The sequence below is a fragment of the Rosa chinensis genome, chromosome 6 (assembly GCF_002994745.2).
Source record: "Rosa chinensis cultivar Old Blush chromosome 6, RchiOBHm-V2, whole genome shotgun sequence".
Classification (NCBI taxonomy): Eukaryota; Viridiplantae; Streptophyta; class Magnoliopsida; order Rosales; family Rosaceae; genus Rosa; species Rosa chinensis.
The window spans coordinates 2,015,776-2,087,199 of record NC_037093.1 but is presented as its reverse complement, the minus strand read 5'-3'; the positions used below and the strand labels follow the sequence as shown (position 1 = coordinate 2,087,199).

The 71,424-nt window shown below is 37.5% G+C and overlaps 4 protein-coding genes and 2 long non-coding RNA genes across 19 annotated transcripts in view; 2 read left to right on the top strand and 4 right to left on the bottom strand.

The window, feature by feature from the left end:
* Positions 1-4,719: 4,719 nt before the first annotated feature.
* Positions 4,720-15,907, bottom strand: LOC112169879 (disease resistance protein RUN1). 4 transcript variants are annotated; one of them, XM_024306968.2, is made up of 10 exons: positions 15,732-15,907; positions 11,284-11,782; positions 9,952-11,041; positions 9,562-9,840; positions 7,898-9,472; positions 7,475-7,763; positions 6,021-6,168; positions 5,901-5,945; positions 5,773-5,817; positions 4,720-5,275 (listed from the first exon to the last, which is right to left on the bottom strand). In XM_024306968.2, the coding sequence occupies exons 2-5, from the start codon at positions 11,757-11,759 to the stop codon at positions 7,937-7,939; spliced, it is 3,381 nt and encodes a 1,126-aa protein (XP_024162736.1). In that variant the 5' UTR covers positions 11,760-11,782; positions 15,732-15,907; the 3' UTR covers positions 4,720-5,275; positions 5,773-5,817; positions 5,901-5,945; positions 6,021-6,168; positions 7,475-7,763; positions 7,898-7,936. The 4 variants fall into 4 exon arrangements, with proteins under 4 accessions (XP_024162736.1, XP_024162735.1, XP_024162733.1 ...); XM_024306967.2 differs by having other exon boundaries at positions 6,112-6,168; XM_024306965.2 differs by having other exon boundaries at positions 6,116-6,168.
* Positions 12,046-16,109, top strand: LOC112169881. Of its 10 annotated transcripts, none has more exons than XR_005802474.1 (7): positions 12,046-12,220; positions 12,400-12,523; positions 12,806-12,849; positions 12,980-13,050; positions 13,438-13,513; positions 15,179-15,445; positions 15,807-16,109. It is a non-coding gene; the product is annotated as an uncharacterized LOC112169881 (long non-coding RNA). The 10 variants fall into 10 exon arrangements; XR_005802473.1 differs by lacking the exon at positions 15,807-16,109 and adding an exon at positions 15,544-15,671; XR_005802478.1 differs by lacking the exon at positions 15,807-16,109 and adding an exon at positions 12,613-12,712 and having other exon boundaries at positions 15,179-15,506.
* Positions 16,110-45,994: 29,885 nt separating this feature from the next.
* On the top strand, positions 45,995-49,713 carry LOC112173425. Its single transcript, XM_024311046.2, has 10 exons — positions 45,995-46,225; positions 46,782-46,846; positions 46,920-46,981; positions 47,096-48,136; positions 48,218-48,287; positions 48,396-48,518; positions 48,616-48,732; positions 48,811-48,897; positions 48,991-49,154; positions 49,244-49,713. The coding sequence occupies exons 1-10, from the start codon at positions 46,216-46,218 to the stop codon at positions 49,521-49,523; spliced, it is 2,019 nt and encodes a 672-aa protein (XP_024166814.1). The 5' UTR covers positions 45,995-46,215; the 3' UTR covers positions 49,524-49,713.
* Positions 49,714-50,560: 847 nt separating this feature from the next.
* On the bottom strand, positions 50,561-56,086 carry LOC112173855 (proline iminopeptidase). The gene is made up of 11 exons (XM_024311542.2): positions 55,923-56,086; positions 55,656-55,846; positions 54,330-54,428; positions 54,131-54,241; positions 53,985-54,047; positions 53,772-53,865; positions 53,190-53,287; positions 51,981-52,082; positions 51,767-51,880; positions 51,216-51,290; positions 50,561-50,950 (listed from the first exon to the last, which is right to left on the bottom strand). The coding sequence occupies exons 1-11, from the start codon at positions 56,062-56,064 to the stop codon at positions 50,852-50,854; spliced, it is 1,188 nt and encodes a 395-aa protein (XP_024167310.1). The 5' UTR covers positions 56,065-56,086; the 3' UTR covers positions 50,561-50,851.
* Positions 56,087-57,249: 1,163 nt separating this feature from the next.
* Positions 57,250-60,832, bottom strand: LOC112169681 (receptor-like protein kinase 7). Its single transcript, XM_024306736.2, has 2 exons — positions 58,082-60,832; positions 57,250-57,944 (listed from the first exon to the last, which is right to left on the bottom strand). The coding sequence occupies exons 1-2, from the start codon at positions 60,636-60,638 to the stop codon at positions 57,559-57,561; spliced, it is 2,943 nt and encodes a 980-aa protein (XP_024162504.1). The 5' UTR covers positions 60,639-60,832; the 3' UTR covers positions 57,250-57,558.
* A 9,903-nt stretch (positions 60,833-70,735) lies between these two features.
* Positions 70,736-71,424, bottom strand: part of LOC112173292 — a 2,470-nt gene continuing 1,781 nt past the window's right edge. For both annotated transcript variants that reach the window (XR_005802149.1, XR_002925519.2), the window contains exon 2: positions 70,736-71,006. This is a non-coding gene — a long non-coding RNA (uncharacterized LOC112173292). The remainder of the gene's footprint in view (positions 71,007-71,424) is intronic.

Sequence of the window (71,424 nt, the reverse complement as noted above, 5' to 3'; positions counted from 1 at the left end):
CTTTGGACGGAATAAGGGAAATTGGACACGGTTGATTGAAATTGGAAAGTTTAGGGGGTAAAAATTCAAAATTGAAAGTAGAGGGGGTGAAATGATGACACCCCCAAACCTCAGGGGGGTAAACTGAAATTAATCCTACATTATTTTATGCTTGGGGTCCAAAATTTGTCCAAATTCGTCATCGTTATGACATCGATCGGCTCGGTCAAACGATGAAGGCTTAATAACCCTATGTTTTTTTCACTACATGCTTCAAAGACCAATGGCATCGTCGGATCGTAGACTTGAGAAACCTTTTGTCAGATGTGGCAATTACATTATTTTATGCTTATGGTCCAAAATTTGTTAAAATCTGTCATCGTTATGACGTCGATTGGCTCGGTCATACAATGAAGGCTTAATAACCCTATTTTTGTTCACTACATGCTTCAAAGAGCAAGGGCGTTGTCGGATTGTACACTTGAGAAACATTCCATCAGATGTGGCAATTACATTATTTTATGCTTAGGTCCAAAATTTGTAATAATTCGTCATCGTTATGATGTTGATCGGCTCGGTCAAACGATGGGGGCTTAATAACCCTATTTTTGTTCACTACATGCTTCAAAGAACAAGGGCGTTGTTGGATAGTAAACCTGAGAAACCTTCCGCCAGATGTGGCAATTACATTATTTTATGCTTGGGGTCCAAAATTTGTAAAAATCTGTCATCATTATGACGTCGATCGGCTCGGTCAAACGATGAAGGCTTAGTAACCTATTTTTGTTCACTACATGCTTCAAAGAGCAAAGGCGTCGTCGGATCGTACACTTGAGAAACCTTCCGTCAGATGTGACAATTACATTATTTTATGCTTGGGGTCCAAAATTTGTTGAAATCCGTCATTGTTATGATGTCGATCGGCTATGTCAAACGATGAAGGCTTAATAGCCCTATTTTTTTTCACTTCATGCTTCAAAGAGCAAGGGCATGGTCGGATCATACACTTGAGAAACCTTCCGTCAGATGTAGCAGTTACATTATTTTATGCTTTAGGTCTAAAATTTATCAAAATCTATCATCGTTATGATGTCGATCAGCTCGGTCAAACGATAAAGGCTTAATAACCCTATTTTTGTTCAATATATGTTTCAAAGAGAAAGGGCGTCGGTGGATCGTACAACTGAGAAACCTTCGTCAGATGTGCCAAGTACATTATTTTAGACTTTGGGTCCAAAATTCAGAAAATTCTGTTATCGTTATGATACATATGAGGTCGGTCAAACAATTAAGGCTTAACACCCCTATTTTTATTCACTACATGCTTCAAAGAGTAAGGGAGTTGTCGGATCGTACACTTGAGGAACCTTCTGTTAGATGTACCAATTACATTATTTTATGCTTCGGGTCCAAAATTTGGAAGAATCTGTCATAGTTATGATGTCGATCGGCTCGGTCAAACGATGAAGGCTTAATAACCCTATTTTTGTTCACTACATGCTTCAAAGAGAAAGCGCATCGTCGGATCGTACACTTGAGAAACCTTCCGTCCGATGTGCCAAGTACATTATTTTAGGCTTTGGGTCCAAAATTCATAAAATTTTGTCATCGTTATGATACGGATCGGCTCGGTCAAACAAATAAGGCTTAATAACCCTATTTCTATTCACGACATGCTTCAAAGAGCAAGGGAGTCGTCGGATCGTACACTTGAGAAACCTTCTGTCAAATTTGCCAATTACATTATTTTATGCTTCGGGTACAAAATTATGTAAAATCCTTCATCATTATGATTCGATCGGCTCGGTTAAATGATTAAGGCTTAGTAACCCTATTTTTTTTCACTACAAGCTTCAAAGGGCAAAGGCATCATTGGAGCTTACACTTGTGCAACCTTCCGTTAGATGTGTCAAGTACATTATTTTAGGCTTCACGTTCAAAATTCAGAAAAATCTGTCATCGTTATGATGTCGATCGACTCAGTCAAAGATTAAGGTTATTAAGACTTAATAACCATAATAAAATGTATTCAAAAGAAGAAGAATGATAGTTGACGAAATGTTACGATAGTTGAAGAATAAGTTTACCTCTAGAATAATAGTTGACTATAATTGACGAAAGGTTATGATAGGTGAAGAATGAGTTTATTATTGAATGATAGTTGATGATGGTTGACGAAATGTTAACGATGAGTGACAAAAGTTGACGATAATTGATGAAAGGTTACGATAGTTGAAGAATGAATTTATCTCTTGAATGACATGTAATAATGGTTTACGGTAGTTGACAATAATTGAAAAATGAGTTTACCTCTTGAATGATAGTTGACGGTGGTCGACAAAAAGTTGATGATAGTTGACAAAAGTTGATGATAGTTAGCGAGAGTTGATGATAGTTAGCAAAATGTTACGATAGTTGAAGAATGAGTTTACCTCTTGAATGATAGCTGACGGTGGTTGACGAAAGATTACGATAGTTGAAGAATGAGTTTTAACTTTTGAATATATTGTTGACGATGGTTGACGATATAGTTGACGGTGGTTGATAAAAGGTTAACGATTGTTGACAAAAGTTGACGAAAGATTACGATAGTTGAAGAATGAGTTTTAACTCTTGAATAACAGTTGACGATGGTTGACGATAGTTGACGAAATATTATATATGTTACTATGGTTGACTAAGTGGATTGAATTATGATGAAGTTGTCTAAATTTTTTACAACATGCATAAAATATTCTAATAATCTCACCCAACGGTTGGTTTTTCCATTTTCGTATGTCTAGATGGCGTGCCCAAAGAGGAATTAGATATATAAATAAGACTATGAAGGTAACTATGGTTGACCAAGTGGAAGACAAATGTTCCTACTAATATTGTATAACTTGTACATTGCATTTGAAGTCATGAGGATCTTTTAAAAAAAACAATAAGGTGGACAATGAATTTGGAGAAACTGACCGTTTGATGGGAATATTGAGATGTTTTAAAGTTGTTCTAAAAAATTCATCTGATTTGGTATTAATTTCGATTTCGATCCACTTGGTCAACCATAGTTACTTTTATAATCTTATATTTATATATCTAATTCCTTTTTGGGCAACCCCATCTGGACATACGAAAATTGAGAAACCGATCGTTGCGTGAGATTATTAGACTATTTTATGCATGTTGTCAAAATCATAGTTTCGAATTCAATCTACTTAGTCAACCATAGTAACATATATATCCTCAAACATAGTAACATATATAACATTTCGTCAACTATCGTCAATCATCGTCAACTTTTCGTCAACCATTAAAACTCATTCTTCAACTATCGTAATCTTTCATCAACTTTTGTCAACTATCGTCAACCTTTCGTCAACCACCGTCAACTATCATTCAAGAGGTAAACTCATTCTTCAACTATTGTAACATTTTGTCAACTATCATCAACTATCGCTAACTATCGTAAACTTTTCGTCAACCACCATCAACTATCATTCAAGAGGTAAACTCATTCTTCAAACCAGTAGTTGGGAGAGTTTGTATTCTTATGGCCAAGGGCGTAGACACAATAGAGTCAGTTTTTGAAAATGCTTCCTGATTGGTTGTATTATTATAGACTTCTCCATAATATTATATTTTATTATGTTGTTTGACTGTTCTGACTGAAAAGACAAAAAAATGGTTGAACAGTTTTAACTCATTTACCAATTATCCACATCTTGGACAATTGCACAGCTCCACTGTTTCACTATTCTTTTAGTTACTTTCTATATTTTATTCATTGATCAATTAATCAATGATCATCCCGTATTTTTTAACTTTTTATCTTTCTTTCTCCTAGTCATCTTTCTATGCTTGTATATACATATAACCAAAGAGTTCATCTTGTCTTTTCCAATTTTCAGCGAGACTTAATCATAACTAGAGATTAAGCTTTTGTTTTAAATTGTTAATAACTTCAATTTTATTAAAAGAATTCTTTTAATTCTCTGCATAGTTCAGAAATTTTTACAGATTAATAAATTTAATTTATTTTACCATAAAAATCATAAAAAGTGATTTTCGAAACCGGATGTGAGATGTGTGGATGAATGACAGCTGATTGCATATATTGAGAAAGATATATTTGATTGTATTGATAACAAGACCCCATTAATATATAGCAAAATAAGAGCAATCGTCGTGAACAATTATAATTGATTTAGAGGAATCTGTTATATTTGAGTATTGTAATGATTTATGATTTTTCTTTTATCAGAAGAATGATATATAAACTAATATATGCAATTTTATGTTATTTGATGAAATTTTATTTTTGTTTAATAATTGTTATCTGAATCTTCACCCTCCTAGTTCATGTTTCTGGCTACGCCACTGCTTATGGCATTGCCTAAAAGGAAGGCAGTTCAAAGGTTAGGTAGCTTGTCATGAAAGAACTGCAAATGCCTTGGCTAGAAAACTAATGTAATAGAATGACACAACTGTGTTAATTGCATGGTGGGGGTTCCATTTGCTACTACATTTTCATCAAAACCAATGAGCAAGAAACTATTCTAGCAATGAATTAACATAGAAATTATATCCCGGAAGCCCAGAAATGGATGACAGAGATTCATTGACCTAAGAACTTAAACTGAGCCTAGTTATGGCTTGTAAAGCTTTTTATTAGAATCACTAGGAGACTCAAGCGTAGTAATTGCAGATGATAATGAACACACTTCCTCATCAGAAAACCAAAAATGAAGAGGCCAATACTATAAAATTTATTTCATAAACTCAATTTTATGAATACATGAATATTTGCAGCATATCTAGACTAGTTAAATATGAAAAAGCCATGATACAGAGCTTCCATAAGAGATGTCATGAATACTACAAACATGTACTGCAAGGGTTACAGCAGGTTATTTTACAACAGCAACAAGGCCGTACCTTCAGACATTTAGGACAAGAGCATTTCCATTTGAAACAATTCAAACAAGAGCAATCGGGACATGAGCACGAACACAATGGTAAAATGCAGCAATTTCTGCTGCATGAACATGAACTAGTTTTGCAGCAATGGGATCGGGGACATGAGCAGCAACATCGCCACTTTGGTAGTGAAGGGCAACTGAAACACGAATTACAGTTACATGGACTGCAGCATGAACCCTTGCATAAAACACAGCATTCACCGCTGCATGAACCACAGTCTGAACCACTGCATGAACCACAGCAGGAGCAGCGTGGCATTTCTAGGTGAAGAGAGCACCCATCACAACAGCAGCAACAGCAAATCGATGACAAGCTAAAACAGGGCATTCCACTGTACCACAAACAATCTTATGTCATATTAGGAAGTTTAGGCATTGCGTTTAATTGATTGATACTGCATTACAGAGGAGGGAAAAGAAGAGGCCAAAGATACTGCTAATCAAATGTTAAGGTTAATCTTGTTATTTTAGGAACCAAGCACAAAATGTTTTCTAGCTTTACTGCTACTTCCATCAATAACAGTAAGTTTTAGGCATCATTAAAATCATACTTAACAAATGACCCAACACTGAGCATATGGATAAGTAATAACTATCAGAAATACAATTGAGGACTAAGGATGAAGATTGAGTCCACATTTCTATCTATAGAAAGAATTCAAATGCTTCATGATCTTTTAGCACAACATATTTTACATTTGCTGGGAAGTTGTTCTCAGTTCCATAGTGCTAATAATTTGTTTGTTTGAAGCAATTTTATCTTAATAGTAGAGCAGCATTTCTCTTGAAAATGATAAACAAGAATCGAAAAGTAAAGAGAAGATGGTACCAGAGCCATTTCCAAAAGTGACAGGATCGTTGTTTCTTTCGATTTCTGCTTGACAGATAAATACAAAATAATGATCACAATGCACATAATGCAAACTAAACTTTACAAAAATTTGGTGATATTCTTACGTTGGTATCAACGGATCTGGATTCGCAGTCACAAAATCAGCAATCCTGCAAAATATTCATATTCAATCTACTAGAAGATGACTTAACATTATATAAAGAGAATCACCTCATTTTTCTTACATGGCTAGAACAAACAAATTTGATAGATATTCCGTTGCAGTTCCTTTTACTATAAAACTAGGTGCCTTCAAAAGGTAATTGAAAAACTAACATACTCTTTGCAGCATCGGGCAGCAGGTTGGAGGCGTTCAACAGATTTTAGTTCCTCCTGCCAAAGTGAAAAAGATTAATGAGCTTGTTAACTTTCCACAGAAGCTAAGAGGCGAAATCAAGAAAATTTGCAGTGAGATTATTATTGCATAATATTTCAAAATATCTTGTTTCCAATCTGAATAGGTTTGTTTACTATTACTACTATTAATTTATGCAGCAGAAGAAAGCTACCACCTTACCAATAGCAGGAATCTGTTTATAGGTCTAAGAAGGAAGATTAAGAGGTATAAAAGTACACTTTTGGCCAGTAGCCTACATAGACTTTTCCTCATTCATTTCAGTCCCTGATTGGGAACCTATAATTTGATAGTCCACTATGGAAAAAAATGTGCCTTCCAGTAAATAATCATAGATCAAATTGAACACAAAGACCATTCTGATGTATTGGTCAACAAAATATATCCATATTATTATTTGACCAGGTTAAACACAATTGGAGGTATCAATGAAGTCAATCAAAATGTGACAAACACGTTGAGTGTACCCATTGCCTGGAGAACAGATACCAGCCACAATGAAACAGAACACAGTCATGCACTTGGCCTACATTTTTATAATTCAATATCACCAAATTAAACCAGAACAAGAAGCAATAATTCAGAGAGCTCACTCTCCATCTTGTTTGCTGCAAAAGGCTGGGATTTATGGTGCTAAACAAAGTTAACTATAGCTCTAGAGCAGACCAAAATTTTCCAACAAGACAAACTGATGAGAATCATTCACCAGATGAACCTCTAAGATTACCATCAAAGAGGGTCTGAAGCTTTCAAGTTTATTAGTCCATAAAAAGTAATTAGGACTAATCTCCTACGCTCTTTGGTTAAATTCTCAACTCCATCCTTAACTTTAAACTAACTGCTAAGCCAACATACGGTCTTAGATATAAGAACACTTCCTCAGTAATGGTCTTACAGTTCACAGAGATGGAAGTCCCACCTTTTCAGTTTGACATAATTAAGCTAATGAAATCAAAAGGGTATTCTATACTACCTTCTGGAATCTAGAGTCATCAATGAACCCTCACCTCCCATAGAATTGTATTGTGAAATTTTGCCTTCTACTTCCAAATATAATTATCCTGATAGTATTAGATAACAAATTCTACATAGTGTTCTTGCATACTAAATGTCAGTTTATTACTAGCACTAAATGTCAGTTTATTACTAGCATCATCTATATCTTGAAACGAGAAATCATAAGTAGGAGATTTGACAGTAACAAATCAAAACCATGCAAAATTCTTCCCCATTCTCCCCCACCCAAATGGAAAAACAATCTATAAAGAGAGGGGGAGGTGTTACCAATTAGCAAGACTCCTGTGTTGGTGGACAAACCAATCTTATACATATGAAGCTTCAGCATCCCATTACAGCACAGTTATAGACAAAGTTACCAGATTGCTTTCTCGCAAGCAAGTTCCACTGCGGAGGACCTTCACTTGGAACCCACGCATTGATCTCGATGAAACCTTCACCGAGATTCCTAGGACCGCCAATGACAATAAGACGATCCCCCCGCAAGCCCTGAATGTGGTACCGGACGTCATCGAACTCGGCCCAATGGTAATCCAGCTCCCCTGCTTTTTCAATGCTGCAAAATCAGAAGACAAGAAAGTGATCAGAATCAATGGGGAGTGAGAAAGAGAGAGAATTTGATTGAAGCAGAGCCCTTCTCTAACCAGATCAATATAATTGGGGGAAAAAGAACAACAAACAAGAACCTACTCTTTTCCTTCGATGATTCGTTGGGATCTCCGATTCTGGTCATGAATAAGGGGCTCCACTGGGTCCTGCGCCGTCAAGGTGGAGTTGTTTCATGCTTCTTGGATGAGCTTGACTTGCACTACTAGATGATGCATCGTCGTCGTCGTCGTCGTCGTCATCATCATCATAGTGTTGAAGGCGTCGCTTGGTTGAAGGCTCCTCTGCATCTTCCTCATATACCATGCGGACCCCACACTTCTTCACTTCCACAACTTTCGTATATATCCTTCGGTCCTCACTCTTTTCGATGTAGTTGATTTGAATTGAGAAATCAAGCCGATAGTAGATATCCTGCCACTCATGTTTGCAAAAATCACGGTGCAAATTCGACAACCAAATCTGATCTGACACAGGTTTAATTGCATAGAACTCTCCCCACTCTCGAGCTCCCCACTCTCGCCCAAAAAATTGAAAATTGAAGGGCATGAGTTTTCCATTGGCAACAAGTCTGCAACTAAAGAACATCGCAGTCCAAGGCGGCTGTGGTACGAGGAATCTAAAAACGACACACCAGGCGAATCCCATCCACTTGTTACTTAACCAACCTGGTTGTAGCTCTACGGTTATCGAATCCCCCACACTCTGGTGATTGTACCACTCTGGAATTTCATTTCCAGGAACAATACAGTTAAATCTATTATTATGGTCAGAAAATGCTTTACTCTTAAGGTAGCGTGTTAACAATGCAACTGCTATACTCCCGGTGCTTTCATTCTCCACCAGTTTGAAACAGTTAACAAAAGATCCGAATAGCACCGAATTACATTGCCCTATTTGATTGGCCAAAGTATCTAATGAAATGCAGTGGCTAGCGTCTACCGATGCAAGAGATGGAAGCTCTGGTAATGCCCGAAGATTGCGGCACCAATGCAACTGAAGAGATTCAAGTCTAGAGAGTTGGCCGATGCTGTCGGGTAGTCTAATGAATTTATTTCTGCTGAGATCTAATCTTCTTAATGTAGACAAGCATCCAAATTCACTGGGCAATTCAGAAAGATTGCACTCACTTACATTCAATTCAGTTAATGAATGCAAAACCGACAAACGAGACAACGACAATCCTACCGGAATGTGATTTGACTGATTTCTTCGTCGCCAAAACTGATAAAACACATTCCATAATGTTGATGACGGATGCAAATTACATCCAGCAAGAGAGAATTTTTTGAGGTTTTCCAAATGAACAATAGGGGAGGGCACTTCTGTCATGCCAGTTCTACTCAAATCAAGCACCTCCAAACAAGAAACATGACCCAACTCATCTGGCAATTTCTGAAGCTTTGAGCAACCAGAAAGAATGAGATATTTGAGAGATTTTAAGCGACCTACACTGCTTGGAAGACTCACAAGATTGTTGCAATCTTTCAAGTACAGCACAGTAAGTCTTTCAAGCTCTCCAATTCCTGGGTCAACCTCAGACAATTTTATACAACCTTCAAGAAGCAGAAACTCGAGATGTGGCATACTTTTAAAGTTTGAGGTGCTGACAAGATTCAGAGAGTGACTCAGATTAATGGTTTTCAAAATTTTTAAAGGCTGCATGTCAAGTGAAAAGCACAAAAAATTAGCTTCCATGATGTATTCAACAATTATTATAAGTAATAAAAGAATGAGATAGTAATTACCTCTGTTCCTATCCGAAAATGTTCAATACAACTATGAGACAAGCTTAGTTGGAGCAGCTTCCGAGGGTTGAAATGTAATGGCAAAGATTTTAACGGATACCTCGTCCAATCAAGAATCCGTAAATTATCTGGAAGATACACAAGTTCCTTAGACAGGTTCCCACTCTCGATCTTCAGGTATCTCAAATTTTTCATCATTGAAAATGATTTTGGAGTCACGTCCACGTCTACTCCTAACTCGTTTGAGTCCACAATTATACCTTCTATTGCTTCAGTTCCCTATCAACCAAATTTTATATCATACCATAAAAAGCAGATTTAGTAGACTAACTTGTCATATAATGTACTAGCAAATAACAGTTAAAATTATTCTTGTAGTAAATTTCTTACAGTATTGTTGGTCAAGACATGTTTGACGTCTTCAAGAAGCCACAACCTACTGCACCTGCCCAGCTCGTTAGACTCTTGGCGGACAATGTTGTGACCCATTTCCTGGAGCAAATCGTGCATTCTTAGTCTTCCATCCGAAACATTTAGGAGAGATCTTTCTATGAGGACTTTTATTCCAATAATTGCAGAAATATCGCAACTGTTTAGTACTTCCGTTACTTGATCTTTGTCCTGTCCATTAAAGAAACATGCAATGTCTAGGAAAATTTTCTGCTCTTCGGAATCTAGATCATTGAAACTTACTTTAAGGACTTCAAAAATTTCCTTGTTACAAACTCTTCCCAGTTTTCTCAGTGCACTCTTCCATTCACTTATATCTCTTCCATACAAATAAGAACCCAGTACTTCAAGAGCTAGAGGAAGACCTTTGGCATAACTTGTAACAGATTCTGACAAACCAAGAAAATCTTCTTCAGGGAAACCTCTTTTGAATGCTTTCTGGCTAAAAAGTTGAAGAGAATCATCATCATTTAATTCTTCGACCTTCAATCTTAACTCCACTCCATGTTCAATCAACAAATGCTCATTTCTACTTGTGATAAGAACTCTACTCCCTGAACCAAACCACTCTTGGCTTCCTGCCAAATATTTTAAATGACTTGAATGGTTCACATTATCAAGAATGAGAAGAACTTTTCTGTGACATAATAACCTCTGTAATATGGTGGCTCCTACATGAAGGTCAAATATGTCAGCGTTGTTTGCCCCAATCCCAGAGAGAAGTAGCTTTTGCAGATTAAGTAAACCACCTTTTTCAACGGAGGAGTTTCTAACATCCGTAAGAAGGAAATTACATTCAAATTCACGAGAGATTCTCTCATGCACCGCTCTTACCATAGTAGTCTTACCAATCCCGCCCATTCCCCATATACCAATGAAGCGGACGTCATCCTCCCCTACACTTAAAAGCGAATTAACTCGATGCAATCTTGAGTAAATTCCAACTAGATTTTCTGCATAACTGTATGATGTCGGTTGCAATCTTTTACATATAACTTCAACAATATTTGTAATGAGCCTTGATTCATACCTACAACACAAAATAGACTAAACTTATCAGGTTATTGATATGAAGATTAATTTAGTTTATGAAAATGTCTCTGCATTGGACTTGATTTCTTCTATATTCTCGTAATGACATTTTAAAAAGTCTCATAAGCTCAATTGATTGTCTGCCTATATTATTTGTGAAAAACATAATGACGAGCGCAAAAATTAACTCCTATAAATTAAAGGAAAGAGACAATTAAAAAGAAAAGAGTATGTGCATACCATTCCTTTGAATTCCACCCTGAGAAACTTGCCACTTCTGTTAATGCAGATCTCCACCTCCGCACTTTCTCCTTGTCATCGCTAAACCTTTCTTCATGATTAGCAAAGGCTTCACCAAAACTCCCTGTTTGCTTTCGTACATCAGAGGGATCAACATCATAGAAAATTGGCAGCACAGCTTCTCTTGCTTTCATACATTCCAGAATTCTCACAAGTTCCTCCAAGCACCATGTCGACGATGCATAATTTTGTGAGAGAACAATGAGGGCAAATCTTGATTCTTTAATTGCAGCAAAAAGTGCTGGAGAAATAGCTTCCCCTTTGTGAAGTTCAGGATCATCCCTGAAAGTTATGATTCCTTGATGATCCAATGCAGTGTATAGATGGTCTGTAAAAGCCTTTCGAGTATCCTCGCCTCTAAAACTCAAAAAGACATCATATTTCCACCGAGGAGGTGAAGAGCTCTCTGTGCCCATTTCCAATTGAACCTACTGTCCTACTGCATAGAAAATAGAAATAATGATGGATTTCTTTGTAAATCCACTATATATGAACGTTCATTCTAATAAACGAATCGAGTATGAAACGATAAACATTAGTTGATTTGCTTTTTGGTGGGAAACTAATTTGATCACAAGTAATTTTGAATAGAAATTATACTATAATCTAAAGCCGAATGTCCTCGACTGTTCATGAGTGAACAGTAAAATGACGACTTTACCCTCCCTTTTTTTTCTTAAGCTACAGCTCTAGATATTTTCTGTCTCTCACTCTCTAGTCTCTACCCCAACAGCTGTACGCCTGCTGTAGCACGAAGAGAATTAGTGAGAGAGAGATAGAGTGAGAGAGAGGTGAAATTCAGGAAAGATATAGAATTCATCTCATCATCTCAGCACGATCTCATCATCTCAGATCGGAGAGGCACACAGAGAAAGAAGTGGGTTTTGACTACAGCCCCAAATTTCTAATCGTTAGTTTTTTTTTTTCCCTTGATTGTCTTATTCTGATGTGGGATATGTATTGGGTTTGATTTGTGTTTTTGGTTTACAGTTTTGATTGGGGTTTTTGCTGTGGTTGGTTTTGATTTTTGAATTGAATTGGGTTTCGATTTTGTAGGGGTATTGTTCGGTTTTGCTGTGAGGAGGAAGAGGACCTGCGTTTTGGATAACTCTGCGTTTTGAGCCAAGGAAAAGATGAGGGATTTGGGTATAGGGTTGTGATCGATACTTTGTTTTTGGGGGTAAGTTCAGGTGATTTCGATTTCGATTGAAATATTGAAATTCTGGTTTTGATTCAGAGTGTATTGATTGCACTTTCTTGAAAAGAAAGGAAAATGGCGTATTTAAGTGTTTAGAGAAGGCGAAACACAACAAAGAATATCAGGAGAGCCATAAGAAAAAGCTTGCTATAACGACTAAATTTATTTTAGGTTCCCACCCAGCTCATGCTTCTTGGTATATCTTAATATATTAAGATTAGTTGCTCTTGATTTCTCATTCTTTCGTTTGATCTTGGACTGCAGCTATGGTTCTTGCATCAGTGAGAACTTGGTGAGCTTTCAGCTAAGTAAGATCAACGTCAATATCATTGTTATCCATCTGTTGCTCATATACCCAAAGGGATTTCGTTTAACTTTAGCAATATTATTATCTTGTTGACAGCGATTGATCCCAAATTCATTTTCTTCATTTTCCAGGGTTTGTAAAAGTCCAAGCACTAAGATACAGAAGACAACAGGAAAATCAATCTTTGTTTGTTTTGGAAAAGGTAGATATTACGATTTTGATTGATAACATTGATTACAACAAATTGAATGTCTTTACCTTGATAGAACTTAATTTATGAGCTTTTACTATGTCTAAAAACAAAAGCTTCTGTTGTCTCTTTCTTTTCTTAATTAAACGTTTAGGGTAAGGACAAAATCGAATCAAATACAGGAGGGGAGTCAATTATCATATTATTCAATCGTTTATATATGAAATTTACTCTGATTTTGTAGCCTTTGGTCTACTTTTTGAATAGTTCGAACATCCAAACTCTTTTGGTACTCTTGGATAGAAAAAGCGAACTAAAGGAAATAAAAAAAAGATCTGGTTTTTAATCTAATTTATGTTTGTTATCATTTAGTAAGGGATGATTTTTTTTCTAATGCAGGATCTGTTCTGTGTCTTGGACTGTTTGGTTTTGGTGAAAGCAGGTTTGGGATAAGCAAATTATAATTTGAAAACAGGTAAGAACATTGCTCGATTTATGATTTTTCTAGATCAATTCTGGTTTGTAGTTTTCAATTGAATTAATGGTTAACTAATTTTGGATGCGATTTTGATGTTTTTCTAATTTTTTTTATTTCTTTTGATTGATTGATAGCATTATGTAGGAGCATGATTTGCAAGGTCTTCAAAATCTTTTAGCACAAATTGATATTTAGCTTTCTGTCAGTTTTTCAGTTCAAGTTAGAATTTTTAACTATATGATATAATGCTTTGGGTTTCATAACGAAGTTGTTTCAGTTGTCTGTATTGAATTTTGCCCTTTGATAATTCAGATGTTTGAAGCTAGGTTTGAACCAATTTTTGCTGTTATTGTCTGGTAAAAAGAAGGTGACAAAATCATTTTAGTAAAACCTATAGTTGGGTGCCTAACAAAATTTATCAAAAACTGAGATAATGTTTTAGAGGATTGTTCTGCATATGCCTAATTTGTGTTTTGGCTGCTGTACTTATTTGACTTCTTTGGATACAATTTGTTTTTTGAGTTTAATCTTTTTGTTCATTTTTTTTTACTTGCTGCATGTATTTGTTTTGTTTTGTTTTCAAATTATCTATAATCTATGTGTGACCTCTAATCTAAAGTTTTATGTCTGCAGTCTTTGATTTGATTCAAAATTTTAAATTTTCATCATAAAGTTCACTAAAATTCAAACCTCATATTGTTTCAGTAAGTTCTTCAGTTTGACAGGTTAACTAATTATATGTAATAATCTATAGCTTCATTAACTAACTATCCTGCTGAATTGAATAGTTTTTGTTGGTTCCTACTAAATACACTATATGCCGTGAATTTAAGTTTTGATGAGTTTAGGAATCACCGGAGCTAGATTCATATATGACTTTGTTGAAATTGTGATACGAGTTTTAAACAAATTTAAAGCTTTTGTGTATCTTTTCTTAAAACAAAGCAACTGAAAACCAATGATCAAAAGACTATTACAGAGAAACTAACTTGGTTCAATAACATTCATATTGGGGACAAATTTGGCATCGTAAATCTGAGTCATACAAACTTTTTAGTTTTCATTAGTGAATTGCTAAATTTAAAGGAAATCTAAACTGTAAGTGAATGTGAGACTAGATGAGCAATGAAATTTATGTAATATAATAACTTCTCTCTCTCCTTTTTTTTTTCCCTCTTCTTTTTAGTATTACTGTAACAATTTGATTCAATTGATAATCTGTTTCCACAGTTGGACTCATCACTTCAGTATAACTAAAATCTCCCCTTCTCACGATAAGTCCCAGTCCTATAATGATTTAAAGGTCTAATGCAAGTTATGAACATCCCTGTTACAATGTTTCTGTCAGAGTTTGGTTCTGATTTTATAATGGAACTGTTTAGATTCTGTTTATGGAATTTTGTAGTTTGATAATGGAGTGAGAATGGAGAAAAAATCATAGCAGAGGAAGCTTGATGAAATTAGTGTTGATCTCTCAAATGCTTTTATTCTTTGTGTGAATAATCGTTTGTTTTTCTTTGTGGAGTTTAAATTCATTAAGTATACCTTCTTTGAAAATGACAAAAGAATCTGCTCAGTAAAATGGTTTTAGGTTCTATGTGTTTGTTTTGTTTAGATGCTATTAGGAACCCTAAAAAAGCTGATTTGTTGTTTTTTGTGTAGTTGGGACTTGAAAGTTGCATATATTGCAGAAGTTGGGAAGACCAGGTTTTTTAAACTCCTAGAGGCAGTTGTTTGGGAGTTTAAGGATTTTGCTAACCAACTACAACATCTTCCGCAGCTGCAACTGAAACAATCACCTTTTGAACAACCGGAGCACTTACTATTTTGAACAACCTCCAACAGTAACTTTTGCTAGATTAACTTATAACCTTTTTGTTGAGCTAGCATTTTTGGACCAGCTCCAGTTTAATGGACTTCAACTAAAAGGTAAAATATGTAAAAACTCTTCACTATTTCAATAATATGTAATAATTTCCCTTTTGTATTTCATTGTTCTAATTCATTGATAAAAACATATTCCGCAGCAAAGCGAGGGTAAGTTTTCTAGTTCATAAACAATTGGCATTAAAGCCTCTTTTACAACAAATCATCAGGCAGAGCTGCAGAAATACTAGGGAAAAAAAAAAGCCAAATATCATACTGAAACGAATAGCAGATATATGCAATATAGCAAAACAACGTAAATAAGGAGAAATTAATGGAGCTTTAAAACCTGAGTTTGGGGTCAATTTAATGTTGCGGTTCAGTGTTCAAATTTGGGAATCACGTAGCAGCAGTACTTGAACAGGAAATATAACAAGATGGAGAAGTAAGCAAGGGCGAGACTGAGATCGACAAGTGTACGTAGATTTGGTGAGATTGGAGAGAGACTAGCTGAAAGAAATGGGTGAGGATGGATCTATTAATAGATCGTGATGACTTTAGCAGGAGGAGACTCTGGTCTTTAGACTTTACCAGTCATTCAATGCAATCCAAGTCAGCTGGGGCCCACGCGTTTGTTTTGTTGTTGCTCGAACCCATGTTAGTCGCTCACATTAGATGTAGGGTGAGACTATTGTCACCCTATAATTTTCTTTGTTCACCCTACTTGCTCATTACACCCTATATTTTAATTTCAATTATTAGATTTACTTATCCAATCCATTTCTCTTTCCAGGAATATCCTCTATCATATGACATATCAAATTAAAAAAAAAATTTGTTTAACGAAAAATTTTCATTTAATTTACATCAATTAAAAAGACGTTCTAAAATATATTAAAGTTTCCTAATAAAATCATAATTTGATTTACTTCCATTTTTAAAATTTTTCCTTTCAGTTTCAATGTTCGTTTATTTCAATCCATATTAAAAAGGGTAAAATCCTCAAATGGTACCCGAACTATCACGAAATGCACTTTTTAGTACCTATAAATTTTCAGGGAGTCTAGTGGTACCTGTAGTATCTCTCCGTTAACTCTTTTAGTACTTCCTTCAATTATTCCATTAAAGTAGGGATAAAATCGTAAAAACCCTATTTTTATATTTTTTTTTACAAATTTTTTATAAAACTAAATTAAACTTGGTTAAAAAGAAAAAGAGCTAGAATTTAATTTAATTAGTGAATATCTACATTTACTTACTACTTCCATTGGTTAATCCTATTAATTGTTTGAGAAAAAATTATCTCATTAGTTGACCAAATGAATATATATTAAATTTTATAAAAAAAATAACTAAACACAAACAAAATACTTAAATTAATTACCCTAAGTAACCGAAGAATAGTGAAGAACGGATTGGGTATTATTTTTATTTTTTTATGTGTCAAATTACTTTTAATTATAGACCTTTAATATATTATATACTATAATTCTAGATATGAATGAAAAGACTATTTTACCCTTATTATTTTACTCACATGAGTCTCACATGGCCGCCATATAGGTATTTTTAACGGAATAATGGACGGAAGTACTATAGAGGCTAACGGAGGAATAGTGCAGGTACCACTAGACTCTCTAAAAATTTATAGGTACCAAAAAGTGCATTTCGTGATAATTCGGGTACCATTTGAAGATTTTACCCTATTAAAAAATTAGTAAGTGCTACTATGAGCAATGAAAAAAAGATTGATTTTCGTGTTTATAAAGATATAATAAAGATTTTGATGAAGTTAACACTAATAGTTTTGTGAATTGAATAACGAATTAACGATGAGGACGCAACAAAAAGATAAAAAAGAAAATTGTAATAAATTGAAATTTGGATGGAGAAGATGAAGATTAATGTTATCAGAAGAGAAATTAAGTAGTTTTGTATTTAATTAGTTATGTATTTAGTGTTCCTTAAAGATTTAAATTTTAGAAAATTAGTGTACATATGAGTCATTTTGAATTTAGGTAATATAGTATTTCAATAATTCAAATATTTGTAGGGTGAACAAAAAAAACGGTAGGGTGGCAATAGCCGCACGGCCCGCACCCTAGATCTATTAATAGATCGTGAAGACTTTAGCAGGAGGAGACTTCGGTCTTCAGACTTTACCAGTCAATCAATGCGATCCAAGTCAGCTGGGGCCCACGCGTGTTAGTCGCTCGCATTAGGTTTTCTGAAATGTTCATTATTATTTTTATATTATATCTTTCCATTTCCAGTCAAAAGGTATATTTTAGTGGGGTTGCCTTTAACAAAAGGGGGAAAAGAAAATTCCTCACTCTTCATGTTCTTCCAGCTTTTTTCACAAATGTCCTCAAGAATTTGTTACAACATCCAAGAGTTAATGTCATCAGAAAAAATACATCCAAGAGATAAGTCCCAACATCGCACCATTGTTACTCTTGTTGACCGTTGCAAATGTGAAATCGTTGCTAGAAAAATAAAACCTTGCAAGAGAGTTTGGGTTTTTCCGTTTATTGCCCATTGGATTATGCTCATTATATATCATGAAAATAAAGCACCTGTCCACACGCGAATGGGCACTGCCCATCAGCCATGGCAGTGGTAGTGGGAGTGCGGAGGCCAAACCAGATAAACTGCTACTATGTGTGGAAGAGGCAACATTAGGCAACATCTTTAAAACTTAAAAGCTTAACTGAGAACCAGCCTGAGCAGTCAGTTTGGAGTATGGGTGATTCCAAACTGGATGAGCTGGGAAAGGTTCAGCAGATTTTCTCCATTCTCTAATATTTTTCTTCTGTCATAACTAATGATCATCCTTCAATAAATTTTTATTTTTATTCTATGACTTGCATATACATTTATTGTTATCCTTGCCTCCGGATTCATCATCCTTCTGCTCCGACATCGAGATCGACAAGTGTGGATTTAGTGAGATTAGAGCAAGGACCAAAATATCGAGTTTCAAGGAAATTTCGATGTTCCCGGAAACGGAAATTTCGACGGAAATATCGATTTCGGTAAATAATCAAGAAAAATTATGGAAATTTGAAGAAAAACATGAAAATTTTAAGTAAAACTTTTAGATATGTTTATTTAATCAATTGTCTACTATATATGACAAGAAAACCTTAATAAACATTGTTATATAGTAATTTGTAATAATTTAAGATGAAACGGTAAATGCTGAATCGCCTACAACTCTGAAAATTTTAGAAATAAACATCTTTTTTTTTTTATGGCCGGAAACCCAATGGGAGGCTAGGCCATTACATATTATATGCATTCTTTGTACATATCATACATTACACCTTGAATTGCATGAGTAACTTAGAATCACGTAGAAGACTTATGAGGTACAAAATTCAAAATGTAATTGATTGTTTTATGTTAGTTATTGATTGAACATTTACCTAAGTTTTCAGATTCGTAGGCAAAATGAATATATATTAGAATGTTGCAATGATAACACAAGTGTAGGTGCAGCAGAGTTGGCTAAGGCTCTTGCTCGAAGAGCAATGAAGTGACCAAAGGTTTGAGCCTTGGTGACTTTGTTGATTTTTTTTATTGGAATTTTTGGCCAACTATATGTCAACCACATGATGTTGATGTTGCATGTGACTGATGTGAGAAAGGGTGGTAGAGTGGTGGTGACTTTGCGTGTGACTGATGTGAGAAAGGGTGGGAAGAGTCGGAAGGTTCTGGAAATTACCCAAAATTTCGAAAAATATCGTCAATTTCTTGATATTTCTAAAATATCCGTCGAAATATACTTGGATGGTCACGGAAATTACCCAAAATTTCGTAAAATATCATCAATTTCTCAATTTTCCAGAAATTTCGGGAAATTTCCAAAATATTCGTCGAAACATACTTGGATGGTCACGGAAATATTGACACCCCAAAAATACGAAAATTTCGATGAAATATCGCCGAAACTTTCGATTTTTAGTCCTTGGATTAGAGAGACTAGCTGAAAGAAATGGATGAGGATAGATCTAGATCGTGAAGACTTTAGTAGGAGGAGACTCCGGTCTTCAGACTTTACCAGTCAATCAATGCAATCCAAGTCAGCTGGGGCCCACGCGTTTGCTTTGTTGTTGCAAGCTGGCTCGAACCCATGTCAATCGCTCACATTAGGTTTTCTGAAATGTTCATTATTATGTTTATATTATATCTTTCCATTTCCAATCAAAAGGTGTATTTTAGTGGGGTTGCCTTTAACAAAAGGCCCTTTGAAGCAAACAGCGACCCACGTCTTTTCTCCTTCTCTTTGGAAGTCCAGCAAATATGGACATATGGTACATCTCTCTGTCTCGCTCTCTGTATAGAGCAAGCAAAGAATCAGAAATTACTGTAACGATTTGATTAAGGAGAGCTAAACAATGTCGATTGAAAAGTGAATGCAGATAAAGAGTTGAAGTTTAATTAACCATATTTTTGCTGGAATTGAACGTTATGCGTTAATTTTTAGATTAGTTATATGTTGAAGCATAATAATAATTAAGACTTAATGCTAAGTCATCAGCTGATCATTAAAGAAGAGTCAAAGCATAAGTGGCTTAGGAATATCATCAGTTAATAATGAAGAGAGAATGAAGTAACAAAAACATCAATTAATAGGGAAAGCTAATGAAGAGTAGTAAGTAGAAACATTATTTTGACCTTGTGTATGGAATCAAACATCAAGAATTGTACGATATAGTAGTAAGCAAGAGAAGAAAGACGGAATGCAGGTTGCAGGTTAGCATAAGAATTAGAATTTTCTGTATAATGTAGGTAATCTGAAATTGAGCTAAGTTGTATCTATTTTTTTTTAGAGAAAGAGATAATTTCATTAATTTATCCATGGCCAGAAGGCACGTACATCATATATTGTCTCATACCAAAAGTACTAGATAGTCTAAGCTACCAAACACATGACAGGTAACCCTCATTGTTGACAAATAAGCACAACTTTAGACCTAGCCAATGAAGGCAAATCCAACACTACCTAAATCCTTGCTAGAGTAACTCTAATCGCCTAAGACCTCAATTGGTGTACAATCAGAGCAACTAAACTTAAATAGCAACAGACTTGAAGCTTCAATGCTAGGCACCGAATAAAGGAAGCTTAGAGCTTACCTTTGCCCTTCTCTATAGGGCTAATCTCTTGACCAGTTTCAATAGTAGGGAAAGTAAGACGCATATGAGTCCTACTCACCATCTTCTGAGGACGAGGAGGTTTTCCAAGGAGAAAAGATTGGGAGAATTTGCGCACAGGGCCTCCACCCATCTTTCCCAGGTCCGGGGCTTTACCACCTTCAACAAGAGCCAAGGAGGCAACAAAGCTAGCAGTGACGGCATCAATGGAAGCCATGGATGAGGAAAAAAGTGATAGATCTGGTCTGGTAGGGGAGAGAGGCAAAATTGCCATGCTAGGGTTTTGGGGGAGGACTAGGGTGAGAGAAAATCTCCTATCGTAGCTAAGTTGTATCTATTAGTATAATATATGTAGTGTATATCAACCAATAAGAGCTTCTTGACAATAGTGAAGAGTTTGAAATACCGTAAAACAGGGAATAACATGCAGGAAAAGAAATATAACATCTCTAGAAACTTGCCTTTCATTTATTAAGCCATATATGTAGATGACTGGTTTCCTGAAGATGAATAATAAATGGATTAGAGGGAGATGAACACCCGATAACTTAGATAGGTATTAGGAAGTATCTGTAGCGTATAGCATACTTACATTGATAGGTTTGAGTAGTTTTATTGTGTAGATAAATCGTAGTATCTTCTAGAGCCAAGAACCAATTCATCTAAGGCAGCCAACTAAATTTGGTAGGATTGATATATTATCCTAGCTAAATTTTGTTTGCTGGCTTGGATGGATAGGTTCTTGACTCTAGAAGATAGTACGATTAGGGAGCAAGTTATTGATGGTGGTAAGGAAAAGAAATCAGAGAATGGGATGCTTTCTTCTAAAGCATGAGCTGAAATACTCTTGTCTTCCTCCAAGTTATCCTTATTCAGATAAATGATTACCTCGATCTCATTGTGTAATTTCTTTTCCTCATATCCACCACCATTAACTTGCTTCCTAATTTGATGGCGTCCTTTGTTCAATGTCATAATACAGAATGCACAAAAGGACCGTATTAATGAGTAATATATACATAAGTACTGTATTATATAAGCAGCTGTGAATTGAACTTATGAAAGCAGAAATGAGCAATACATTTATTATATTGAAGCCGGTAATATGGAGAACATTATGAACTGAAAATTGAAGCGATCAACATGAAAGAATATTGAAGTCAACAATAATGGAAGATTAAATATTTCAAGTTATGACTTGATATTTTTTAAAATGTCTCGAAATGAAGTGTGTATTAAATTGATTAAAAGATTATCATTATCAGGTGCAAAGTGAGTTTGATTTTGACATTAAATGAAGGAAAACAAAATGCAAATTCTTAAAAAAAAATATATATAATAATAATAATAACAATAATAAAATAAAATAAACACTGATTTAATTGCTTTACTGTTAAAATACTTAGGTGCTGGATGTTTCTAAAAATTTTAAAGGTGACTGAAACATTACGAAGTGAGGAGGATGAGACATTAAGATGCATCGAAAAACAGCTGGATGTAGAACGGAATGAACAAACTGTTATTTATCAAAAGTTGAATCTGAAAAGAATTTCACCAAGTATGATCATGTGAAGTAAAGTAACGTGTTTGATGGTGAGATACCTTTCATTTTGTGTAGTAGCTTGAACTCTGTAGTAAGTGAAAATTGGAGATCGTGAACAGAAAGAGTGAGCATAAACCTGGGTTGGAAGAAGAGGTTAAGGCATTGAAGAAAGGAAGGAATGAAATCAGAGCATGAGGTGAAACACCCTCTAATTTGATTACTTCTTCTCTTCAATCCCTAATCTGTTCTTGTAGGATGTCGTTGGGTGTTTACTGTGAAACATAATGCAGATGGATCAGTGAATCGGTACAAAGCACGCCTTGTAGCAAAGGGGTTTACTCAGACGTATGGTATAGACTATGATGAAACATTTGCTCCTGTTGCCAAGATGAACACTATTCGGGTTCTGCTCTCGTTTGCTGCTAGCTTAAACTGGCCACTCCGATAGTTTGATGTCAAGAATGCATTTCTTCATGGAGAGTTAGCCGAGGAAGTGTACATGAGCCTTCCACTTGGATATGTAGTTGCTTCTCCTGGTGACTTTGTATGCAAATTGAGAAAGTCTCTGTATGGTCTCAAACAATCGCCTCGTGCTTGGTTTGGGAGATTTTCACAGTTCATGCGGAAGGTTGGTTACGAACAGAGCAACTCAGATCATACCTTGTTTCTCAAGCATCAACAAGGGAAGGTAACAGCTCTAATTATTTATGTGGATGATATGGTAATCACCGGCAATGATACTGTTGAGATGGATAGACTGCAGAGACAGCTAGCCTCTGAGTTTGAGATGAAGGACTTGGGTGAACTTAAGTACTTCTTAGGAATTGAGGTAGCTAGGGGGAGAGAAGGGATCTACCTGTGCCAGAGAAAGTATGTTCTTGACTTGCTAACAGAGACAGGTTTGTTGGATTGCAGATCTATTGATACTCCTATTGAGCAGAATCATTGTTTAGCTGAGTATCCAGATTAGGTACCTACTGATCGAGCTCGCTATCAGAGGATAGTTGGGTGCTTGATTTATTTGGCTCATACTAGACCAGATGTTGCATATGCAGTAAGTGTGGTGAGTCAGTTCATGCATAACCCGAGTGAAAGTCACATGGATGCTGTTATGAGAATTTTAAAGTACCTGAAGTTCAGCTCCAGGAAGGGGAGTATTGTTTTCTAAACACAACAACATCCTTGAGGTTTGTGGCTTTACAGATGCAGATTGGGCTGGAAATATAACAGACAGGAGGTCAACATCAGGTTACTTTACCTTTGTGGGAGGTAATTTGGTTACATGGAAGAGTAAGAAACAGAAAGTTGTGGCACTATCTAGTGCTGAGGCCGAGTATAGAGGTATGGCTCACGGAGTGTGTGAATTGCTGTGGCTGAGAAATCTGTTACGTGATCTGGGTTTCAAACTCAAAAGTACTATGCAGTTGTATTGTGACAACAAGGCAGCCATTGACATATCACAGAATCCAGTACAACATGATCGTACTAAGTATGTGGAGGTTGACCGTCACTTCATAAAGGACAAGCTAGATGCCAAAATTATTAGTTTTCCTTTTGTTCCGACTGAAAAGCAACTTACAGATATACTTACTAAAGGAGTTTCCAGGAAGGCGTTTTATGACTCACTAAGCAAGTTGGGCATGGTTGATGTGTATGCGCCAACTTGAGGAGGAGTGTTAGCGTGAGTCATGGCTTAATGTTAGGAATAGAATATATTGTAATTATTGCGTAGTTAGTACTTACCTATTGTATTCTGTAATCTTCTTTATATACCTCCACTGTGAGATGAATCAAATATCTGACAATTCATTCTCTAAATCTCATTATATTTAACTCAAACAAAAATGTTTGAACATCAAGTATCTACGTTAAATTAAGTCAGCGCAATCAGATATATGTATAAATCTGATTATGCAGCAAATACGATGACTGTAAATGGAGTTAAGAGAAGGTGTCGAACTAACCAGTCCACAACAAAGTCCACCGATTCAAAACCACAAAATCACAGACATCAATAAAACATCACTTTTATTGAGACTGTAAAAGACATTGATGATAACAATGATGATTATAGGCGTAGGCAGAGATATACATCTGATCAAATTCTATCTATTTTTCTCTCAAGGATATTGGACGTCATAGATATGTTGTTATACCTGTGTCTGATATTGGGAAAACCTCTTCTTTTCTTCCCCCAATCCCAACAACGCAAGAGCTTCTATCGTTTTCCTTTCTTCGGAATTTCTTTCGATGACAAATACCACAGTATCGCCTCAAAGCCTCGAGTTTCGACACTCTACTGAGCATAAGAAGAAGAAGCAATTAGGAAACGCTTAACTCAGAACAAAAACAAATGCAAAAAACCCAAAACCAACACTACTAACTAAAAATTAGAACTGCTTTTCCAATTTGATTTCGCAACTGGCTCACCTTGATAGTTTGGAAGAATTGATTTTGAGATCTAATTTCGTAGGTAACTGAGCTTGATAATTTGGATTGATGTTGAAATCTGATTTCGCTAGTGGCTGACCTGAGATAATTATAAATGAGTCGATGTCGGTGTCGGTGTAGACTCAGTAGAGAGTTGATCATGTCGGTGTAGACTCGGCAGAGTGATGTTCGTCTCTATGGCACGCTCTGTAAACAACAAGGACAAAACGGGAGTGCGACCAGCTTTAGATGTATGTATATTGTAAATTAAATAAATTAATAAATATTCTTATTAGTGACTCCTTATTTGCAGACTTTCAAATTAGATAATTTTGAAATTGTTATTTAGGCTTGGAAATCAGCAAGTAATTCAGTGAAAACAAAAATGTTTGAACATCAAGTATCTACATTAAATTAAGTCAGTGCAATCAGATATATGTATAAATCTGATTATGCAGCAAATACGATGACTGTAAATGGAGTTAGGAGAAGGTGTCGAACTAACCAGTCCACAACAAAGTCCATCGATTCAAAACCACAAAATCACAGACATCAACAAAACATCACTTTTATTGAGACTGTAAAAGATAGTGTACAATGCATTGATGATAACAATGATGATTATAGGCGTAGGCAGAGTATACATTTGATCAAATTCTATCTGTTTTTCTCAAGGATATTGGTCATAGATATGTTATTATACGTACCTGTGTCTGATATTAGGAAAACCTCTTCTTTTCTTCCCCCGATCCCAACAACGCAAGAGCTTCTATCGTTTTCCTTTCTTTGGAATTTCTTTAGATGACAAATACCACAGTATCGCCTCAAAGCCTTGAGTTTCGACACTCTACTGAGCATATATAAGAAGAAGAAGCAATCAGGAAACGCTTAACTCAGAACAAAAACAAATGCAAAAAACCCAAAACCAACACTACTAACTAAAAATTAGAACTGCTTTTCCAATTTGATTTCGCTAGTGGCTCACCTTGATAATTTCGAATCTGTAGACTCAGTAGAGAGTTGATCATGTCGGTGTAGAGTCGGTAGAGAGATGTTCGTCTCTATACGAATTGGATGGTATCATGGCACGCTGTAATTAAAGGAAACAGCAAGGACAAAATGGGTACAGTCCGACCAGCTTTAGATGTATGTATAATTTACAATAAATTAATTAATAAAAAAAATTAGTGAATAGTGTCATGCCAAAAGATCCCGATCTAATGGATGGAAGTAAACATAAAAAAGTGAGTGAATAGTATTTTGAATAATTATTATTATGGGTCCTTGACCCAAAGCACCAAAATGATCTCACTTACCCCAGTAACAGATTTTTGTTCTCACTAACCCAATTTAAGCTAAAATGACTATTCTGCCCTTAACCTTATTAAACAACTACTATCATGCTACTCAACATCTCTCTATTTCTCTCTCTCTCTCGCTGTCCCTGTTGCTCCAGCGACGTTTATGGAATGCAGTTTCCGAGATCGAGCTGCCTTCTTCTCAACTCGGGTCTCAAACCCGAATGAAGCCATATCATGACTCCTTGGCATACTTGTCCAGTTTCGCTTTGACAAAAAACGCGTCGCCGCGGCCATCGGAGGCTTGTCTTCTATTCCTCTTCTTCGCTCGATTCTGCTGTCACTGCCATGAAGGCTTCTCCTTGCTCGATTCGATGTTGCAGTGAGCGTTGGCTCACTTCGATCTGAACAAGCGGCGCCTCGAGATAAAGCAACTCCGGTAAATTGCTCCAGCGATGTGCTCGAGTATGTTGACTTCACCGATCTGTCCAAATAACTCATTGAATGGGTTCAGTATTTGATTGGAGTTGGCACTGTGATTTGAAGGTTTTGTTGAATGGGTTTAATTTTACGACGATGAAGAAGTTAGGTTCCGGTTTGCAACCGTGGAAGAAGGGAGAAGAAGAAGATTGGGTCCGTCCCTGTTAGCTCCGCTCGAAGCTACCTCTCTAGTCGAAGCTCCGGTCGGACCACCGGCGAGAAACCCAGCCCTTGAACCTGGGTGCCCAAATCAGAAATTTTGAACGTCTATTAGGGGGCAATATATGTTTTGAATTGATGTTCCTCATTTTTTTTAATCTAGTTTTATTTGTCTAATCTTGGAAAGATTATTCCATTCGGCTACCGAAGTTCTATAGGGCAATAGACTCTATTGCTTTCAAAAAATCTGGGACGGCGGCCGATGACCGGAATCGGCAAAGTGCGTGAATCGGTGACCGGTACTGATTCCTGCGGCGGTGACCGGAATCTGAGAAGTTGGCCGGAATCAGCCGACGTACAGGATTCGGCGGCCGGTGACGGCTCGGCGAAGTCTCTATGGTTTCTCTCTCTTCCATTTTCTCTCTCTCTCTCTCTTTCTAAGTAACAAAGGGGTGAGGGGTAAAATGGTATTAAAAAAAAAATTTTAAAAATCTTAATGGGTTATTAGGGAAGACTCCCTTAGAGTGTATTGGGTAAGAGGGAATTAAAAAAACTTAATGGGGTTAATGGGAAAAAAAAATCCCCAGAAATGGGGTAAATGGACAAAAATCCTATTATTTATTTATATTATGTTGGTGTGGAAAAATTCGATGGAATATCTCCTCACCTACTTTGCTGACTATAGTAAGAGTGAAGACTTCTTAGTCAAGAAGTTGTTTTTAAAGATATCTTTTGGATTCGATTGGCATTAGTAAGTCAAGTTTTGAAAAGAAGGTACCCTCTGATGCATAGGTCAGTGAGTGTTTAAGTTGTAATGAGTGAAGTAGAAATCGATTGCCTCCCTTAATTATTCACCATATCAAGTATTTACAGGTGAGTCTGAGAGGATATCTTAGTTTCTATACGTAGTGATGTGCAATTTTTGCAAGTCATCTGTTAGTGAGTCCATAACGCCACTCTTAAAATGACGTGGGGGAGGTCCTCCCGCTTGTTACGGATTAGTCTAGCTGACCAATTTTTCCTTACCCTGATTGACTCCGAGTGGATTCGTCATCTAGAGAATTTCTTGAATAAGTCGGGCTGCTTCTTTTTTGGTCCATCTATTGGTTAGGTACCCATTCCAATATTTTACACCCCACACTGCCCTTTTTTTCTTTTCCACACTAATTCAGAGTGCGGGAAGGAAAAATTTATTGCACCCTTTGTCGACATTTGTCAATATTATTTGTGTTTCTCCCAGGTACTGTGTGAGATTTTACCTCACTTGTCTTCAGACGATTCGCATTCCCATGATTATCATAATAGGGTCTTCAACACCCAATTACTTCAACATGATCCACCTCTGTATGATTCTCCTAGGGGGTTTTTTTATACCAATTTCTTTAAAATGACCCACTTTTGCATAATTCCACTGATATTGATGGTTTCTTCTGCATTGAATCTTTCACAAGGCTCTATAGTGTCTTGTTGATCCTTATCTGCAAATTAGAGTGAGCTATCTTTGTTTTCTGCAACAAATGCCTTTATGAATCAAAGTTAAAGCTTATATCTTCATTGTGCCTCTTTTCTTTATACTATTATACACGAGGTCCAAGCACTGAAAGGAAAAACTAGGTTTTTTCTTTTTTCTTTTTTGTGGGCCATTAGTTCTCGAGTGTATTTCTACTGATGAAAAATGGTGTAGAAATATGCTGAGACATGCAAAAAGCTTGATTAAGAGGTTTTCAAGAAGATAAACTGAGGACATATGTGGAGAGATGAAGAGAAAAAAAATGACAAACAAAGAGAAAGACGGGTCTCCCACTGATAAGACAGACTGAGTCGTTAAGAGAATGACGGATGACCCCGTGAGGGGGTGGATGAAGCTAGGCCTCATCAAAAAGCCAACGGATCAAGTGGACCGATGGAGGCTCGCCGGCCCTGAGGGCTAAAAGCCCGGCCCGGCCCGTTAAAAAGCCCGCCTCTGTGGGTAGTGGGTCGGCCCGCCAAAAGCCCACAAAAACCCGGCCCTGCCAGTAAAAGCCCGTAAAATATTATATATATATATATATGTGTGTGTGTGTGTGTGTGTGTGACTGTGTGTTTGTGTGTGTGTGTGTGTGTATATATATATATATATATATATATATCTGTGTGTGTGTGTGTGTGTGTGGAAGTTGTTATACTTTTATATAGAATATGTGTATTAGTGCATATATATATTCTATATATCGGTTGACCAATTCGATCGGATTCCAAAATATGGTGAAATTGGCTAATTTTTTTACCACACTTATAATTGATTGTAATAAACTCATCCAACGGTCGGTTTTTCCATTTTCTTTGAATTGGTTGGCTGAATTTTCTACAACCACTATAAAACATTACAATCTCTCCATCGAGCGGTTGGTTTCTCCGAATTCATTTTCCACTTCATGGTTGCTTTAGAATGAACCTCAACAATTTAAATGCAATGTATAAGTCATACAACTTTAGGAGGAAAATTGGTATAGGGCAATGTGTTTGTAATTAATTTTTTTTTTTTTTATCTTATGTCCACGCACATCCATCGATGGAATATTTACAAACGTGATATGAAAAAATAAGCATGTTTCACGGTCGTCATGCCATCGGTCAACTAAGAAGACATACAAGTAACGACGGTTGACCAATTCGATCGGATTCGAAAATATAGTGAAATTGGCTAAATTTTTTACCACACTCATAATTTATTGTAATAATGTCATCCAACGGTCCATTTTTTCATTTTCTTTGAATTAATAGGGGTTGCTCTTTGGAGTGTATGATATAGATATAGGTTTATAAGAGTAACTAAATTTGACCTAGTTGATCGAATTCGAAACGAGAATCAAATTAGCTGAATTTTTGACAATCACCATAAAACATTACAATCTCTCAATCGAGCGGTTGATTTCTCTAAATTCATTTTCCACTTCATGGTTGCTTTAGAATGAATCTCAACAATTTAAATGAAATATACAAGTCATACAACTTTAGGAGGCAAATTAATATAGGCCAACATCTTTGTAATTAAAATTGAAATTTTTATCTTATGTTCACGCACATCCATCAATGAAATATTTACAGACGTGATGTGAAAAAATAAGCACATTTCGCGGTCGTCATGCCATCGGTCGACCAAGAAAACATACAAGTGACGACGGTTGACCAATTCGATCGGATTCGAAAATATGGTGAAATTGGCTAAATTTTTTACCACACTCATAATTTATTGTAATAATCTCATCCAACAGTCCATTTTTCCATTTTCTTTGAATTAATAGGGTTTGCTCTTTGGAGTGTATGATATATAGATATATGTTTATAAGAGTAACTAAATTTGACCTAATTGATCGAATTCGAAACGAGAATCAAATTAGCTGAATTTTTTACAATCACCATAAAACATTACAATCTCTCAATCGAGCGGTTGATTTCTCTAAATTCATTTTCCACTTCATGGTTGCTTTAGAATGAACCTCAACAATTTAAATGCAATATACAAGTCATACAATTTTAGGAGGCAAATTGATATAGGACAACATCTTTGCAATTAAAATTGAAATTTTTATCTTATGTCCACGCACATCCATCGATGGAATATTTACAGACATGATGTGAAAAAATAAGCACGTTTTGAGGTCGTCATGCCATCGGTCAACCAAGAAAACATACAATTGACGACGGTTGACCAATTCGATCGGATTCGAAAATATGGTGAAATTGGCTAAATGTTTTACCACACTCGTAATTTATTATAATAATCTCATCCAACGGTCGGTTTTCCCATTTTATTTAAGTTGATAGAGGTTTCTCTTTGGAGTGTATGATATATAAATATAAGTTTATAAGAAATATTATCTTTAAAGATTTATTTGTAAATAAAGCCCGAAAAAGCCCGCAAGGCTTAGCCCGGCCCTGCCTGAAAAAGCCCGTGAGGCCCGCATTAAATGGATGGGCTTGGATCCTTCAATTTACAATAAATCCCGACCCGGCCCGTTGATGAGGCCTAGATGAAGCCAATGACTAAAATGACAATATTTCGATGAAATTTTCATTTTTTTAAGACTCTGAAATTTTCGATGCCTACCAACAATATTTCATGCGTTATTTTGATATTTTTAAAAATGTGCGATATTTTCAAAATTTTAGAGAATATTCCTTAAATAAAATGCAATGAAGAACTTGACAAAATTAGGATTCGAACCTGTTCCTATTCTAGTATACTTTTTTTTATTAGTATTTTTTTTCCCATGAAATAGGTTACTAATTTTTTAGACAATTAATTAAACTTCTAACTTCTAAGATACAATTTCTAGCAATTATAGATTTTTAGTTTTTTTACTCTAACATTCCTAAATACTTTTGCCAGGTTATAGTAATATTAATTTGTTTATTTTTCATTGAATAGTTCTACAACTTTATAAAATATCTAATTAGAATTATTTATATTGAAAATACTAAATATTATACGGGTGACATCAAACATTTACTCTAAATTACTTGAAGTTTTTCACCATTTTTTTCCCAATATAATAGATAATATATTGATCAAATAAGTAGTTCACTTAAAATTTCAATGATCTTCTCTCAATTTCCATCATTTTTTTTGAATATTTATCGATATCAAAATTTCCATTTTTGGACCGTCGATATTTTCTCGATACTCGATATTTTCTCGATACTCGATATTTTGGTCATTGGATGGAACCCCTAGCAATTGGAGCAAGTCATCGACTCTCAGCAGTGGCAACCCAGAAAGAGCAGAATCTAGAGAGAAGGAGAGCCCTTTGTACTAGCTAGATACCCTAAATGCATTAAAAAAAAGTAGTAAAAGGAGCGACCTTGTAGAGCAAAATCTAGGGTTTTGCACATTGGTCGTGGAAAACGCACGTTCCCCAAACCAAGCATCGGCGAGGCTCTAGTGAGAGGGTAGCGAGGTGACAGCGCCAAGTCAGGTCCAGATAGTCTGGGAAGCACCCCGGAACAGTCTCTAAGAGATATGGGCTTCGGCTCAAGCCCAATCTGCAATGGATATGGACCCAGTCCAACAGATGCACGCTGCGTCATATACGGACTAACCTAAGCCTAGCTTTAAGACCCAACACTCAATGCGGAATACGCTAATCTCATTTGAGTCCATCCATTCAGGACTAGAAGACTCCAGAACGAGTGTTTCAATGTACTCCTAACAGTAGGAATGGTTGACTGAATCACCGGTACCTCGCTCCGTAGACCTATACACGAAAGGAGTAAATCAGAAGGGAGACCATAGGGTGCCGATCTCAAACCCTCTGATGCCTAAGTCAATACTGGGGTGAAATAAATTGACAGAGTAACGGTACGAAAAGGGTAGAGTTTTGGACTTTCTTGATTTGGAAGAATTTGACCATTTTGTAGTACAGTCTGGAAGTTTAGTTTCCCTTGAACCCGATATGGGATAGTTTGCAGGCCTACCTAGGTCATAAGTGACAGTAGTCTGAAATCACACAAGCATTCAAAATACAAAAACGCGAAACACTCAACAGTAGTCTGACTCAACCGTCGGAGTCTCTTTGACCGGTACCACACCGGTGCTTTCTCACAAAGGGTTCGATTGTCTTTTCTTATTGTGCAGGTAAAGAAGTCGACAACGTAGGCGAATTTTCGGCGCAACAAAAATGACTAGCCAAAATGGAAAGAAGCAATTCAGGTCAAATTTGTCGACTCCTTGACGAAGACAAAGGTTTTTGGGCTTGTTGTTTTTACATTCCTCATGTTAACCAGTAGAATTTAAATGGGCATTAGTAAGTAAGCGTAATAAGAAGAATGAAATTGTGAGATACAAGACTTGTATACTAGTGCAAGGATTTTCTCAACGCCTTGACAATGATTATGAGGAGATGTATTCGATCTACCGTAATGGACGTCAAAACGATCCGCTACCTCATTAGTTTGGTAGTTTCAAAAAAAATTATAAAAAAAAATCAATATGCAGTTTATGGATATAGTCACAATTTATCTCTATAGGGATCTTGATACATAGATATATGTGAAAGTTCTCGAAAGACTTATGATATCCAATGCAAATATTTCTAAAGGAGGTACCGAGGTAATGTAAAAGAGGCCATAGATCCGATAGACCTTGAATCCCGTAGAAGATTTACCAAGATCAGGTACAGGTGAATCCCGTAGAGGAGACACCGAGAGGTGGACAAAATCTAGTAGAGGAGTCTTCGAGAGATGACCAAAAATCTCATAGATGAGGCATCGAGAAAAGGCCATAAGATCTCATAAAGGAAGCACCAAGAGGTGGCAATAAGATCTCGTAGAGGAGGGGCACCGAGAGAAGGCCATAAGATCTCATAAAGGAAGCACCAAGAGGTGGCAATAAGATCTCGTAGAGGAGGGGCACCGAGAGAAGGCCATAAGATCTCATAGAGGAGGTATCAGAATCATGTCAAGGAAGCCATGCATAGGCCTGAATCTTGTAAAGGAGGCACTAATCCGGTAGAGGAGCACTAAGATATGTCAAGGAGGCCATGCAATCACCGAGAGGAGGCCATAAGATCTCATAGAGGAGGGATTGGGATCATGTCAAGGAGGCCATGCATCTCAGGAGGGAGGGCTTGGATCTCGTAGAGGAGACACCGCGATCATGTTAAATAGGTCATGCATCTTATAAGGGAGGCACCGATCCCATAGATGAGGCACCAAGATCATGTCAAGGAAGCCATGCATGGGTTCTCATAAAGGAAGCACCGATCCCGTAGAGGAGGCACCGAGATCATGTCAAGGGGGCTATGCATCTCGAGCGGTAGGGCTTGAATCTCAAAGAGGATGCACCGAACCTGTAGAAGAGGCACCTAAATCATGTCAAGGAGGCCATGAATCGAGTACGAGAGGGCCTGAGGCTCGTATATAAGGCACCGATCCCATAATGGAGGCAACAAAATTATGTCAAGAGGCCATGCATCTCGTACGAAAGGGCCTAAGATCTTGTTAGGGTCATGGCAAGGTTTCAAGGTGACCAAAAAAGAGAGTGGGTAATTAAAATTAGATTTTGAAAACAAGCTTCAAGCTGCAGCAAAGATAAGTTGTAATTACCCTCCTTAGCTTAACGAGTGGGCAGCTAGTAATGTTTGTTTCACCCAGGAGGAAGAAGAGGAAGTGTTGGCCATAACTCCATAGGTTAACAAGCTTTCCTACAATTACTCATAATTCTAACTTTCTTGAGCTCCATTGTCAACTGTTCTAATTCTTGATGTTCCCTCAATGTCTCCAATGTGTTTGGATTCTCAGAATATAAGTTGTCAAATCTTAATCACTGACCATAAAATTCATAGTGTTTGGATTCTCAGATTTACGAGGAAGCCTTCTTCTGCATCTTAACCTCCCTGAGGAATGGTGACCAGCAGCAATATTATCTTCATACATCACAGGATGCATCTCTAGTTTCTTCTGCTGGAGTAACTCTTCAGTCTTTAGATTAATATCTCTTCTTTGCATCAATGCCTCCCTTGCTTTAATCAATTAATTGCCTAGAACCAGAACTCGTTGCCCTTATGCTTCTTCTAATTAGCTGGCCCTGGTATCACTCTAATTGAAGCATCACCAAGTAGTGTTGCTGTCTGGATTACCCAATTTAGCATTCTTGATAAGGATTCTCGTCGCTTTCTTTTCCGATCCCGTAGAGTTGCAGGAGAGAGAGAGAGAGAGAGAGAGAGAGAGAGAGAGAGAGACCCCGAAAGTGAGAGAGTTTTTTTTTTTGGTTTTTTTTTTTCTCTTGAAATGACCATTTTAGCTCTCAAAGTGGGTCCGATTGTCAGAGTTAACGTCCAATTTGGACGGAATAGGAGAAATTGGACACGGCTGATTGAAATTGGAAAGTTTAGGGGGTAAAAATTCAAAATTGAGAATAGAAGGGGTGACATGATGACATCCCCAAATCTCAGAGGGGGGTAAAATGAAATTAATCTATATATATATATATATGGTGCAGAAAAATGATGGTAAGGTATAATCATTTTATTTAAATTATAATTTTTTTTAATGACGATGCATGAATTAAGAGGTTTTGTTGTGCTGATGACATATTATAATTTGTATGGTTTTTATGAATACCAAATTAAATGAAGAACAACATTAACTCTCAATTAATTGACTCATGTTCAAGGTAAACCTAATTTGTGTAGTTACTTGACCTAGTGGTAATAGGATTTAATTAGAAGGATCTAGTGGTAATAGGATTTAATTAGAAGGATCTAGAATCCTAATCAATGTAAAATTACTTTCCTTGTATGATTGAGATTCTATGCATTGTAATCCTCTATATAAAGAGGCCCCTATTATCAATGAGAACACATAGCAAATTCCTCTCAAATTCAGTTTCTCTAAAACACGTTATCAGCACGAAGCCCTAACCCTGAAATAAATAGCCAAACCCTGATTCAAGAAGCTAAAAACCTTGAATCCGAATACAAAACCTTGAAGCCTTTCTTTCCTCCACCTCACAGCTTGAAGAACTCTATCCCAGGAGTCCAGAACCGGCAGCCCCACCTCAAGAACCGGCCGGAAAACCACCGAACCAGCCACCGGAAGCTCTATACAACTAGAAGCAAATATTCCACCGGTTCACCATCTTCCGGACCTCCGATTTCCACCAAATTATGGTAGCAGAAGCCTCTCAAGTCAAAGATGCTGGAACCGGAAGAAAAAGTGAGAAAACCGGCCTAAAAGTGCGTGAACCGGCCGACTAAATCTCCTGCAGAAAACCGGCAGAAAAGAAAAGAAAAGAAAAAAAAAGGGGAAAGGAAGCCCAGAAGCCCAAGAAGCAGAAGCCCAAGCCCATGGTAGAGGCCCACTGACGCAGGCCCACTTCCACGTCAGCAGGAGGACCCACTGCCATATCAGCAAACAGGGACCCACTGCCACGTCAGCAGGTCAACAGTCAGCGGTCAACAGTCAAAAGTCAACGGTCAACAGTCAACTCCGGTCAACTATTTTCCTGCGACTTTTCCGGCCATTTTCCGGTGACTTCCCAGCACATTTCCGGCGACTTTTCGGGCCATTTTCAGGCAACTTTTTCCGACCACTTTTCCGATCAAATTTCCGGCGACCTATTTCGAGGTATTTTTTTACTAAACGTTCCCCTTTTTTTAGAGTTTTTAAATTTAATTTCTCTTCTTTTTCGGGGACTTGCAACCTCCCTTCTTCTACCCCCCTTTCTTCATTATAGGGGAGACCAAATTAAGCAGAACTGTGGGGGTTCGTGCTCACTCCAAGCTTAGAGCTTGTTGAGATTTCCAAACTTAGAGTTTGTAGAGAATTTATGATCGACCACTTACATCATTGTTTCGATCTAATCCAATATCTCTTGGAATCGAATTTCTTGGAAGCGACTATGCTCGGAAATTCCTAATTTCCTGGAAGCGATTACGCTCAGAAATTTCATATGTTTTCGTGGTAGCCTATTTCGCTCCGAAACTAACCCTAATTTCTTGATCTCTTTCAGGATGAGTAACCTGAACAAATTGGACTTTGCTCCATTGAGAACAACTGGCTCTGGATATCACAGGTGGGTTCGTGATATCCGCCAACATCTCAAGGCTGATGGAATCCTGGATATGATTCTAGAGCCTAGCCAGGACGTGCTAACTGTTGAGCAAGCTCAAGCTTTGGAAGCAAATAGAGCAGCCTTAGAGGCAAATAAGGCAAAAGCCATCATCCTAATGACTCGTCATACGGATGATTCGCTCCAGTACTAGTATATGAATGAAGAAGACCCCAGAAGGTTGTGGGTCTCACTCGAATAAAGATTTGACAACGTCCGTGACTCCTTGCTTCCTGACCTAGAAGTGAGATGGCATAGCCTCCGCTTCTGTGATTTCAAGTCAGTTCTTGACTATAACTCGGAAGCACTTCGCATTAAATCCTTAATGGAATTCTGTGGTAAAAAGATCACAGATGCGATGTTGATTGAGAAGACTCTCTCTACCTTCCTCGTCTCTGCATTGATGGTTGCTAAGAACTATCGAATCAATGTAAATGCAAGACGGATCACAAGGTTTCATGAGCTCATTGGAGCTATGACTGTCGCTGAAAAGCATGACAATATCCTTATGAAGAACTATAATTCGAGATCCGTGGAAACAGAACATATTCCGGAATCCAATTATAGTCGCACCTCTAAGAGAGGGCGCCAAGAGCGAAACCCTAATCTTAGGTATACTTCTGGACATTCTGATCCATATAATCACTCTACTTGGGAAGGTAACCGCCAAAATAGGCGAACACGGAACCGAAGAGGTAAACGTGGAAAGAGAGAGGGAGGCAACGCCTCTGGCCATGTTGGTGGCGCCACCAACACTAAGAGCCATCTAAATGACGCTTTCAAAGCGCCTCAATCAATGGAGTTCAAGCAAAGAGATGTATGTTCTCGATGTGGAGTGTCTGATCATTGAGCACACATTTGTAGAGCTCGTGAAGAACTTGTCACCGCCTACAAAGCATATTGTGAAGCGAGAGAAGCTCACTATGTGGAACAAGAAGATCAAGAAGATGATCTAGAGTGAAGGGTTGAAGACTACAAATCTGGCTGGGATCAATAGATCGCCAATTCTGTTTAAGTCTTTATTTTCCAAGAGATGTAGGCGATTGCCATATTACTTTTTATTGGATTAGATTTTCTTTGATCAAAGAAACAATGATGTACTCCTTTGGCTTATGAATAAAATTTCGAGTTCTTTTCATTATGACTCAAATTTTGATTCTGAGCATATTACTTTGTGACTACGATGGCTGGGCCATCAATATTAATTCAAGGACATGGAATAGCCCAAGTTCCACTTGCCAAATGGCACCTTAATTACAGTTGTCACAGAAACTCTCTACGCTCTTAGGGTAAATCGTACCCTATGAATAGCCAACGAATTCCATGCGAACATGCATGTAGAGAACGGAAATGAGTTCCTTTGCATTACCTCTAATGATTACGAATAAAGACGCATCTTAGAGAAGTTTATGTGTCTCTCTAGTGGACTTTATGTCACTATTCGAGCTATTAAATCCAATAAAGTTATGAGAGAAGATCTCTTGGATTTAGACACATATTGGCTTTGTCACGATAGGATAGATCATCCTAGTCATGATATGATGATCCGTCTACAAAAGATTTCACATGGACATCATCTCTTTCGAGCGAAACGAAGCATGAATCAAAAGTTGATTTCTAGACTAAGTGTGACCGACACAGCTGCCTAGGGCACTGCCTCCGTCCATCACCAGCCTAGGGCTGGCGCAGTCCTTATCCATAATGCCATGGATGGCGTCCATCATGGTGATGGCGCCCCAGGTGATATTGTAATCACCAACTTGCTTCACATAGCGTTTCGGACGCTCAGGCCTAACCAAAATACTCAATGGTTGCTTCTAAGGCCTCTCGCTCGTTTTACTAAGCCAGTTCCTTCGGGAAATTAGGACTGAGACCGTCCTACGCACAGGATATGCAAATACTTATTCTGTTCTTACAAAGAATCCGTAGGGATTTTGTGGATTGATTCAACCAACTTGCGGACGCTTAAATATTTCATGATGTTGGCTGACAAGAAAACACGCTGGTCACGTGTTGTGCCATTGTCCACCTATAAATGCTACTTATGCTACACTCCTAGCACATATCATATGACAACGGGCTCACTCCCCAGATCATCCTATTCAGTCAATTGGATTTGACTATGCTAGTGAGTTTACATCGAAGACTTTCGATAGATATTGCAATGGGCTTGATATTGGACATCACATTCCCATGTTCACACTCAATTGGTCTCACGAAATGACTACGATGGTAGTCCGAACATTGGTAATGCGCACCAATCTTCTTACATCCGCTTGGGGTGATGCGATATAGCATGCAGCTATGCTAATTCGTCTACGACCTACCGCCACTCAATGTACCTCTGCGTTACAGCTAGTGACTGGGTACACGTATTTTGTACTTACGCACATTTGAGTGAGCCATTTATGTGCCAATTGCGCCACCACAGCGCTTTATGATGGGTCCTTACAAACGAATGGGCAACTACGTTGGATTTGAGACCCCAACAATCGTCCGCCACTTAATGCCCTTGCAAAGTGATCTCTTTACCGCTAGATTTGCGGGTTGTCACTTTGATGAGACAGTCTTCCCGTCGTTAGGGGGAGATAAGAACACGAATGTTCAACAGGAACGACAGGAATTGTCGTAGTCTGTCCCCACTATGTCTCATCTTGATCCCTATTAAAGTGACGAGATCACACAAATATGCTGCAAACATTCCTGCAAGGATGGACGTCCCTACGAGAGGACGTAGCGCCACCCTACACGGAGGTAGGCATGGCGCCAATGCCAAAGAGAGTGGCACTATGGCGTTACAGACCATGGCCCCAACTAGGATGCGTGGAGAGGCCCGTGGGTTCGAATGATACTTTGGCACATTCCAATCCTTTGATCATCAAGACTCAAAATTCGTCTCATGAGAATCTTTCGGGTTATGGTTATCGTTGGGGGACGCCTCAACGTCAAAACCTATTCCTGAGAATATAGAGCTCTATGAAACTTACACTAGTGTACATGAGACGTGGGATAAAAACTCCATCATAATTGATGATGTAGTTGCGCATTTCGTTGCGCATGAGTTTGTTGAGTCAGATGATATCGAACCACGCTCCGTTGATGAATGAATACCAACGTAGAGAGTTTTTGGCCTAAATGGAAAGATGCGATCCAGGTTAAGATGAATTCTCTAACGAAGAGGAAGGTTTTCGAGCTAGAGATGCCAACACCTCCTAACATAAAACCTGTTGACTAATGGGTCTTCGTTAGAAAGCGTGATGAGAAAAAGAGATGGCAATCTCGCCTTATGGCACAAGGCTTCTCACAAAACGCCCTGGAATCGACTACGATGAGACATATTCTCTCGTAATGGATGTCATTGCACTCCACTACCCTGTCAGTTTGGTAGTTTCCAAATAACTGAACATGCAGCTTACAAATATGGTCACTACGTATCTCTATAGGGATCTAGATACGGAATATACATGAAGGTTCATGGCGAACTTCATTTACCCAAGTCAAGTGGCTCTAGACCATGGAGCGCGTTTACAATAAGGTTGAAACGCTCACTAAAGTGACTACTTGATTGGGAAGGGATATGCTCACGCGTTTCTATAACAAGTTTCAGATTCTATCGCGGTTCATGTTGGACATGATCTTCATTAGAAGCCCTTAAAGAGTTAAGGGAAACCGCTGAACACTTGAAATCCGAGTTTGAGATGAAGGATTTTGGGAAAACACGATTATGTCTCGGTTTGGAACTTGAGCATCGTGTCGATAGATGCTTAGGCATTTTGACAAGGTCAAGCCTTCAAGCACACCCATGATCATCCGTAGTCTTGATCCTGAAAAGGATCCTCTTCGTCGAAAGGATGATGACGAAGATGTGCTAGAGGCAGAAGTGCATTACTTAGTACAATAGGCGCATTATTGTACTTATCCCAATGCACAAGACTGGACATCTCATATGTTGTGAACTTGTTAGCTAGATATAGCTCTGCGCCAACGCGACGCCATTGGATTGGTGTAAAAAATATCTTTCGATACTTGAGTTGTATGAATGATATAGGCTTGTTTTATCCCTATAGAGAGATGATGGATTCGGACCCATCACACACCAGAAACGCCGCCAACGCTGGCCTGCGTTCTCTATCCCCATCCCAAAACGACATGTGTTTTGGAGGGTTTTGCTGATGTTGGGTATCTCTCTGACCCACACAAAGGTCATTCCTAATCCGGTTAAGTGTTCACCATGGGAAAAGACCGTGATATCTTGGATGTCTACAGAACAAACCGTAGTCGCTATATCTTCGAACAATGCAGAGATCATTGCTTTTCATGAAGTGGTTCGTGAATGTATATGGATTGGATCCATAGTTACGCATGTTCGAACAATTGTGGTCTGAAGTCTACCACAGATGAGCCTACGAGCATTTAGGATAATGCTGCTTGTTTTGAACAAATGAAGCAAGGCTACATCAAAAGTGATAACACCAAGCACAATCAGCAACAACAGACTCTCCTCGAGATCAAAGTGAACTAGATTCAATCTGAGGACAGTGAGGTAGACTTGTTTACTAAGTCATTGCCCAAATCCATGTTCGAGAAACATGTGGCAAGAATTGGCTTGCGAAAATTATCTGAACTCCCATGATCGTAGTCATCAGGGGGAGGCGCAGACATCAGGAGGAGATGTCTACATGTTCACCTCTCAAAACGTGAAAGGTGTGTTGTGCTCTGTTTCCCCTTCGACCGAGATTATTTTTGTCCCACTGGGTTTCTGTTACTCGGCAAGGTTTTTAACGTGGCAACGAGAGAAGCACCGCGTTTGGGCAACACAAGGGGGAGTGTTCAAGGTAAACCTAATTTGTGTTTAGCCCAAACTCTAGGTTACTTGACCTAGTGGTAATAGATTTAATTAGAAGGATCTAGAATCCTAATCAATATAGAATTACTTTCCTTGTATGATTGAGATTCTATGCATTGTAATCCTCTATATAAAGAGGCCCCTATTATCAATGAGAACACATAGCAAATTCCTCTCAAATTCAGTTTCTCTAAAACAACTCATAAATTATTGATTGTTTTGAGTAATATTGTTATGGGTAAATTCAATGAGAAATTTTATTAACACATCCCTAAATACTTAATACACATTCTAATTTTTTTACATTTACAATCAGATTATATGGATAAATGAAATGACTGAAAAGACATTCATATTAGAAAAGGAACTATAATTGGAATATGTTTAATAGCTTTTAATATTGTTATAAATTCAAGTTGAAATCTTTGTCATGAGTTCATGACAAGCTTGATTATTAGCAATTATGCATTACAAAATTCTTATGATCGTTCATATTGTTTCTTGGTAATTAATAGAAAGAAAATAAAACCTAGTATGATATATATAAACCCTTATTGGAATCTTCTTCTACAAGCTTGACTACTAGCAATTTTGCATTACAAAATCCTTATGATTGTATATGTTGTTTCATGATAACTAATGGAGAGAAAATAATAACAATGTAGTTATAAACCTAGTTGGGATCCTCTTCATGTGTTCTTGATTATTTTTCAACAATTTTGACTACCAGCAATTTTGAATGACAAAATTGTTAAGATTATACAGGTCTCATGATAATAATTGAAAGAAAATTAAAATTATTATGATGATTCTGATAATTAAATGCATTTAAACATCATGATATATATAGAATGTTGTGATTATGATAAAGTTTAGCATGATGATTTTAATATTGATTTATATATAGTGATTTTATATAGAATTTTGAGATTTGAGGATAATTTAGGTAGTTTGAGTGGTGTATTTAATAAAATGATAGAATAAGAAATCAAATGGGTTGGTGTATTAAGTATTTAGGGATGTGCGAATAAAATTTCCCAAATTCGATATGTGAAAAAGTGGAAGTTGACTCATCATGCTAATATAGGAAATTAAGCTAATGTGGATGCCTAGTCACTGAACCGCAATTAACAAAGCATTTCTTCCGGACTATATTTAAAAGAGCTTTTTACCAATAACTACAATGGGCTATAGTTTATTACCACAAGCAAGATTCAAAATCTGTGACCCATGCGGTGATTACACAGTAATGGGCCGTCTACCCAAAAATAAAAGGGCACATCAAATTGACGCAGTCGGATTGATAACTAGGTTTACCAGCAATAAACCTAAGCAAAAGATTCTGGAGTCCACCAGAGATAAAAGAGAATAATCTCAATTTAATTGATAAAAGATGAAAGATGCGTTCTGCAGCCGCTTGCGGCTGCATAAATAAGAGAAAAGTACCCTAGGGCGACTAACAACGAAACCCTAAGGCCCATGGATAAAAACGAAAACAACCCAAAATTAACTAAGAAAACCAAAAACGGGTAAAATAGAAAAATGCAGTTTTGAGGCCCTAAACGACCCCGAAAGCCCGAAAAAGGTCACACGTCGTGGCATAGCAACAAGTTTGATTTCTGGCGCGATTCCCTTTCCGGAAAGCTAAAGTGCGTCCCAATCGGACTCCGAAGGCCCATTTCACGTCTACTAGTCACTTTTCGGTTTCCACCTTTAGCACGATCCAATTGTTCTTGAAATTGGACCGCCATCTGTTCTACATCACAACTTCTGATTAATTACGACAATTGCCACAACCTTCAAATCTGTTTTCTCCCAAAACCAAACCCGTCAAATCAATTTCTCCCAAAATCAAAACCTCTCTTCCACTCCGGCAAAGAAAGACGGTGAAACTAGGCCTCTCGAAGCTCAGCAGTAAGGGTCAACAATGAAGCTAGGTGGCGAGGCAGCAAAGCTAGGAGCAGCGAGGCAAGGCGGTGAAGCTCGACGCAACGAAGCTAGGCACGGCGAGGCTGGGCTGCGATGCTAGGCACAGAGAGGCTAGGGCTTGAAGGTCAGTTGCCTATTGAGAATAAGTAGCTTAGATTGATGCCTTAAAGGTCAGTAGTCTAAGAAATTTCTAGTTACTGAGGGTCGGTAGCTATAGTCTTTGATTTTTGTGCTCTTTTTGTTGAATTTTGTAGATCTCTTTATCTCTTGTGCTCATGCGATCCATAGAAAGTTATGGTTTCAGATCTCGATTGATTATTTTAGCTCGTATACTAATCCTTGTGATTTGCTATCATATTACAATCTTGGATTGCATTTATCATCTATTTATCTAGTGAAAAGTGAAGCACCGAGTGTTTTTTTGCCTTAGAGATGCATATATGGAACTAATTCTATTGAGAGTAATTTTTCATTTTTTTGTTGATATTTTGACAATGCTTTGTAACAATGACATTTTGACAAGCATATCATCTTTCTTGATGAATTATCAAGCTTTATTATGCTTTTCTATTTCATTCTTGTTGCTATTGATTTTCATTCTGATGTATAGAACAACTTCTGGTTTTGGATATATTTTGTTCTGCTCTTTTGTTTGTGATTAGGTTGTTTGCATTCTTATAGGCTATATATGTATGTTGAGTTGTGGAAGAATATCTTTATAAACTTTAGTACATCTATTTCTAGGACAAGCCAGCTTATCAATCATATTGATGAGGATCAGTAAACTATTGAGGGTTAGTAGTCTATTGAGGAACAATAGCCTATTGAGGATTAGTAGCGCCAATCACAAAGTCCAATTCTCTATAGAATTAGTTTGAAATAGTGAGTGGTATATGCTAGAGTGGAATGATGTAATGTAACTGAGTGCATGCTGCATTCACTGTGTTTTATGCAATTTTATTAGTAATTTTGTGTAAGGCAAGTTGGGTTTCCTATTTGAAATCTGCATTGATCCAAAGGCATGCCTCTGTTTATGAATTTAGATAGCTCAGCCTAATATAGTCATCTTATCAATCCTTTGAATGTGTTTCAATAGCTTCAGAATTTCATTAAAGCTGCTGATTTCTAGCATATATATGTTTCATTGGTTTGATAATGTGGGATGCATGATATGATTTCTTTATATTTCTTATCTTTGTACCTCATGATTGTGCATTCAGGAGGGTAAGTAGCCTATTGAGGCTCAGTAACTTTAAATTTGATGCCATTTTATATATATCCTAAGAAATTTATAAGTTACTGAGGGTCAATAGCTATAGTTTTTGATACTTTCCTTTGCTTTGTGTTCAAGCCTTCTTAGCTTTGCCTGCTTTGGGTGAAATTTGTGTGCAGCTTTGCTTGATTATTACTCTGTTATGTTTGTATTCTAATCAAAATAGCTCATCTTGATTGAAATTTGAACATCTATACTAAAGATTTGATTTTTGAGTAGTGGGCTTGTGTTCCTTCTTAGTCCTCTATGTTGGGTGCAACATGTGTGACTAGTTTGTGATTGCTATGCTTAAGAATGCTTCATTTCTTTTTGTTTAAAATTTATCTTTCATGTTTTATCACAACATAGATAGGATTAGATACATGGATAATGAGTAAGCTACTGAGGGTCAGTATTTAATGAGTAAGTTACTGAGGGTCAGTATTTTTTCATGAAGATGTTCTACTGAGGGTCAATACTCATATTTTAGCATATCATACATATAGATTAATCGCAACAGCAAAGAGGAAGAGGAAAGCACTTGTGGAAGGAGCAACAAGTACTCAAACAAAGACAATAAAGAAAGGCTGCTGCAATTAGAGAAGATGATACAACAACTTAAAGAAAGAAGATAAGAGCACAGAGACCCAATTACATACAATATAAATGCAATTCACATGCATTCTGGACAACCTTAGACACCTACAGAACAACAATCAAAAAGAAGATTAGGGAAAGTTGAAGAAATTTTGGGGATTATATGTTCAGATCTATTAGATGAGTGTTTAAAGTTATATGAATTTAGGTTGACCGTTGCGGATCATGATCAAATTTTGAGCTTCTATATCCTATTTTTCTATTTATATCTAATATCAGTTTTCTCAGCTCAAGCTTGAAACACTTGGTTACTGATCAATTCTCTATTTCATGTAATAATGGGTGGGAAGAGATTGATTTATGGTAGAGAAAACTAAGCTCATTGACACATTCAATCATTCAGTATATGTAGATGTATAATGACTTATTAGCTAACAAATTGAACTCTAGAGAGAAACAATACAATCAAATAAAAGAACAAAGATAAGAATGAAGTATCCTTCAGAATGATATTGAAGGTCAGTAATGTTAAATCACACCAACTCTGCAAAGGTCAGTTTGGTAATTTATATGTTAACAGAAACCAATTTAGAAGTGGAAGGAAAAGGCCGCATGGGCTTAAGGCTTGCGCATGGATCAACTACAGTACCGCAAGGGATATGAAAAAAAACAAGTCTGCTAATGGTAATATATGTGCTGAAGTTGTACCTAATGGTAATTTGCTATATTTAAAATTAAAACTTAGAGTTTTATTTACAAATTGGAGTGAGTTATTTTTAAGCTATCTTTGTTTTCTACAAGAACTGCCTTTATGAATTAAAGTTAAAGCTTTATATTTCCATTGTGCCCATTCTTCTTTATACACGAGGTCCAAGCATTGAAAGGAAAAACTTGCCTCTTTTTTTTTTTTTTTTTCCTTTTTGTTTTGTGCGCCATTGGCTCTCGGGTGTATTTCTACAAATGAAAAGTGGTGTCGATTTGATGAGGGAGATGAAGAAGTTCGCTGAGGGCATGCAATAAGCTTGATTAAGAGATTTTTGAAGAAGATAAATTGAGAACGTGGGAGAGACGAAGAGAACAGAACTGAAAAACAAGGAGAAAGACGGACTCCCCCTCCAGTGAGACGAAGAGAGCCACTAATAGGACGGACGAAAAAAAAAATGGGGGTTTGGGTTTTGCATTGGAAGATGTGACAGGTGGCCAATGGAAAAGACTTCTGCGCCCAAATTACTGAAAAGTCCCTGAGAAGCCGTTACGGTGACCTCCTTGTCCGCAAATGAGAACCTTTCCCAACGGCTACTTTCAGAATCCTCCAAATTTAAACTTAACTCTCTCCTCCTCCTCACCTCCATAATTTCCAGTCACACCAAACTCTCTCTCTCTCTCTCTCTCTCTCTCTGTTTTGTGGGTATGGAAGAAGAACCTCAGCCTGTTCAGACCAACGGCCAGGGAGGAGGCGGGGACGAGTTCTACGAGGAGATCGAGGCCCCAAGTTCGTAGACTTCACCACACCGGATCACTTCTGTCCCGACGACCGTTATTGGTTCTGCATGCGCGTCGGTTCGTGTTTCGCTCTAAACCCCACAACTCTTATGTTCCCTTAATTTACTTATCACAAGCTCTTGCTTTGAATTGAACCTCGTGTCACTGTCAGCTTTTTCTTCTTTATATGATCTGTTTTGCATTCGATCGATTTTGCATTTGATCTGTTGTGATTTTGGGTCCTGAGGGAAATTGAGTAATGATTGTTTAGGAATTAATGAATGAAGTTACTAAAAGATCAGTTATTTGAGGTCAATCTTTGATGGTTGACCCAGTTGACATGGTATATGCAATTCAGAATCACTGTGATTATATCATCCAATTTAGATGATAGCCTGATTTTTGAGCTCTTGGTTGGTTAAGTAGAGAAATGATTTTATTTGGAAATGAAGAAATTAACTAATTTGAGTTGAATACTGACCCAGTTGACATTGTGTGTGCAATTCAGAATCACAGTGAAAATACTGAGGCCTAATTGTGCAAATAGAATGGATTTTCTTAGCCATTGAATTTCGACCCATTTTGAACCATCTTTGTGTCTGATGATGAATGTTATGTGGGTGGTGGTTTACAGGGTGTGATCAGAAGCATGAAGAAGAATTAGACTCTGAAGCAATATACAAGAACTTTGTTCTTAGGGTGAGTTGTATCACATTTCAATTGGGATCACATAAATCACTTTAGTTCGATATGATAACATTGGGTTTTACAGGTTATGGCAGCAAGAAGTCCGAATGTTAAACTTCGAAAAGCACTCAACAGAAAGTCGCCAAGGTATATATGCCGAGCCTTCAATAATCTAATTCCAAGTCCTTTGCTACTGTTATAATTTGGCTCTGATCGATGAAATTACTAATATCATTTAAACTCTTTTTTGTTATTTACTAGTTTGAAATGCCCACTTACGGCTCCTGCAAAATCTTCTAAGCCTAGAGTTTCAAGGTTGGCCCTGATTTCTTCAATCTCTCATAAGATAGTTGATGCCAAAGATAAGGCCAGACCTCTCCATACTAAGATCACTGCAACAACCCCAAATGTTAAGGCAAAGCAACCATCTTCTGTAGCCAAAGCTCTCACTACTCCAAGGAATAGAAAACCCATCTCAAATCCAGATACATTTCGAAGTGTTAGGAACTCCAAAGCCAAAAATGTTGTGGTGCCAAAGAATAGGATTGTGGCAAAAGCTTTGGTCTTCAACTCTCCAAAGAAGACTGTGAGAACCAAGGGTTCATCGGAATGTGGTAGTAATGTGGGAAAACTTTGTGCAGCCATCAAGAAACTTGATATCACAAGTGGAAAGAAACATGTATTGGGTTATACCAAGACATTGCCTTTAGATACTCCAAGAAAACAATTGAGAGGGCGAGAGGTCAAAAGCCGGGTTTTTGATTCATTGCATTCTAACAAAGGTAAGGGGCAGGAAGCAAAGCCCTTGAAGAGGAAGAAGATGGAGAAAGACTTGAAGCAGTGTTATGATACAGGGCCTTATGAAGAGGTTGATAATGATTCCAGTGATATGAAGGTTGAAGAAAAATTAAGGAAGGGTTCCTTGGAAGGTTTCTCCAAGTCAGTTGATTCTAAGAGTAATAAAATAAATGGAGATGAGGAGCATTTGGAAGCTGGAAAAAGTTCAGAATCTTCTTTAAATGAGAATCAAGTTGAAGTGGTATCAGAGACTTCAAAAGCTGATATTAGCTCCTTGTCAAGTTCTGAAAAGAATGATTCAGAAGTGAACTGTGATCAGGAAAAGACCACCGATGGAAATGGTCATGAAGATAAACCAAAGTTAAGTTCAGGGATGGGGAAGACCAGTGAACACATGGAGGAAGATGATAACGAAAATGCTGTAGCCTCGGACAATACCGAACATGACAATGAGATCATGCATACGGATGATAAAGAAAACCGTATAACTTCTGAAGATAACAGGTATTGACATAATTTAGCCTTTCTGTTTTCTATGATTCACTTGGACCTCAACTGTGCTGAAAATCTGTCATCTAATTGCAGAGAACAAAAGCGTAATGGCTTGAAGAGGAAAAATCTTGGTAACCATAGTGCTTCCAAAAACTCACAAAAGGTATCTTTTACAAAAACCACCATATCATATCTTCCAGTGATTTATCAGTTTAAACGTTTCTCCAATCTTGTTTATTTTTTAATGCCTGTAAACATAAAAATGATGCAGGTCATAAAAGTAGCAGAAAAGATTCCTAAAGAAAACTCCACATCTGCTCCCACTAATGCTCAAGGGGTCAAGTATAGTAAACCAAAACCCACAAATCCGAAGCCTTTTAGGTTCAGAACTGATGTACGTGAAACCTTCTCTTACCAGTTCACTATGAAATAGTAACATCCAGGATATAGTAACATCCAGGATATAGCTGTAACTGTTGGGGTTCTTTCAGGAAAGAGGGATGCTTAAGGAAGCAAACTCGGAGAAAAAGGTTCATGCACCTCTCAAGGAAATCACATTAGACTCTTTGCCAGAAAAGTCCACAAAAAAACATCAGAATGTGATACAGGTAAGGACTTTTAATCCCACTTTATTTTTCATGTCAAGAATTTAAGTCTGTAAACTAATGCCCTTCTTTCTTGATCAGACAAATAAAACATGCCTCGGACAAATTGAATATGAGAGTGATAGCCATGGTAGCTGTGAAAAGAGAAGAACCCGATCAGATCAAAATGTAAGTCTATGTTGTCATTGGGAAGATGAAAATGGATTACACATGAGACCTTGAAGCTTCATTAGATAGAAATTTGACTAATGTATTATGCAGGGGAAGGTGGGAGCTACTTGCTTGAAGACTTCAAAAGGAGACTTAGAACGGAAGTTATCTGTAATGACTCCTCCACAAAGATATAATGTTTTGACCGCACAAAAACCACAGAAGGAAAGAATAAAGTCACCTATGGTGCAGCCAAGTTTTACAAGACCAAGAGGGTGAGTTGTTTCTCTTGTCATTTTCCATCTCGGTAAATAAATGGTGTGCTTTTGTCGAAAGTTGGTCTTACTGGACTTTCCTTGTGCAGGGTTTCAAGTAAGAAGAAGTCTGTGGTTTCCTCCAAGACACCTTGCCAACTCAGTATAATAAAGGAAAGCGTATCAACAAATATAAGACCCAGGAAAGCAGCAAAACCATGTGGTGTTTCTTCAGCAACCAAAGCTCGTACTCCTTCTCAGTCATCATCACGGGGAAGAAGGCCTGCAACCATTCCAAAGGAGCCACACTTTCACACTATCCACGTACCAAAGAACTGTACAAGGCTGCAGAAAGAAGAAAACGACTTTACTGATGCCCAACAAAACTAAGCTGCTTTTCTTGGTTGCATGTTGTTGTTGTTCAATAATATCATTGAATTGTACTTGCTTGCTTGAATGTGTTCTGGTTGTTAGGCTTGTAGTAATTATTTATTTCCCCCATGAAGAGGGTTTCTTTGTAATGATATAGGACTAAACTGTATCCTTTTGTTTTAAAGAGCGGAGGCAATATACTTCATGATTTTTCTCCATTCAATCACTTGCATTGTCTCAAGTGAAGATTAGCATGTATGATATAGATGTTGATGGCAGAGAGATGCGGAGTAGTAAAGTGTAAAACCTGAACTTGAAGCCAACTTATCATCATACCAGTCATCGATTCAAGTACAGTATGTATTTCACAGATTTGATACATTAGCTCCGTACTTCCAACACAATCATGTGGATGTCTGGACTCGTCGTGAGCCGCCTTCATTCACTGTCAGTATGACTAAACCCTTCCAAATTTGCTTGATAAAGCTAAGTGATGTTTGAGCGGTGATAAAGAAAATGAACTGTTTGGATTGGGTTGGGCTATGTGGTTCACTATAGAGCAGTAGTCGTTCTAGCTTTGCTAAACTATAAGTTTATCAATCTTTGTTGCGGTTTAGTTAGCTTTGTAGGCATTTTGAAGTACTACTAACTGTGAAATCGCATTGTGAAGTCCATTCATCACCCTGTTAATTTCATACCAATGGAAGTGCTAATACAATTAATCGACCATACGATTTATGTATTGGACATGCATTATATACCAATGTACTAAAACGCCAATGGAATATGCCAATGGAAGTGCTAATTCCTTATTAATTTATTATGCTTACCGTGAAATGCTTTATCGAACTCATCAACTATTAGATAAAATTGTCCGAATATCCACGTTCCCGTAACTATGATGCTAGATGGAGTCTAGCTTTATACAGCACTCGATTATATTCAGAAAATGGAGACTTTTCTCACATATTGTTCTTGTTAAGAGTTTGATGTCCGGGTCTACCTTTTATCTATTTGCTCCCTGCTTGTGAACACAATAAGAAGAGACATGGGAATTATTCTGTTTTGAAGCCAACTTAAAGCTCATCAGCATAACAATCAAACCAAATTGCATTAAGACTGCAGAGACGAGGGATTGGGGCTGTATTGGGTGGCCGAACCCTCATGGACTGCACACCATACACTAGAAACAATCTACATGCACTGAACTTGTGCTATAACTTTTCGCAACTTTATTTCTTCTTGAAATCAGGACTCATAGTGAAACATGCTTTCACATTTTCTGACAGTACCACAAGACAAGATAGTCACTCTTTATTCTCTGATATCCATTCTAGTCTGTCTTCCTATGCTCCAATTTTTATGTGTTTCAGCTTCTCATTTGCCGCCACGAGCTCTGCAGCTATTCCTGGTTCATTAGCAGAATGTCCTGCATCTTGAATTACCTGTTAAGAGCAAAATGATTCAGTAATATTGTCAAACATAAGAGGTCATGTGTAAGCGGTTGAAAATGCACAGGATGCAAGACATTACACATTATCAGACCTCAGCAACCCTATTTGACATACAATTGCAGTACATGTTTTGCTCGCAAGTTAAATAAGTTTAGCCATGCAAGAGGGAAGTTTATATATGCATACATGCCCCACACCAGTGTGTTCTGTATTATATTTGTAACTTTACAGCAATAAAATTGACCTACTCCCTTACCTTGAGATCAGCTTCTGGCCATGCTTTATGGAGATCCCACGCTGACATCATGGGACAGCAAACATCATATCGTCCCTGCAAAATCAATCATTATAAATTTGTTATTTGTCAACTCCAGCATCGAATGCTCCTAGGTTAACAATCAAACTTCAAGGAGGATACATAAGCATATATGATCTGAAGTACTTTAAGTTTACTAAATGTGCAACAGCTGTTGATTGCATATATACAAGTTTGCTGTTGTGCCAAATCTCAGTTACTTGCCTTCTTTATTGTTTATATAGATATTACACTTCATATGATGCATATAAGTTGTGTATAAGATTATATGGATCTAATCTACTCGTCTATAGCAATGACTAGAATATGCTACTGAATCATTCATTCATTTGTAACTACCACTGTCAATAAAAAAAAAACTACAAAAGCACGGCAACTGCAATACATCATTATGCTACCAAATATCAACCCCATAGTCTGCAAATGTTAAATGTTTCTATTCAAACGACAAGGGCTTGTCATCATGTATGGAGTGAAAACAAAACATATACCTGTACGATTGTAGTTTTTATATGCCTTATCTTTTCGACGTTATCTAACAGGTATGCATCTGAAGGAAAGAATCCTCTGTTCACAAAGTAATGATTTTCAATCCTGGCAAATGCCTGCATGCAGCAAAGCAAATTCTTGTAATTGCATAGGACTTTTAACTATCAGTGAATCAACTATGCAAGTACCAATGTAATCATTAGTAAATCAACCTACCAATGCAAAAATATCGTCTTCCCCCCTCTTGATGTTCTCGTCATTTGGAAGGAGTTGTGCAGTCATCATTTCCCACATTGTCCATGCTCTAGCAGCTGCAAACTAAGAAATTCAGAAAGAGTTAAAAAATCATATAATAGTTATTGTTGAATGTGATTTTCATTGAGTTCATTTGTACAACTTATACAGCTTATATAGCAGCAGATATGCTACTGTTACATAGAGAGACTTAAGTGCATTTGCAACAAATATACAGTAGATCCTAAACTGATATTAGTACAGCAGTTACAGAGCAAAACAGAAACGGAAGGCTAGGTTATGGCTTGATTGTAGGCAATGATTTATTCTCTCTAACAGTTATAGATTATAGAACCAATCCAAAATCACAGATCAACCAAATTAGGACAATTTGTTATAAAAAAATAAAAAAATAAAAACATGCAACACAAAACAAAATGAAACAAATTAGGAGAATAACACATGGCAGGACTTCTTGTTTCTCTCAAATGACTAGATACCAATGGAACACCAACAACTGCCAGTCTACCACCCATGCATGAAGCAGCCATTTATCTATTTTCTTTTCTTATAAATGGAAACTTTATGAGAAACTATTATCTGGAAACTATTAATAGCATCTATCTCCTTTTGTAGTCAATACTTTTGTACGAAAATAGATTCATCAATAGCATGCCAAGGACCACCGGCTAGATATACAAGAGGATGCTGGTTTCTGGAAACTGTGGTGAAGGCGATGTGTGCAACTGTGAAACCAATATTTACATTCCATTAAAAGGTCCTTTAAAGGGATGCGAAGGTGCACTAACAACCTGGTAAGTATACAAGAGGAAGAGGTGTACGAAAGAAGATTTCCAACAAATATAACAACATTTCCGCTCATCATTCATTTTTATCAGATAGAGATTCCATTGTGACGTTAACTGTTCACATACTCAGGGTCCAGGTTCTAACTTTGGTATGGTTTTCAACTACTGGTATTTTATGCATTGAAGTTCACATTGAGGACACTTTTATCATTATCATTTCCTATCTAACATTATTAAACTTTTCAATTCCTGGCAAGATTCATACTCATATATGCACAAGTAGAGCATGACATGTCAGCCATACATTTCATTCACACAGCGAAGTTAAAAAAAATGTTGATAATACAGAAATAGCATATGGTCCAAACCAGGCAAGCCTTACTTGTATTTCCTTATCATCGGAATTTAATCTCTTCCTATAAGCATCAAGAAAACTTCCCCGCTCATTTTCCGGAATCAGATCACGAAACTGCTCCCAAGCTGGATATTTAAAAAATAGCATAAGTTTCAGCCCTTTCAAACACTAATCATATATGTCTATTTTGGGGTTGCATGGATTCTCAAGTAGTTTTACTAGAAAAACGAAATTTCTTTTTTTCTTATGATTCCAAGCAGTCATTTAATAGTTTTGCCAACTTCTGAAATCCAGCGTTGAACTAAGAGAACAACAACAAGACTTGAAAAATCCAAAATTACACTGCTTATATGTTAAACAAAAGCGGATTGATATCCACATTCATCACTTAACAATCCACACTCTTTCTTTCATTTTTTAACATTTAGACAATTTTCTTTCCTTTAGTGACTTCGATATATAAAAAGGAAAGGAATCAGAGATTGTAAAACGGGGATTGCTTGAACTTCAGTAACTATGAAAAGTACATTCAAATTCCCTTTTACTAATTTCCAACAGCAATCATGAAGGCATATGGTATGTGTCAAGAGAAAATAAATTGCAACATACCATCAGGGTATATGGCAGCAGCACCACCCTCATAAAACCAATCAATCTCTTTCTTTCTTAAGAGAAAAATCCCTCTCAGGACCATGCCAGTAACCTAAAACAGTGTGACAGGTATAGTCAAATATATGTATCATATAGTGAAATTATAGAAATAAGTGACCCATACCAGAGATCCCAACAATAAAATAATGGTACATGAAGAAAGTTATGCACCTTCTCAGGGTGTGATTGGCTATATGCAAGGGCAAGGGTACTCCCCCAAGACCCACCAAAAACCTGAATGATCACAGTAAAGAAAATAATTTGTAATTAGATTTACTCATGAGTGTTTTTTTCCCAATTAGAAATGAAATGCTAACCTGCCATTCTGGAATTTCCAGGTGTTCTCTGAGCTTTTCAATGTCACTAATGAGATCCCATGTGGTGTTTTCTTCCAAGCAAGCATGTGGAGTACTTTTCCCTGAACCTCGCTGGAGATAAGGATATAGTTTTTTTGGTGAGATTGTAGGGGTAGTCAAAATGGATCTAATGACTTAGCATAAAGGTTGAAGAAGTAACCTGATCAAATAGGATGATTCTGTAAAACTCAGGATCAAAGAATGTTCGATTATTTGGGCAAGTTCCACCTCCTGGACCCCCATGAAGAAATATAACAGGCTGCAACATAAAATTTACAAGAACAGAGAAGAATGAACATAACATCACAAAAACAACATAAAACTTTTGAAACTACAGTGTGAGCACTAGTACAACACATCTCATTTAAAGAACAGCCATCCATGTTGTTTCTAATGCTTACTAGGGAACATTTATTCATATATATATGTGTGTGTGTGTGTGTGTGTGTGTGTGAATGCTGTATCCTGTTTGATTTCCCTTTTTCACCTGGCACAGGTAGGTTTAACCTCCACAGCGTCAGAGCAAATACCAATTAATGTAGAAGCTCAGTAACAGTAGACTATTCATGCAGTGGCCACAGCATGGTTAGAATAGAGTAACATCTTTGGACGCCCGGGACTAATCCCATCGGACCAGCTCTTAAGCAATGGAAAGTCAATTGGCAACTCTTATGGTGAATACGCTTCTACTTCCAACAATTCAGATGACAATTCTTACTGTGGTTCTGCATCTTTTGCCAACCATTTGGTGAGTTCTTCTACTCCTAAGAGTGCAGAAGAGACTGCCGGTTCTAACTCTAAACTAAAGCTGAGTTGACAAACTGTACAAAATTAAACTCACATTTTCAATCTCCTTAAACACAGTGAACTAGATGACTCTATAATTGCTCTATACTTGACAAAATCAAGTTCCTTTCGCAGAGCGAAAAAAGATAAAAGAGTAGCCAACAGCCACATCTTGTAAGAAAGAAGTACCCTCTTCTAAGCCCATCGTCCAGCTCTCAAACTAGAGCCTTTTAGATAAATAAAGCGTTGTTGAAGGCTTGATATCTCCTCGACTCTTTCCTGTCTCTTCTTTTAACATTCAGTTCCTCTACAGTTCCAACCACACTAAACGCGTTCGATTTCTTAACATTTTATCACTCTAATCCCACCCTATCCACACTCTCACCCACCTGCATCAACCATCCTACAGTTTAATCAGTAAAAATTTGCCACAAACACCAGAAATGTCGCAACTCGACATTACGATCAGCACTTCTATCTAATCTACTATTGTTAAGCCTCATATGCAAACCTACATTGACAGCAATATATAGATTTTACAGTAGCCTGCGTCTCGAATCCACAATTTCAGCAAATTCTCCAACTAAAGAGGAATTGGAATTCAACAATTTTGACATCGAAGATTTCAACACACTGAAGAAACAAGATTGAAAATTCAAAAAAAAAAAAATAGTGAAGGAGAATTTGAAAAGCTACTGACATGGCCGTTGGGATTTCCGGACTGCTCCCAATAGATAGAGTGAATATCCGAAACCTTGAGAAAGCCGGAGCTGTAAGGCTCAATGCTCGGATACAGCTCTCTATTCAATTCCGGCAATTCCTTCTCTGATTCCATCGAATCTCGTAGCTTCGTCTCGGTCTTGCAACCACGTAGGACCAAATTACTCTTCCCTGCAATAACAAACGAGCAGTTAGTTCCTGTCAAATTCGAATTCTAGAGAGAGAGAGAGAGAGGAGAGAGAGGGACCTGAAGCAGTGAGCTTGGAGGACAAAGAGAAGGAGAAGGAGGAAGGGAGTTGAAAATGGGAGGAGGTGGTGGAGATTAAGGGAAGGAAGGGTGGGGAAGAAAAGGAATTTGGGGAGAATCCCAAGGTCACTAACCTAGTCATTGCTTTTGGTAGTAGCTTTGGTTATAAGCTATCATATCAATCCAAGTTAAAAAGGTAATTTCATGATCAAAGAATATAAAATATAAAATATAAAATATAAAATATAAATATAAAATATAAATATAAAATATAAAAATAAAAGGTCAAATATAAAATGGAATCTAATCAATATAGAAAGAAAATGAAATACAGATAAGATGGAATTAAGAAGCAGTTTAGTAGGGAATTCTCATGTCTAGTGTTTAGGTGCGAATTCTCATCAGTTTGTGGTTGACAAGTTTAAGGGGTATTCGGATTCACGCGCATGCGGCAATATATTAATCTGGTTTTGCTAAGATATCCTCATGGATCTCAATTCGAATATTGATTGGGTGAGTGTGTTACTGACTCGCTAATGTAACCGAAGTATTTTGCTATCTCACCTTTGATATATTAAAAAGAGAAAAAAGGATATGATGGAATTCAAAACTAAATAACGGAAATTAGTTTGAATTGCCCGGTATTATCTGGTTTGGTGGCATAACTCTTCATTTCATAAATGAGAAGTCTTGAGTTTAACTCACGCAAGACTGAGTTTAACTCATGCAAGACGGATTAGTTGTTGTAACTCTTAGTTGTTGAAATTTGACTGAAATGCTACTGTCATTCATATCGTAACTTATTTTATGCAGTATGAATGATATAGACAAATTTAAACCTGTAGATTTTGACAAAATGTCATTGTCATTTAAACTGTAACTTATTTTATTTAGTATGAATCTGGACCGTTCACTATAAACCTGTCTTTATAAAACAGCAGAAGTTCACAATCAAGTTTATATCTAAAGCTTAGTGATCGAGATATCAAAACCTTTTGATTATATTTTAGGACCAATTGAAAGTGGTTAAAATGACTAATGTTGACCAGCTCATAATCGATACTTTCTTTTTGCCTTCTTATCCCTTCCTTGAAAAAGTTGTGCATTTGATAGGCGATCTCTTTTTCTGATATCTTTTTCTCAACTTTTGTGCCTAACTGTGATAGTCACCACTTCATGTTTTCATCTACTTTATTGGCTTTGTGAGCCTTTTCTGATATTGTCCCAGATTCCCAGATAAGAGCGATACCAACTATGATAAGTACCTGTATTTAGCTATGATACAGGATTAGCCCAGATGCTATTCATGTGATGACACATAGAAGTGTTAAGCTGAAAGACATTTTATTCATACAGCCATTCAACCTTGAGGGTGTTTTTCTAATAGAAATGATTGCATTGTGCAATTATATTACAGACTAACCCCTCTCAATGAGCAGCAAAACAAAAACTATACATATCTGCTTACATCTAAATGATACAGCTGCTACCAAACTTTGTAGTTGGGAGCTTCTTTCCTAGCTAGGAAGCTCTTGCAGTTCACAAACTAATTAGCTTTCTTTCTGTCTTGGTGACCAATCTGACTCTATACCTCAAAGCAAAACGCCACAGACCTCCAACTGCAACTACTCTACATTCAGTAGTGGAAATTCTGCTCCATCTTCGGGTTATTTTCACCTTCCTTGGTAATGTTTATGCTGGTGAGCTGACAAGGTTGTGCCTCTTCCAGCATTTGAACCACCATTCTCATCGAGGGTCTTAGAACCGGAACCCTAGCGGTGCAGCGAATTGCAATGCTCAAAACGTTGAGAGCATCTTCTTGTAGAGTATCGTCAATGCTCGAGTCCACCAACTCAAACTCACTCTCTCCGCACTGCATTTTGCTGCAAACCCAGCTCACAATGTCCTTGTTCTCTCCGAACTCAGTCTCCACCGGACTCTTTCCTGTCACCAACTCCATCAAGACCACCCCAAAGCTATACACATCACTCTTCTCATTTACCTTGTAGGTATATGCATACTCTGAACAACAAAACATCAAGAAATTCAGTCACATTTCAGTCTCATAAACTAAAATCATTAGTTCATCTGACATGTTACTATCAATATAAACCACAAATTTAAATAAGAACAAAGATACTAATAGAAATAGAATTTACCAGGAGCTATGTAGCCGAGTGTCCCAGCAATGACATGAGTCATTTCACCACCAGCCTGCACAATCTTGGCAAGCCCAAAATCAGCAATTCTAGGCTTCCAATCTCCATCTAGCAGAATATTACTAGACTTCACATCTCTGTGTATAACAGGTCTGTGACTACCATGGTGAAGATACTCCAATCCTCTTGCAGCCCCCAAAGCAATCTCATACCTCACTTCCCACCCCATCTTGACCTTGTTATTCATGTGCAGCTGATCCCATAAGCTCCCATTGGGAAAGTACTCGTAAACCAGCAGATTGCTGTCCTCACTACTAATGCTGCAGTATAGCTTCACCACATTCACATGCCTCAATGAGCTCAGTGTGGCCACCTCGGCATCATATTCCGATGAGCTGGATTTAGACTTCTTCAAAATGGAAGTGGTGCTTCGATAAGTTTTCTGGTGAGCGGAGTCTGGTGAAGTCCAAATGTGCTTCACAGCAAGTGCTTTCCCATCTCTCAGTTGTACTTTGTATACATTTCCTGACCCTCCTTTGCCAATCAAATTTTCAGCTTTGATTGAATCTAGGATTTCATTCTCTGTGAAGGTAAGCACATGGTACTGCTTCATAGTCCATGAATTACTCTTCAATGGTTGATCAAGACTGCTCCTCCTTAGCTTCCAAAGCAAGAACACACCAAGCAAAATAAGCAGAGCAAGTACTCCAGCAATAAAAGAAGACAAAAGTATCCGTGGGTGGCTAGGAGAGCCGGAATTTGAAGAACAAGGCCGCAAATTCTTCAAGGTCTGGCTGCACAAACCAGGATTTCCATCAAAGCTTTCATTAAAAGCTGCAATGGATAGTAACTCGGGCACGCGGCCAATCAACTGGTTGTTTGTAAGATCAAGAAGGCTGAGTTTGAGGGATGACAAAGTAGCAGGAACTTCACTTGAAAGTTGGTTTCCAGATAAGTTCAAGGAGTTTAAGTTAGGCAATGATCCAAGACTTGGAGGGATTTGGCCAGAAAGATTGTTATGGGCAAGGTTGATTTCAGAAATCCTAGCACATGAGCCTATTGATTCCGGTATAGCACCAGACAACAAATTTTGTTCTAAATGAAAACTGCCTAATTTCTTCAAGTTCCCAATTGTTGCTGGGATTTGACCCTCAAATTGGTTCATACTAAGCTGAATCGTTACCAATGAGGTAGCTTCAGACAAAGCAGCAGGCAATTCACCCGAAAATCGATTATTAGCTAAGAGTAATAATGATAGAGAATTTGCCTTACCAACATCTGAAGTCAGAGGACCTTCAAACTGATTCATAGAAAGATCCATAACTACAACACGTGGCAAGCTCCAAATTCCAACAGGGACAGTACCCGAAAGTGAATTGTTATTCACACGTAACCGAACTAAAGACTTGCAATTTGCATAGGACTCAGGAATCCCACCTGTGAAATTGTTCTGCAGCAGAAGAAAATCAATCAGTTTCTCATTTTTGCACATGCCAGGGGGTATAGGGCCAGTCAAGTAGTTCTCTGAAACATCAATGTACTCCAGGCCAGACCAAGAACCAAGCTTCTGAGGAAGAGGGCCAGTGAGCTTGTTCTTGTAAAGTGAGAGCTGATAAAGGTTCTTGAACTCTCCAAACTCCTCCGGAACTTCGCCAACTAAGTGATTCTCATAAAGCTGCACAGACTCAAGCCCTGTCAAGGATTTGAGCTCAGAGAGATCACCCTCAAGCTTGTTGTCTGAAACATCAAAATTCCTAAGGCTTGTGAGGTTGCCAAGCCCAGCTGGGATTTTCCCGGTCAGGGAATTAGCATAAAGCTCAAGTTGCCTGAGCTTCTTGAGATTTGTAATACTCTGAGGAATTTCCCCAACCAAGTGGTTATGCGAAAGCTCCAGATTCTCGAGCAGAGTCAGGTTTCCAATACCCTCTGGGATTTCACCTGTGATGCTACAATTTGAGAGGTAAAGCCAGTAAAGCTTGTCATGCTTTCCCAACTCCATTGTAATAGGACTTTCATCGAATCTGTTATCACCAAGGCTCAGAAAAGTTAACTCCGTCAGATTCTCCAATGATTTCCATGGAAAAAGTCCAGACACCCCACTAGCATTCAAACTCAACAGCCTCAATTGACTCAAAGAACCCAAGTCAGGTACTTTTCCTGTGAAAGAATTCTTAGCCAAATCCAGTTCCTGCAAACTAGTACACTTCTTCAAATCCTCAGTGAGACTTCCGTGCAGGAAATTTGAGCCAAAAGAAAGCTTTTCTAGTTGTGGGAGCGAGCATATTGCATCGAAAGGAAGAGAGCCAGAAAGGTTTTTCTGAGAAAGATTGATTTCTGAGACCAGCCCATTTAAGTTGCAGACAATCCCAGTGAAGTTGCACGTGGGATGTTCTTGCTTCCAAGAACTGAACAGAGTTGGGTTTGAACTTTCAAGGGAGGTTTTGAGCTTCAAGAGTTGGTCGAGCTCGGTTGATGTGGAGGGAGAGAGTAAGGAGAGGAATAAGAGAGAGAGGAGAAGAAGAAGAACCGGAGGGAGCCGTTGCCGGAGGAACGACATTGCCGTCCGGTGAAGGGTAAGCTTAAGGTTGTGGCGCCAGTTTTGGAAATGGAACAGGGTGGTACTACAAAGGTGGCTTTTGAGTTTTGAATGAGTTCACATTCGTGAGAGCTGTTCACCTGTGCATAGTGGAGAGGAGAAGCAAGAGAATTTGGGTACGCAAAGATTGGAGCTTGGAAGCTTGGGATTCATAAAGGGATCGGATTCCATAAATTAAGTCGATTTAGTCCAAGTTCGTATCCGTCATCTGGTAAGTAATGACAAAGACATAGGACAACAAATATCAAATCCTTTGACTCAACTAAAAAAACATCCGGTAAGTAATGACAAAGACAAATATCAAATCCTTTGACCAAAAAAAAAAACTAAAAAATATTAAATCCTTTGATTCTAATATTTAACGGTTTCAATTAGGGAAATTGAAACCGGAATGTGAGGGGATGGTCAAGGAAGCTTGGGGTACGGACGTTATGGGGACTCCGATGTTTTGTGTTGCGAAAAAGATAACGCATACTCGAATTCAACTCAATAAGTGGCAGAAGCAAGTGTTCCGGGGACGTCAAATCCAGATGCTCGGTATTCGATCTAGGTTGGAGGAGCTTCTAGATGTGCCTATTTCTGATTGGGTACAGCGGGAGAAGAAAGATTTGATGGATAGGCTTCAAATATTGTTATATCAGGAGGAGTCGTTCTGGAAACAACGGTCTAAGGTTACTTGGCTCAAAGAAGGTGACCGGAACACAGGATTTTTTCATCGTAAAACTGAGAACAGAAAGCGAAAGAATTTGCTGCATGGTCTTTATGATGCGAATGGTCAGTGGTTTGACGATGATGTTGCGGTTGAGAATGTGGTTATTACCTATTTCTCAAAGATGTTCCAAGCTTCGGAGATAGATTTTGACGCGATCCACACTACATTGGCAGCCATTCGACCTTCAGTGAACCAGGAGATGAATAACCAGCTTTGTGCACCTTATACAGTGGAGGAGGTTCGTCAGGCACTCTTCCAAATGTACCCAACTAAATCCCCGGGTCCGGATGGGATGCCACCTTTATTTTTCCAACATTGTTGGGAAATAATTGGAACAGATGTCTTTGAGGCGGTAAAGAGCTTCCTTCAAACGGGTCAGTTACTTCGGCAAATTAACTTTACTCATATATGTCTCATCCCAAAGGTTGATCACCCGGAACATATGTCTGACCTTCGTCCAATTGCGCTGTGCAATGTGATTTATAAAATCTGTTCGAAGGTGATTGCAAATAGGTTAAAGGTCATTCTGCCTCAGGTGATTTCACCTTTTCAAAGCGCTTTTGTTCCAGGACGTCTGATCACGGACAATATTCTAGTGGCTAATGAAATTGCCCATTTTGTGCACAACAAGAGGGAGGGAACGGAGGGGTTTATGGCTGTGAAACTGGATCTAAGCAAGGCTTATGACCGGATGGAATGGGTTTTTTTGAAGATGGTTATGGCCGGGTTTGGATTTGCTCAGGACTGGATAAATATGGTGATGAATTGTGTTTCTTCGGTCAGGTACTCCTTTTTTATCAGAGGGAAGCCAAGGGGTCATGTGATACCGAGTAGGGGTTTACGTCAGGGCGATCCGCTATCCCCTTATTTATTCCTCCTTGGGGCTGAAGGCTTTTCTGCTCTGCTGAAACAGAAGCAGGAGTTGGGTTTGTTACCGGGGATAGAGGTTTGTGCCACTGCTCCATCTATTAACCACTTGTTATTCGCAGATGATAGTATGATTTACGCTCAAGCAACTTTGGAAAATTGTTATGAACTTCAAGATGTTATAGAGACTTATGGTAGGGCTTCCGGGCAGCTTGTTAACTTTGATAAAAGTTCTGTCGCTTTCAGTAAGAATGTTTCAGATGATAGGCGGGAGGAAGTAGCTAATTTTTTGGGGGTGCAGATGGTTGAGGTCCATGAAAAATATCTTGGGCTCCCCACTTATGTGGGTCGGAAGAAGACGGCTACGTTCCAGTATATCAAGGATAAATTGGCGAAGAAGTTATCAATTTGGCAAGGGAAGATGCTAAGTGGGGCTAGAAAGGATATTCTAATTCGTGTGGTGGCTTCAGCGCTACCAACATATGCGATGAGTGTATTCTAGTTGACAAAGAATTTTTGTGATGATTTGGAACAGATGTGTGCACGCTTTTGGTGGGGGAGTACTCTAGATAAGCGGAAAATTCACTGGAAGACCTGGACTGCATTGTGCAATCCTAAGGACGAAGGTGGATTAGGGTTTCGTAGTTTGACAGAATTTAATAGGGCCATGCTAGCGAAACAGGCATGGCGAATACTTACCAACCCCTCCTCTTTAATTGCCAGGATATATAAGGCGAAGTATTATCCTGAGACATCGTTTTGGGAGGCTATTGCACATGGTTCCCCCTCCTATTCCTGGCGGAGTATTTTTTCTACTCGTGAGTTGCTGCAGGAATGTTGTTGCTGGCAGATTGGTGATGGAAAAGACATTCAAATTTTTACTGATAATTGGTTGCTGGGGTCACCTACTGGGCGACCTACACCTTCAGCATTAGCTCAAAACGCAGTCAGTAAGGTTAGTGACTTACTTTTGCACACAGGAGTTTGGGATGTATCTCGCCTTCAGAGCCTGTTTCCGCCTCAGGAAGTGGAGTTGATTACTTCCATACCTCTGAGTAGACGAGTGGTTGCGGATAGGCTGGTCTGGAAGCTGACAAAGGATGGGCTGTATTCCGTGAAATCTGCGTACAGGTTCTCTTTCTCTTATTCTGCTACCCATAATCCTATGATCTCTTCTTTGGGGAGTGTCTTCTGGAAGAAATTATGGAAGGTTAATGTTCCAAATAAGGCGAAAATTCATATGTGGAGAGTTTGTTTGGATATTTTGCCTTCACTTGCCAAACTTGAGTCAAGAAGAGTACAACTGGAGTCGACCTTGTGTGCATTGTGTGAAGTGGAGCAAGAGTCTACGCTACATTTGTGTCGAGAGTGTAGCTTTACTCGATCGGTGCTTCAGTCTAGTGCTATTTTGAAACAGGTGTGTTATGGACCTCAACTTCGGAATAGCAGTTTGTATCTCTGGTTGACCTCGTGTGCTCAAGAATTGTATGTGCTTGACTTTGGAACTCTGATATTTCTCCTATATGGTGTTTGGAAGGAGCGAAATGAGAGAATCTGGAGTCAGAAAAAGGGAACGAGTTGTGATGTGATCCTAAGTTCTATGTCCCGATTGCAAGAGTTTAGGTTCCATAATATGAAAGAAACAAATAGAGTGAGTCGACGGTATAAGGTAGTGCGCTGGTCTGCCCCCCCATTGGGTGTACTGAAAATTAATGTGGACGGATCGTTCAATCATGTTACTCGTCAGGGTGGCGTCGGTTTTGTTATACGTAATGAGATTGGAGCAATGTTAGCAGGAGGAGCCTGTCCGGTGTATGGCTTGATTTCTCCAGAACATGGGGAACTGTTGGCTTGCAAGAAGGCTGTGGAGTTTGCGATAGACCATTCTTTCCTACCTGTTATTCTGGAGACGGATGCACTGAATGTTCAGCGTCAATTGATGGATGCTACTGCTACTAATACTTTGGTATTAGGAAGATTGTATGATGACTTAGTTTCACAGTTGGAAGCCTCATCAGTGTTGAGGGTGGCTTATATTGGGAGAAAGGGTAACTCTGTTGCTCATCAACTAGCAACTCATGCTTGCTCTCTCTCCCAAGATTGTTTTTATTTTTCTGTTCCTTCGTTCCTCTCAGCTGCAGTTGCAGCTAAAGCTTGTAATTTGTAATTGATTCATTTTTAATAAAGGGCTGACATCTTCCTCTCAAAAAAATTAGGGAAATTTTAAATTGAGCATCTCATTCACTCACAGATCCACTTTTTTTTATTGTGATACTCACTTCTGATTTTGTAGATTGCAAAATTGCATAGTGTTTTGAAATTAGAAAATACTTGCATTTCATAGTATTTAGTGATTACTTATCGAGCACTCCAAGAGCAACTCAAATTTGGAGATTTCATAATGTAATAATTGCGATTAAAAAATCAAAGACTTCATGATCTTTGATTTTCATTATTAAATAATGTATTTTAAGAAGAAAAAATATTATGAAATAGAAAAATTCATATAAGATATTAGGTTTTAGAATGGAGATTTTAGAAAAAAAGAAAAGAAAAATAAATAAAAAAGTATGGAGATTTTAGAATTAATTAATCTATGGTATATTAAATACTTCTATTTTTAACAAATTACATATAGAGTGCGGCTATTGTCATCCTACCATTTTGTTTATTCACTCTGCTTGCTCATTACACCCTACATTTTAATTTCAATTATTAAATTTACTTATTTAACCTATTTCTCTTTTCAAGAATATCCTTATATGACAAATCCAATTAGAAAATAAATATTTTTAATGAAAATCTTTCATTTAATTTATACTTATAAAAAAATTAAAATTTAATAAAGTTTCCTGATAAAATCATAATCTGATTTACTCCCATTTTTTAAATTTTTTATTTTAATTTCCATTTTTTTTTATCAAAAATTTCAATGTTCTCTATTTCAATCTATGTAAAAAGATTAGTAAATGTACAACTATGATCAATCAAGAAGAGATTGATTTTTTTCTTCGTGTTTTAAATTTTTACTTTCGATGTTCACAAAGAATATTGCAGAGATTTTGATGAAGTTAAAGGTAATGGTTTTGTGAATTGATTAACGAATTAACAATGAGGATACATAAAAAAGACAAAGAAATAGTAATAAATTCAAATTTGGGTTGAGAAGATAAAGATTAATATTATCCAATGAGAAATTAAGTAGTCTTATATTTAATTAATTACTTATATATTTATTTTTTCTTATATATTTGGATTTTAGAAAATTAGTGTACTTATTAGTCATTTTGCACTTGGGTAATACAGTCTTTCAATAATGTAAATGTTTATAGGATAAACTAAGAAAATAGTAGGGTGACAATAGCCGCACCCTTATGTATTTTGTATTTCTTAAAATCACGTATAAATGTGCTTCAAATGTAATGTAGTGAGCCGTAGTTCTGTATGACCGTAGAACGTACTCCCAAATCAAGTCATCAATATATGCTAATAATGTTATCTAGCTCCTAATGAAACAAAAGAAAATCCATACACTATAGTATATAATAATAAAATATAAAAGAAAACAGTTGAAGGTTCCCAGCTCGATCCACCGTCCACGTCGAGTCACAGTCCACTGTGAGAAATTAAGAATGAGGTCGGCCGCGTCATAGTGAGACTTTGGTGTGTAATGCTTCCAAAATAGTCGCATTTTTCTTGCTAAAAAAAAAAAAATCGTCAAAATTCACAGACTGCGAATCCATTGGACCATGCTTTACTTAAATGCCAATGGACTTCTTATTTCTTAAACGTGGTCCAGCCCGCCAGGATTGACGGAGCGACCTTTTCCTCTCTGCCACCTGTACTGTAATCTTCCATGTGAGCTCGCAGCTGGGTCAGATCGAACTCTATCTAATGCTGGAAATTACTTTGAAGCTGTACACGTACCATTCAATGGAGGGAAAGAAATCGCGATCACCATCTCTCATAGTCTCACAAACAATTTCCTCACGTGCTAAAATTTCTATCACTTGATTAATGTGATTATGAGAAAGTTGGTTCATATGTACATCCGTGGTATGCAAACTTTATAGGATTCCCATGTTTTTGATTGCCTAAATTAATGGCTGAATGATCTCATATATATACTCGACAATGATATATAAGAAAAATTAAGAATACAAAAGTATATAATTGCGGCATTCTATTTTCTCCACTATCATAGCTAGAGTTTCTTAATGTAAAATAAAGGAATAATTAATCTTATATACTCGACAATGACATATAAGAAAATCTAACAACATCCAATTAAGTATGTAATCATGGTGTTTGATCTTCTCCATTGCTCTGAATTTTTAAGTTGCATATATCATGTTAGCAATATAGACTTAAAATTCTTCTTTACGCCGGGGTAAACACGATTTGTAAAAGATGAGAAGAAAATTGATAATTCTCTCCCCCTCCAAAGAAAAAAAAACAGGAAAGAAAGAAGAATTCTTGACTACGGGGAGTACATGCAAGACTAGAAGGCGTGAAACATATCAGTGAGGATCATAGTCGGTAAGAGTAAGACTATGGAGGAAAAGGAGGTGGAAAATAAGGAAATGAATCGAGTGAACGCAGTGCTATAGAAGACCAATGAAGCTTAGAGTCAAAGACAGACCTAACTGGTGGGGAAGGGGGACATGCCTGGATGTACAAATTAACATGGTCATCACGTATCTGTAAAGGAGAAAGAAAAACAGAAAGGTAGGTCTTTACATCACTAATGGACTAATAATTCATTACATGCATGTAGCCTTGCTTACCACCTAGGGGTGGGCGTTTTCAACCGACAGTCCGAGAAACCGGCTCGATCCGAACTAAAACCGATCCGAATGGTCGGTTTTCAAAGCTGACTTCTTTGGGTCGGGCTAAATAGAAACCGATTAAAGTGTCATTCGGTTCGGTCTTGGTTTCAGTATTTGCAGAACCGATCCGGACCGATATTTGGTACATGTTTGCATTTCTGCATTTCTAGTTTCGACAGGTTTATGTTTAGTTTCTGCATTTCTGCATTTTTAGTTTGCAGTTTTGCTTAGCTTCTACATTTCTGCATTTATACTTTACATTTTTTCTTTCAATTATGCATTTATGCATTTTTATGTTTACAGTTTTGTTTAGTTTCTGCATTTCTGCATTTATACTTTACTGCTTTAGTTTTCAATTTGCAGTCTTTGAATATGCAATTCTGCAGTTTGCAGCTCCAGTGAATCTTCAATTCTGCAGTTTGCATAGTTCTCAAAAAACAGTTTTCTTGGCCCGATAACCGAAACACCGGACCGATTGTGTTCGGGTCGGTTTCTCATCAGTTTCAACTTGCTCAATACACCGATCCGGACCAATCCGCCAGTGTCGGTTTCAAACTTGGTTTTTAGCTTTTTCGGACCGAACCGATCCGAACCCAGCCCTACTACCACCCCACTCACATTCCACTCTTGTAAGATCGTTTTTCTGGATACTATACTTCTTTTTGAGTTGTTTCACATAATCAATCGCTCAAAATCTTTTATTACTATTTAAATTTGATGAAGAAAACATGATAATTTTTTAAGCTTGTTTCCTACTTTTTTTTTTTTCTTTTCTTTTCTCCCTTTTCCCTAGCTTTTGATTAAGAAACCAAATTCATGTGCAGATCTTCATCATCTTCTAGTCAAAAAGTTATAAGGAACACATGCATGATTCTCCAATGACTAGCCTGAGCTGAATTGCGAAGAGTTTTGATCATGATTATGGGATATCGTGTTTCAACTTGAATAGAATTGACCTCGAGTCTTCTTGTCTAAAGGAGACCAAAGTACTATAGATCAAGCTCGAGCTCTTATGTACATAAAGATGATCGAGTTGTAAAACCCAAAGGTTTTCAGCCTCTACCGAGATATGATCGGATGCATGGTTCATAAGTTCAAATCCGGCTGAGACTTAACCTGTTAAATTTTAATTTGTGCATCAACCAATTATATTCATCTAGACTTTATTTCTTATTAGCTTTCGAAACAAAAGTATATAATGCTTGAATATGATTACTCCTCCAATTATAATATAGAATATTTACTTTAATAAAAGAAATACTTTCTTTGGCCCCAAAGTTTCCAGCAAATAATAATAGATTTTCAATGACCAACCATGGATTCAGTGCGAACTAGAAAGCGTCCAATGATTAGATAAAGAGGGAGGCGTACACCATTGTAGACTATATTCTTTCGGACAATGCTAAACAGAGGCGGAACGTCATTGGGGCCAGAGATGGCCCCGCCCGCCCCAGACATATTATAATCTGATGTGATCATGTATAATTGGCCGGAGTTTATTGGAAAATTGAAAAATAATTATGTTGTGGCCCCTTTACATTCCAAATTACTCTATTTTATATGCTTTGTGAAAGGAAAATACTAATAAATTCCTTGATGTATGAGATTTCAACCTATTAGTTAGTGCTTTCCAGAAGGAAAAATGCATGTTAAGGAATCAAATTTAAATGGAAAACATTAATACATGCTTTAATGTCTACGCTCTTAATGAAAAGAATAAATATATTTTATGTATTTTTTATAAATAATTATTTATTATTTTTTTGGCCCCTCCAGAAATAATTGTCTAGTTCCGCCACTGATGCTAAATACGTTTTTGGATGAGAGTAATTATAACGGAAAAAAAAAAATTGACAATATGACAAAAGTAGAAGATCGGATTAAGAAATTATTACATGGTCCCGGACCATAGTACACGTGGTGGTCCGAGTCTCTTAAATTAATTTTTGTTTTTTTTTTCACCCCCTGCATGGTCCCCACCACATTCGAGTGATATTATTGATTTAGACCACCACATGACAGGGGAGAGGATCCTCTCCTAACCTCCCAATCTGCCTAACCTACCTAAGCTTTTGACTAGGTAGCGACACGTGGACATAATGCATCCAACGGTCCACAAGCTTCCTTTTTCTATCTTTCTTGTCTCTCTGTTCGTCTCTTCCTTCACGCCTCTCTTTCTTCCCCCTTGATCTGCTCTTCTTATTCTGGGTTTTGGTTGATTTCGTTGATTTCTTGAATATCTAAAGTAGGGAATTTGACCACGTTTATTTTTTATATGGGTCTTGCATATAATGGCAGTTAAAAAATAGAGAACCAACATAATCTATCAACCTGAATATAGAGTTCTTGCAGCAATAGAAGTGAAAACAACTCTATCTGCAGAAATCAAGTATCCAACTTGAAAGAACTCCTCCATTTATTAACAGCCCTCTCATCAAACCCAATAATTATAAGCAAATCCCTTTTTCCTTCATTCATCTACTGTTACTACGATAAGGCCTTCTGCAACTCTTTCATCAAAACCCATCAAGTCCAATGCTCTAGGAGGATTGACCACATGGTCAAAGAAAAAAACTTGAGCAATATGTTCTGTGTCATTGATGATCAGTCTGGGTTTTGGCCATGGTTTGAACAATAGCAATTCAATTGATAATCAGCAGTCAACCTCAATTTTGTGCCAACCAATTCCATCCCATCAATTGAATCCCAACCAATCCCAGAAAGAAATTTATCAACCATCAAAAACTTAACACACACACAGAGAGAGAGAGAGAGAGAGAGAGAGAGAGAGAATATTCCCTCCGTAGATCTGCTACCACAACGGGCTTGAAGGTGACGACCATCTGGTGGAGCCGGCGGAGGGCGGCGGAGAGGGAGGAGTCGCCGGTTTGGGCCCAGGCGAGGTCGAAGTCATTGGAGAAGAACTTTCCGCGGGCGGTGGTCATGAGGACAGAGCCGGGGAAGGATTGGAACTTGGCGTCAGCGAGGGAGGCCGAGGCGGAGAAAGAGATTCCCCAAGTGCGATGTTGAGGAGAGTTGAGGTTTTTGGGAGAAAAATATGGGGTGTATTGGATTTTGATGTCAAACACTACGTGGCACCATGTAAACCATTAGATGTTGTTTTTACACGTGTCATTACGTAGTTGAAAGCTTAGGTAGGTTAGGCAGATTGGGAGGTTAGGAGAGGATCCTCTCCCACATGACAGTGCCACGTGGTACTTCAGGACCACCTAATAATTCCCCCCACAATTCCCCCCACTCAAGTTACTAATTAATATTTGTAAAAGTGAGGAGGTAAAACGTCAAATTGAGTGGTCATTTGTTATTTTCCTCATATTGTTCATAATCTTTTGATTTAGTGGCATAAATATTTTTGATTTTTTTTTTTTGGTAAGTAGGAGGTCCATATTTGTACTGGATGACCGAAGATTGATCGATCTAGAAATATAAAAAAATTAGCCACACCTAAATGAAAATTGAATACCTATTTGAATATTTAACTAGAAAAGGAACCCCCGCGATGCCGCGGGGTTTTATTGTCAATTGATCTAATTGTAGTAATACATTCTAGCTAGGTTGTTAATGATAAAAAATTGTTGTAACGAAAATATTTATCTACGTTGTGAGCTGCGGTTAGTAACGTGCTCATGTAGATAAATAACATTTTAATTCACTCACTCTTAATAACAATAGGAATTGTTTGAAATGAATCCTTAATCTTATACAATTCAATTAACAAACCCTGCATGCTTTCTTGACATTACAAAAGATCTAATATAAATTGAGAGACACATCTCTAGCATGGTCTATACCTCCAATCTGCTCTTGATGGGTCTCCCACCGCCCATTCCAAAACCGCACTACAGATTACTTGTTCCTTCTATATACTCTCTCAATCCCAAAATGAATGTTCAAAGAATTCTGAACATAATGAAAGCTAAAGTGTGAGACCATAATATCTGACAGTTAAGAAAATAAACATGCAACTCATCTTTCAGCATTCTTATAATTGGGAGTGACTATCTCTTATTAAGATGCATTAAAACTATCAAGATTGCAGCAAAGAACACACTTGCATTTGACGTCACAAAAATGCATCCTGTGAAAAATTTAAATTAAAAATGTAATTTGTACCTTGCATAATCCCAATGTGAGCAACTAATTTTGCAAGCAACAGTAAAATCTCTTTTTTTCTTGTCTTTAGCGCTTAGTCCTTTTTTTTCTTCAATTTATAGCAGAAGTATGTTTCGATTTAAAAAAAAAAAAAAAGTATAGCTCAATGTTCACATATAAACTGAATAAAGACACATATAAACCATCAAAAGCCTCTTTAATCATG

Bases quoted from the DNA above. Each gene is read 5' to 3' on its own strand.
- LOC112169879 (XM_024306968.2), bottom strand. From the start codon at position 11,759: ATGGGCACAGAGAGCTCTTCACCTCCTCGGTGGAAATATGATGTCTTT. The intron at 9,841-9,951 runs GTAAGAAATTTA...TTTGGTTGATAG, and splicing joins ATGTCTTGACCAACAATACT to GGAACTGAAGCAATAGAAGG. The intron at 9,473-9,561 runs GTAATTACTATC...CTTGACATGCAG, and splicing joins ATTTTCGGATAGGAACAGAG to CCTTTAAAAATTTTGAAAAC.
- LOC112173425 (XM_024311046.2), top strand. The intron at 48,519-48,615 runs GTACGTGAAACC...GGGTTCTTTCAG, and splicing joins CTTTTAGGTTCAGAACTGAT to GAAAGAGGGATGCTTAAGGA. The intron at 48,733-48,810 runs GTAAGGACTTTT...TTTCTTGATCAG, and splicing joins AACATCAGAATGTGATACAG to ACAAATAAAACATGCCTCGG.
- LOC112173855 (XM_024311542.2), bottom strand. From the start codon at position 56,064: ATGACTAGGTTAGTGACCTTGGGATTCTCCCCAAATTCCTTTTCTTCC. The intron at 54,429-55,655 runs GTCAGTAGCTTT...TTTATGTTGCAG, and splicing joins CCGGAAATCCCAACGGCCAT to CCTGTTATATTTCTTCATGG. The intron at 51,291-51,766 runs GTATATGTTTTG...TTGATTTTGCAG, and splicing joins TAAAAACTACAATCGTACAG to GGACGATATGATGTTTGCTG.
- LOC112169681 (XM_024306736.2), bottom strand. From the start codon at position 60,638: ATGTCGTTCCTCCGGCAACGGCTCCCTCCGGTTCTTCTTCTTCTCCTC. The intron at 57,945-58,081 runs GTAAATTCTATT...TTTGTTGTTCAG, and splicing joins ACTCGGCTACATAGCTCCTG to AGTATGCATATACCTACAAG.